The sequence below is a fragment of the Ruditapes philippinarum genome, unplaced genomic scaffold, assembly GCF_026571515.1.
Source record: "Ruditapes philippinarum isolate M1 unplaced genomic scaffold, ASM2657151v2 ctg4378_1_1_1_1, whole genome shotgun sequence".
Lineage (NCBI taxonomy): Eukaryota > Metazoa > Mollusca > Bivalvia > Venerida > Veneridae > Ruditapes > Ruditapes philippinarum.
This window is the reverse complement of record NW_026855308.1, coordinates 29,616-101,704: the sequence shown is the minus strand read 5'-3', so window position 1 is coordinate 101,704 and position 72,089 is coordinate 29,616. Positions and strand designations below refer to the sequence as shown.

Genomic DNA, 72,089 nt, shown 5'->3' with positions numbered 1-72,089 from the left:
GGATGTAGCTGGTACTCATTCTTCCACTGCTCCGAGTACCTATGGTTTTCTCCTGATGTTCATTTTAGGTCCTCTTTTATGACTAATATATGTCAATGACATGTTTGCAACCCTAAGCAATAAGCTTTTCTTAAATGGTAATGGCTCAGGTATCCTTGTATCTTGTAAAATAAATCTGAAGAAATTCTCTCTTATGGCATGAGTCTTATAAGTGATTTGTTAATTGACCATAAATTGTCTTTGCATCTTGGCAAGACAGAGTCTATTCTTTTTGGTTTAAGTTTCAACTTAAACTTGGCCTAGCCTCCAGGTCACATGTAATTGTACTGCTATAAAGTACACATTTTTTGTTAAGTATTTGAGTGAAAACTTGATCAATTTTTTTTTGGCGTCGCCTTTGATGCTTTGCATCAATGCTTTTACTGTTATCCTTTTTGTAGGCATCGGAGAAGAACTTAGAGGAGACAAAGGTTGTTTCAGCATGCATTCAAGTTCCTCACCCAAAGGTCTATCATTTTCCAACTGAGTGGAATCATAACTGTTTTAAGGGGCGGATTTGTCTAAGGTAGCCTGAAAGTGATTAATATTAGTTGCAAGAACTTGTTTCGCAATCGAGCTTGAATAAATATGTTTAAGCTTACGTTCGAGCGCAATAGATTTACACCGTTGTTTTAGAAAAGATCTATGTCTATCAAAGGCACATCAAAAGTGATAACATACATTTTTCATGAGAGATCCCTCACATTTGTTTTATTGTATAATGTTGTATGAATGTACTAAGAGCACGTTTTATGCGTATCGCTTTAATAAAGTAGTGCTGATGATGACGAATACATGTAGCAAAATATAAACAAAGTGGTGTTTTGATTTCAATACAAAATACTAACACACTTTAATGTAATTAATAGAACAAATGCTAAAAGATGACATAGTCATATGGCAAAAAAGTTTTTGACTTTAATACAAATACTAACACACTTTAATTCAACTTTATGGACAAATGTCAAAAGATGGCTCAGTCATATGGCAAAACAAATTGTTAAATAAAAAAAAATGAATTTTAGCATATTTTTTTTCGGACTAAGTAGTCGCTTTTTAAAGTATCTTAAGATGTAATCTATAAAGCCAACAGCTTTGAAGACATTTTCAAATAGCGTTTTAGTTTATTACATTTGTTCCAAATGAAATAATAAAACTTCTATTAAAGTAAATTTCATAAAGACGGGTGTTCATAGCATTTCATTTGTAGGGATGTGATATTATTAAATCATTATGCTTTATTCCAAATAATCTTCACATTTGCAAGTTTTAGTCAGCAACAGGCATATAAAGTTGATGAGAAGCTGTGATTTAAACACATTTTGACTAATGCATTAAGTCAATAATCAATAAAAAGTATCATACAATCTGCACTCTAAAATCGTCACGTTGGTGAGGTTTTTTAAGAACTTTGTTAATCATTGTAGTAAATTAAAGCAGCGCGAAAGTATTTTTTAAACACAATAACTGTTTTTGAATATGTTCATCCATTAACAAACCTTATTTTTGCGCACTAAGATAAATTGTTCTAGTATTATCTGTTAATAAATCCATACGTTACAGGACGCAAACAAAGACATATGTGCCCATAAAATAGTATGATGACCAAATACGAGTCAAACTGACATCAAATACTTAGCTGATATATGTAGATGTTACTTTCACATGTTTACTAAAAATTAATAAGATTTTTTTTTGTCATATTGGTAAAAAAGAATCGAACATAAATGAAGTCAGATTTATCGTTTTTTCGGTCTTTTAATATTTTATTCCTGTGCATTTTAACAATACAATGAAAGTCGCGTTCATTCTTGTTTAACATGCATAATCAAATACGGTTTCTGGCATATAATGCATTGTGTCGGCAAGCCGTTATATATTTTTATTTTCCTTTTGCATTATAATATAGGATTGCGTGGTACATGTAGTTAAGTATGATAATTCGATATTTATCTGAAAAATGTAATAGCAATTCAGATCTGTAAAGAATAGCCTGTCGAAATTAATAAAATGACCACGACTATGAACTTGATCTTAAAGTGAACGATTTGAATTTCATTTTATTTCTTTCCAGAAAGCAAGTTTCAACTACCCTTAATTTCCTAAAATATGTATTAAATGTTAGTTAAACGGGTTCTGCGGATCATGATACCTTACTGGACTAATGTAACGTTTGCTTCAACTTCGTTTCTCTGTTATTAAGCCGATTTCAGATTTCTTAGTCATATCTTTGCAATTTGTCTACCTTGCCGGCTTTCTTTGATAACTAATCAGTGATTTCCAATATTTCTGCATGTGCCGGACCGTATTCAAATCATCCCAGATGAGTCAGCCATGAGAAGAAATTGACAACTACATTCTTTTTCTGGGGTTATTTGTCTTGGACACATTTTGCCTCGCCCGAGAATCAAACCTGTGAACTTTGGATTAAAAATCCGATGCTCTCCATATTCAGCTTAGCGGGGTGACCCAATGTTCCATGACATACTTCTAAGTTTACCTCTTTAGACAGTGCATGACTGTTTGAATACGTTATTAATGACACAGAAATACATTTACTGGCTGAGTTTATTAATTTTTGAACACATTTGAAGAAATTAAGACTATATTTTGCATTGCCATTAGGAGAATTATTTACAGTAAACCCATTGACCTTCTGTAAGTGCATTACAAATGCTTTCAAGTACGCTTATCAGTATAAATATGCTAGAGACATATGTTGGCTGTTATTAAATTTATCACCAAGTAAATAATATTTGCTGGACGATTTTTTGGAGTATCCATACTTTGATATATGTTGCAACATTAGATGTAAAAGCACTGTGATACAGTGTCTACAAATGACAATAAACATGATGTATTTTAGACTATTTTGAGGCTGATAACAACCCTGTGATTCATTGTTACAATTTTCCACCAATTACTCATTTTTTTACTACATTTATTGAAGAAACATTGTCCATATAAAGATGTTTATAGGAGATAATGTAAGGCTCAAAAAGTTGAATGAAATTATAAATAATACTCATGTTTTGTTTGTTTGCCCGTGTGGCCTTTCGTGTTTAGTGTTGACCAGGGCTTCTTGCTGTATTGGTGGGTGCATTCATTGCTGCCCTTCCTTGGTGGTATTGTTTTTTAAAATATTTTTGTAGGTACTCCGTGCAAATTGAATTCAAACTTTGCAATTAAAAAAAATTAGTTTTACTATAAATAACTATTTTATTGTTTCTGATTATTCTCTTTAAAACATTACCAATCTATTTTTTTCAGATGTACATACGATCGCAGTGCTGTTAATACACATTGTGAAGTTCAAATAAAACTATAAAATTAAATTGAAATTCTAAGAATAAATAGAAAACTTACCAAGAAAAACTGTTTAGCAGCAATTATATTCTCAGGAGAGAATTTAACGAATAATGTGTAAAAGTCTCTCCTGATAAAAAACATTTTCAAAACACAATAAAAATGAGTCTTCAGACTGCTTCAGTTTGCAGATTTCAGCGTTGATTAGGTTAAGGAGGTAAAAAGCAGGAAATGCAGTCGGCTAGCGTATTCAGATCATTAATGAGAGAGACATTAGCTATTGTCAAACGCCTGCTGAGCAAGATTTGAATCAATTCTTACAGAAGACTTTAGCATTTTTTGAGGATTGTTATTGCAATAATAAGGAAAGCAAAATGGAGGTATGCGTTGCTTTAAAATACAGTTGAATACATGGAATAATACACAAAATATTTGCTGTTCTTACATTCAATTAAAATTGGTTTAAATCGCAATTCGTTATGCTTTTGAACAAAACATATCAAGCTGACTGAAATCTACATAATTAAAAAATAAAGCACATGCAATTATTTATTAAACACTTTCATAATATAAACAAGTAAAATACCTAATATTGATAAAAAATACAAAAAACACCACAGTAAGCAGAATACCTTGTTTTCAAAGTAAAGGGTAATATGTAATATGTAAATATATCATCGATTAAGTGGTACAGTATATCTGCGCAAAAGAGGAGAAAAAAGGATAATTCAATTCAGAAACTATTGTTGACAAGTATTGATCAGAATTTTAAGATAGATAGACAAGTTTTATGACAGCCGACTCTCTCTGTCCTCAATCTATCATAATGTAATCATTTTGTATAATGAAAACATGGTTACAGATGGACTTATTGGCTGATAATAAACTATTTATACCATAAACAATGACCTTATACATTGTATATGAGAACATAACTATTGTCGTATCGTTATGATTAAGAGGTTTAGCAAATATTTTCGCCACTGCCATTGTTTCAGAAATACGCTATTTCATACAACAAACAATGCTTACTTTTTGTTAATCAATCAAATCAATAAAAAAAAACATTCGTGCGGTGTATCATAAACTGGCATTTTGTCATATCTTTAAACTAAAAGTATTACTTTATTTAACCGCTTCATCTCTTGACCATGTATTAAATAATTCCGAAAACTGAAGAAATTCATGACAATCAATAATGTTTTTATATGCATAGTAAAACGATATTGTTTTCAAATAAATAAATAAATTCACATAAATTGAATGCATGTTTAATCCGAACAAGTATTACATGAGTTGTTACTGTAACTAATAGTAGAAAATTGACACATAATGAGATTTAATTCTTTAAACATGTCAAACATCGTTTCTACATATTTTAAACTTTAAACAGTGCATTAATGAAAACGTAATAATACTTTATTAAATATGAACAACAAGGTTAAGACAAATTTGTTAATTTATCAACTTAAATATCCAATAACTGTAATTGATAAGAATGCTTATATTTCTTTTAAAACATATTTATCTAAATGCAACTTACAAACATACCAACATTTTATAACTCAATGTGTTCCTTATTCAATAACATGAGTAATATAACATATATTTTACTCTGTCTGGACTGTACTTGCTTAATGTAAACTTAATGTAAAATAGACATACTAACAGATATGTACCTGCTACTTAAAGGGAACACCTCAATTAGTGTTTCGAAACGGCGCAAACCGTGTCAGAAAGCGTTCTTAATATATCTTTTGTCACTGGTTAATGTAGGGGGGGGGGCAACATATTAGGCATTCACCTTTTTTTGTGTCTGATGAATGCGTAGATTGTTCACTGTTAGATTGATTTAATGTATTACTATAATTTATCTTATGTAAAAACCCTGTTATTATAAACACTATTTATATTATAACATATACACATTTGATTTATATATTAATTCTCCTCTTTCTAATATCTGGACAGGTGTGATTTATGAAAAAATGAATTTGTCAATTTACTCTTTTTTTAAGATCAATTTTACTAAGTATAACAAATTTGCAGTGGTGCAGTCAATACAAATAAACGAAATGACTCTAAATGATGACTGAAACTCTGGTTTTATTTGTGAAACATGTTATTATTATCATCATCATCATTATAATTATTATGATGATTATTATTATTATTTTGCTTTACTTTTTTCGTTGGTGTTGTTCGAATTTCAATAATGGCATGTCATAGAAAGAATTACAATTTAAGTTTTATTGTTTATAAAGCATAATAATTTACTCTGGTTCCCTGCAATAACGCACGGAGTGTACACCTTAGGTCCACCAGGAACTTGGAAAGTCATCCTATGACCTTTCCTGCGTTGGTGCGACGTTAAACCCAATGCCCCGAAAACGTTACATAAGATAACAATTTAAAGCGTATGGTGTTTTGCATATCAGGGATTAACGCAGAAAAAAAATATAAGTATCATATGAAAGTTCAAATATTGATAAAATTGAAATCAATATTACAATGTTAATTAAAATCGTTATTACTGTTTAATGCTTTATTTCATAAACATCCAAACCCGCTCGTGACATTTGTAAGACCATAAACTACTAACTCCGTGATGAATCGACAAACCAGATTAAAACATAAATTGGATTTTTCATTTTTTAAATCAGACGCTCAAAGTTTCTTCTCTAATGTTACAAATATATATAAAAAATACAAGAAAAAAAAAAAAACAATAAAAAAACAAACAAAAAAACAAACAACAAAAACAGAAAATGAAAACCGTACGAATAATTTTAAATCGAATATCATTCCCAGACATTTCCATTAAAATCGCTATTTCAAACTTAAAGTAATGTGATTTATACAATGTAATCAAGCGTATGTTAACCTCTATTTCTGTAATCCAAAAATAGCATCATGCTTAAATAAAACAGTCAATTAGAATCAAATTGGAAACAAAAGTCATGTTGTAATAGCGGTTCATTTAGTCTTGACCAAATCTAAAGCAATATTAGCATTTTGGGATTTGTCAACAACAACAAAATATTTATATTAAATTATTGTTTTAATTGTGAAATTCTCTTTGTGTAATTTGATATACTAGTATTTTGCCTGACAAAGGAATCGATTTATAATGAACCATATTATAATAGTTGAGATATTCCAAACGTTTATTCGTGGTTTAAATCACATTTTTTTACCTTATCAAAATAAATTAAAATAAGCCGAAAATAAACATAATAAACAGAAGGTCTTTAATTAACCATAGCGTTACATATGATTTGAAGAATATAGTTGACACATTTGGCATCAACGCCTAAGGGATATACAAAAAATATATCTTGCTTCTGTGTTTATGTAAATATTATAGGGCGAAATGTGTTCAGCTAAATCCAGAGCATTACAGGCTAACGACAAACCACAATGTTTACCCATATGAACCCATTAGTCTAAAGCGAAATTATTCTGCTGTCTATGAAAAACATATTTACAAAACCTTAAATAGTGTTAACGGGAAACAAAGTTAATTTAAACGAAATGTGATTAGTGAGTTTTTTAGTATGTTGAAATAAGTCTGTTAGGAAACTGTTTAAGAAGTGCTAACGAAATTTGTATCCAATTATGACGGCAATAAAAATTGTTAAAATGCAATGAGCAACATGTATTCACAATAATTTATTGTTATTAGCTTTTGTGAGTATTTTTTCATCTTCAATACAGTAGAGTGGTATGATCACAAAGTTAAGTTATCTGCATGGATGTCATTTGGTCGGCAGCTTGACTTAGTATTATTTAATGAAAATACTATGCTCGATATATCAAAACCATATTCATATAAACCAAATTGAGTAACACATTTCAATCGACAAATCTTTGTCGAAGCAGAAAGAAATGATTGAAAAATATCAGGTCAATATATTGTATTAGCAATCTTCGTATTCTTGCATTGTGAAAAGATACTATAAAATTATAGGCTCTGGAAACATTGTCTCTAATTTAATGAATCGTGCGTATTTTCAACAATTTATAAACAACTTTTTTAAAATAAAACAATTTCATAATCATATTGCATTGTTTTTCATTTCAAAATGACACATCTATTACTGCGAACATTAAATAATACATATTCATACAAATTAAGTCTTACACCAAAGGAGAACGATAAGGAGGTCCCTAGACAGACAACATACGGGTATTAAAGATTTCATGAACGATATTTTAAAAAGACACACAATAAAGCTGGTTCTTAAATCAAAATTATTTTCCTTCTATCTTAAACTCACGACGTAATGATTTTAATCATATGATTTAAATCTAAACAAGCAAATATTTTTGAACCTCTGTTTTATTAACAATGTGTCAGGGTCATGATTATAGTATACAAATAGATGTAAAAAAAATAATGCAAAATACTGCATTTATCTATTTTCTGTACGAATCTTTCTTAATATCCTTTTCAGACTGGCAACCCTAATATGTTACTTTTATCTCTGTGTTTTACTATTTCACATTATTAACAGTTCTCTGTTAAAATTTGACATTTATAATAGCAACATTTTCCTATTGAACTTATTTAAACACAAAAGTTCTTTATCTATGAATAATCCGCTTTAATTAGAAGTTGATTTTTTATAAATTACATTTTAGAAAAAGACCTAGGAATTTCTTCATCATTCTGTTATGTACAGTGTGTTTCATAATATGGGAAACACTTTCAAATAATTGTTGCTTTACTGATTTTATAGCTACAAAAAAATGCTTATACCAAAATAAACTAGACACTTCACCATTTTGAATGCGACGTAAAATACGGGAAAACGTTAACGCCATGACGTCATGTATGACGTCATTATTATCTGTTATTTTCAAGATGGCGTTGTCCATGGAAAAGTGTCAAGATATCACAAAATTGTACTATGAACACCATTCTATCATATTCGTAACTAGAAGAATGAGGAAAATGTACCCTGCCGATAGAAGGGTGACCAGGCTACAAGTAAGCAGAGTAGTTAAAAGATTTGAGCAGCATGGAAGTGTACTTGACCAGAGACACAGTAACCAGGGCCGCCCTAGGACCAGCCGGAGTGACGAAAACGTTGCAGAGGTGAAACAGGTGATAAGCGAAACTGATATTTCAAATTCCTTAAGTGTGACAAGTGTGTACAGGACTCTAAGATTTGATCTCAAACTAACACCTTATACAATACCAGTGCTCCAACATTTGAAAGACAGTGATGTCAACCAACGCTTTGATTTTTCCGTCTGGATGAAAGACAATGCTGAGATTCTTAAAAAGTATGGTTTAGTGATGAATCTCACTTTTACTTGGACCAGAAGTTAAATTAAAAGAACCATCGCCACTGGTCAGATGTCAGACCAAATATTTTTGTAGAGAAATCATGTCATGCTGAAAAAGTAACAGTGTGGGCAGCAATTAACTCTACAGGAATAGTTTGGGTTGATATGACACAACATGGTTCCAACAAGATGGTGCCGCTCCACACACGGCTCAGAGAGTTCTTGAATGTCTTAAAAAACATTTGACAAACGATTCATTTCTGTCCGGATCTCAGTCCTTTGGGTTTTTTTTTTCTTTTGGGCTATCTCAAGGACAGAGTCTACAAAGTGCAGCCAAAGACAACAGATCAGCTTGATGTGAAATAAGAAAGATTACTAGTGACATGTGCAATAATGTGATGGAAAATTTCATGAAACATGTGGAGATGGTGCGACGCCATAATGGACGTCATTTTGAGTATATGCTATAAATGGACCCTATTTTCAAGCGTAGCTTAAATATATCATTGGTATGTTAAATACGAAAAAAAACTACACTTTTATAAATGGACAGCCTTTTAATACGGTACATTTTTCATTATTACTGACATTCTTACATAAACGAGACATTTGTTTAAGGTAGTCATGGTATGTAATACTGTAAAATACTTATTATTCGCGAGAAATTTATTTTCGCTAATATTCGCGAGTTTTCTAAGACGCGAATTCATATTTCTCGCGAATATTTCATTTTGTCTATACACTTGTCTGAAAATGAACACTATCCGAAAATGCGTACACATGGATATATATCTGCGGGAAAGTATCGAAACCAGTTCTAGTTACATCATGCAGCTATTTAAGTGTTGCAGCATATACATAACGCACAGATTACCTGTAACAATTTGGTATTATTGAGGAATTGGAGAAAAACTTCTTCGCTGGATATTACCTGTGTCAAGGAAGGTAACTGTGACTTGCACTAGAATTAAGTATAAACAAATTAATGCCTCTCACAAAATTTTAATGATATTTCTACAGATTGTTCTAAGAAATGTGAAAATCTGTCCTCGAATTGATGGGTTTTATAAATGTCAAAAATGCAGACTGCTCTCTGTTTTAAGGGCAGATCGCTTTCGTCCCTTATCTTCTCCACATAAGGTACAATCACCTTCTTAATGTACCTGAAAAAACCCCCAGAAATTACGATTTTCAGAATAACTGTTTTGGTATTTGGTACAAATACTTTAGCACCTGCGAATTGTTTGTAACATTTCTATTTATTGTATCCTATTGTATTGTACTACAGTTTAAGCCGGAGGGTAAACATAATCGTTTACTACAAGTTAGGCAAATTACAGTACCATTTAATTGATTTTCGTCTGCTTGCCTTTGAATGGCTAATCAGTGAAACTTTAACACGTTGCATGCTATTTAATCAGAGACAATACATGACAAACACAGTGAACACATATCAAATAATTATCAAACTTATTTGACATATTTTTAGAAAGACGGTTTCACTTAACAAGAATCAGAAAAAAATTGATACAGATATAAAATGCATTCGTCGCACAATAAACGACGCAAAGTTAGTGAACGAACAGGACAGAAAATATCCGAATGACATGGGGTTTCCGGTTTCACATTTTTTCGGGAAGACGCGAATTCACGTTGACGAAAAATAATTATTTTGGACATTTTGCCTCAAATTCGCGAAATAAGGTTCTCGCGAAAAATAAGTGTTTTACAGTATATAACCTTTTTGTGCAAATGTTTGAAATAAAATCCGTTTAGATTAATTGAATTTAAATTTATTTTTTATTGATTTTCTTGTATTGTCTTACAATGTTTGCTTAATTTTTTTATTCAAAATACATTAACTAATTGAATAATAAAAAATATCAAAAGTGAAGATGTATGACTCAAAAGGTGTGGACGGTTTAATTTTAAAAGTTAAAAGTCTATTAAATTTAGTATTCAGTTATTTAATTCATATATTTATAAAACAAGGCGTCTATAATATTTCTCTTTGTTTAAATATTTTAAAAAACATTTCTAGAAAATAAGCTTTTAGAAAATACTGCATTTTTTTTCTTGCGCAACAAACTGTTATAAGGTATTTACACATTTTACTAATACATTCATTGAATATATTCATGAATTCGCCTTAAAACAGAACTGCGTTTACACTTACTTGGACCATTTTGTAATTCAATTAAATTTACATTTCTGGCTGTCTGCGTTGTTGGCAAAGACGTAATTGATTCCGTAGACTTTTTAGTTGCTCATGCAAATTTCATTCTAACAAAATTGAATAATTCAATATCTCATGTCATAATCGATGCCAGTGATGCAGACAGGGTAACTTATAACTGGTATTTATTCATTACTTATGAATATATAAATTTCACACTTGTTCAGATAGGTTTTAAATTGATATTTGAGATAAAAACCACTATGTTATTGCTTTCTGACGTACAACTAAAAATTATACATGAATATACATGTATACATTCTTAATATATGTTTAGTTTATATTTTACATTGTATTACAGCAAATTATGCTGTTACGTATCAATGTATAAGTATCACTTACGTCAAAAAAGCTTAAACTTAAAAATTAAAAGCAAGAAAAAAAAAACAAAAAACAAAAAAAACGAATAACAGACAAAGATTGTTATATATAAGTTTGACTTTATTATGAACAAAAATTAAGGAAATATATAAAAATGTTCATAATAACAGTAGTACTAGGATCTACCTTTTTTAGACTTGAGTACCATTTGATATCAGTTTGGACTAATACATAGAACTTGTGTGCAAAATTTCAGATCATTTTCCCAAAATAAGTATTTTTATTATGCAAAACTACAAGAAAATGAAAAGCGTGTGCCGTTCACTCAAACCAGGCTTAAATCTTGAAAAACCGATTTTTAATTTAATTCTTCGAATTTCTATTATCTTTTGCAGATAATTCCAATATAAGAGTATCGCTTGATCTCTAGAAGAATTTCAAATTTTATATTTTAAGGCTTTTTTTGATATCAATAGGATACTGCAAAATAATTTTACTGAATTTTGCAGGGTTCATATCTTACCCCTTTTAAACGGAGTACGTAGATGAGATCATTATGACAGTTAAAGTTAAAAATACTTCGCTTAAATGCTTTATTTTTCAAGCAATAAAAAGGTGCATAAAGGAAAAGTCCGATAATAAGTCATCATAAAGAAGGAATGCAATTTAAACATGTGTGCATGTACTCAACGACTCTGTTTTAACACAAAACATATATTATCTTTTCTGAATTGTTTGAAATTCGTTTTGATGCAGGATAAAGCTCGTCTGTTAAGTTTGAATGTCAATAAATTTATTTCCCGTTTCAATTATTGTACGCGGATATGAATGAAATGAAGTGACATTTTCACAAAACAAACAATTATTTTTTGGCATTTTCAAACGTTTAATGAATCATTATGTGTAATGAACGAATTGTTGATGGTTTTTCGAAATATCTGGCAGGGAAAAACCGATTGATATTTGGGCTTTATTAAGCCATAAGTATAACATGAACAAGAATGAGGTAATTTTTCGAAATATCTGGCAGGGAAAAACCGCCAGCACCAAATAACAACTAGAAATAGAAAGATCATGATAAATCAATATTAACAATCAGTATATGACTAGAATAGAAAGATCATGATAAATCAATATTAACAATCAGTATATGACTAGAAAGAAAAATAAGCATGAAGTTACAAAACCATTTATTTGCAAGACTGTAATGGAAATTTATAATTGTGGTGGGAGGGTGGAAAAAGTAAATGCGAGTTTCTTTGTTCACTGAGGTACGCGAGTGACGCAGGCTAATTATAAATGCACCGTTTATCTGTCGGTAACGAAACGTCGGTATGCGGACCTCTATCTGCAGTGCATAAGATATATGCGGATTTACAGAAAAGTAAAGTGAATGATATTAAGAATTATGTTGTCTTGCATATAAATAATTTTATGACACATAAAATACATTTATATTAACTGCAACAACCATCAAAAACTCAATTGAAGCTTGTATGAAAAAATAAGAAACAACCATGTTATTAGATTGATATTTGGGCTTTATTAAGCCATAAGTATAATATGAACAAGAGTATGGTAATTTTTAGACATATCTGGCAGGAAAAAACTGCCGTAAATGGGTTGTCAATAAACCAACCCATATCCGCCAGACAAAATTGAGTTTTTGGTAGTAATATATACATGGTGTAAATATCAAATTATACCATTAAGTTATGGAAAAATGTCTTATATGATAATAAAATTGAAAAAGTAAAAAACATAAATTAACCATAGTAGTTTCTAAGTAACGTGAGACAGATTTACTATAATACTGTTTTGTTTAAAGCAAATATTAACAAACAACTTAAGCAAGTCAGTGAATGAAACATGACAAATGCCTTAGCTGTCAGAGACAAACATAATTTGTATAAACTTAATAAAATTGTCGTATTACTATATAACATTTGTATAATGTGCTTGTTGTTTATAATCTATATTTTCATAATTATGCCTTTGCCTAACTTAGTCCTGTATAACAATTAAGATTTGATTATTTAGAAATATGATTTTAAATGTAATGAGGAAACAAAATGTAAAAGTATCAATTAACATTTTCATGTTCTAAAATCCTGATGTCTAAGCCTGTAGTGAAATATGAATAACAAATAGGTAAATGTAAAAATATTAACCATCATAAATATGTACAGATATATAGCTGCCTAACTAGTCAGAAAAATATGAATTAGAGTTAAAGCTGATACAATGTAAGACTTTCATATATGTACAGATATCCTGCTGCCTAAGTCAGTCAGGAAATATAAATGATCAAAGTAATATATATAAGTTGTGAAAAATGTTCATGCATACAAATAACTTGCTGCCTAAGCCAGTCAGGAACATGTTAACAAGAGTTAAAAATTGCGAGTTGAAAAATGTTCATATGTACAGATTTCCTGCTGCCTAAGCCAGTCAGGAACATGTTAATAAGAGTAAAAATTGTAAGTTGAAAAGTGTTCATATGTACCTATTTCCTGCTGCCTCAGCCAGTCAGGGATTAAAAGTTGCAAGTTGAATAATGTTTAATGTACAGATATCCTGCTGCCTCAGCCAGTCAGGTAACTGTGAAAACGAGTAATCAATGTCAGTATTACTTAACATTTAATATTACAAATATCCTGCTGCCTTAGCCAGTCAGGACATTGCGAACAACAAAACAATCACTCTAGGTAGTATGATGGCACTAGCTTTTTTATGGCATAAACTTTTTCGTACTATAAATTGACAGGGCGAATATATCCTTTGAAAGCATTGGATTTCCAACGGCCTAATTTCTGGATTTGTAATTGAGTATATTGACAGTTGAAAGCGTGTGTGGCGCCACCTATTCTGAATGAGTGAGGTGTATATTTTGTTGGATCCAAACTTATATGTTCTACGCAACTTCTCAACAATGAGCGAAATGTAGAACTGAATAATGTACGGCCATTTTTGCATATGAATAATTGAACAGGCCGAGCTGACCTTCTCTGAATGTAACTTTTTAATGCGTTAACCGGACAGATGATAACATCGGAATTCTTTTTAAGTATAATAGTGGAGGTTTTACCATCAAAATGTTTGTATTTCGGCATATAAATTGTTGCTTTATTGTATTTACGGGTGGACTTTGACCTGTGGAGAGTGAGGTTATTACTTTGTATGACATTAGTAGAACCTGTTGGTGTGAGTGTCATTTCACCAATCCTTAAGAGGCCAAAGAAAGCTACTATGAAAATAGCCCTGTACAAGAGTTTGTCATATGATGAGGGCACTATCGTGTCAAGGGCTTGAATAATTGATTTCAATATAGGGATAGTCATTGGAAGCCTACTGTCAGACGGGGTGGAGGTTGTTCTTATTGAATACAACATTTTCGAAATGACAAATGAGTCTGTAGGATTGCGATATTTATGAATTTTGTGTTAATAAGCAATGGCTGATATTTTAGTGCGTATAGTGGAATAGCGGAAACCTTGTTCGAAACAGTATGCTATATATTGCGCAATTTTATACTCAGAGACAGGGAAATGTGTTTTTCCCGGGTAGGTACTTTGCATAAATGTGAAAATATGTTTAAATGAATGCTGATATGAGTGCTTGGTTGACAATGACAAAGAATTATTCAAGAGATCTAAGACCGTTTGGTCTAAGTGAGATCGGACACGATTGATGTTACGTCTGTGGGGTCTGGATCCATGTGCTGTTGTGCCACTGTTTTGAACTGGTTTATCTGTAAACGTGATAAAAGATCAGGGAGATAATTCAATTTACCACTGATATGGACAGCTTTAATGAGAATATTATATTTCATACAAAGTAATACAAAGCGTCTAACTAAACGCATTACTAAAGGGTTTTTGGAAGTTTGTTTGTTTAAAATATATACCACAGCTTCATTATCAGAATGAAGAACAAGGCATTTATGGCATAATTTTTGCCCCCAAACCTCAATGGCTATTACTATAGGGAACATTTCTTTAAAGGTAATGGCCATATTTGATAGACTTTCAGGCCAAGTACCATAGAACCAATGTTGCCCAAATATTGCTCCAAACCCCAAACTTTCGGATGCATCAGTGAACAAATTTATGTGTTCATCTGTCAAACATTTTCCATCTAACAGTAATTTTTTTTCCATTAAAATGTTCCACAAATATTTGCCAGGCTTTAATATCTTTTCGGCTTTCAGCATTAAGTGTAATGCGGTGGTTCGGTTTAATGACCTTTTTATCGAGATCAATTAATCTCCTAAGAAAACATCTGCCAGGTGTGACTACATAGCGACAGAAGTTTAGAAGACCAATTAAGCTTTGCATGTCTTTAAGAGTTATTTTCCTACGTCTGATATAAACTGATAGCAACTGTCTTAATTTAATAAGCTTATCTTGTGGTAGTCTGGCCACCATTTGCACAGAGTCTAATTCTAGGCCCATAAATGTAATGATATTACATGGTTGCTGGGTCTTTTCAGATTTAATTGGTATACCCCCAATTGAATTACACATGGATAAAAAATTATCTAAATTGAGCTTACATGTATTTGACTTTGGAGGGCCCATAATGAGAAAATCATCTAAAATGTGTATAATATGTGGAATTACCAATTTCTTCTTTGCAATCCACTCAAGGCTAGAGCTAAACCGTTCGAAAATGGCACAACTGCTGGAAGCTCCCATTGGCAGACATTTGTCAAAATAAATTTGGTCTTTAAATTTGAAACCTAACAAGCTATAATCATCTGGATGAACGGGTATTAATCTATAGGCATCTGCAATATCTAATGAGGAGGTTGACCGCATCATCAAATGATGTGTAACTTACTGTTGATAATGAAGGATCTATAAAATCGTTTACTGAGGAACCTGCTGGGTAACTTAAATGATGAATAAGACGGTATTGACCTGGTGTTTTCTTTTCAACAACTCCTATTGGGCTAATTTTTAAATTATCGAAGGGAGATACTTCAAATGGACCAGCAATTTTATTATGTTTTTTCTCGACTTCCAGTTTTCTTTCTACAATTTCTGGATATTCCATGCAAAATTTCAAATTTCTACTATCGCATGCTGACCTATCACCAATATAACCTAAATGAAACCCCTCTTGGAAACCATTTTTATTTTGTTCATGTCGTTATAACCTTATAATAAGGAAATGAGGGGTTGAATTTCAATGGGAGTTGGAAGCTGGTTTTTTGCACATATTTGACAGACTGTGGTTTGGTGAAATTGGACTGTTTCCCTTGGTTTTGGCCGAGGAGGGATTGAGGTGCATGCTCTCTGTTTCGATATTTGCACTGGCCTGCATGATGGGTACCTGTACAGAAACCACAGACATGGGGTAATGTGCAGTTAGTTCACCTGCAGTCTTGTCTATTGAAAGGCCAGCATGTATTTGGCCAAAACTTTGACAAGGGTTGGGAAGGTTTAGGTTTGTTCCAGCGTCTATTTGATGGGAATTCTGAACGAAAGGGCCGGGGATTTGACTGCGTATAAGGAGTGGGATCGGTGCATGCCTTTAACCAAAGTTCACAATGCATTGTATGCCAAGGCATGCCCATCTGGGATTTCAGTAATCGGAACTGTGTGTCATAAATTTGCCACGCCAGTCCTGGTCGACGGGTTGCTATATCCCGGACTATTTCAGCATATTTCATCAGAGCAGCTGTTAAGTATGGATATTTTTCCGAATAAACAGCTACAAATCATAGAAAGGCAGTTGTCCAAGTCTCTATGTTGAAAATTTTTCTGGGTTTGTGAGATGGAGCTAGGCTTACGTTATTTGAGGCGAAGTTGTTTATTTGAAGCGTAAGTTGATTGGTTTTGGTGGATGAGGGTTACATTGGTAGAAGGTTTGCCATATCAATGTATGCGTCAGACCAGATTTTTTTCTTTAGTTTTTTGTTAATCTGTGGGGAAATAGGGGTATAAATGGGTGTATTTAGAAGAGTGCCATCATACCCACCATTTTGAAAGAAATTATTTGTGTGATTAGCCGTTATTTGACTGAAATTCACATCATCCATGTCTGAATCTGAACCATCACTGGATGTTGAGGATTCTTGGTCAGCTTCAACTGAGTTATCATCTTCTGTGGGGTCTACCGGCATTGATTGGTTCTTACTCTTAGCCTTCTTTCTGGGAGAGGGTGGTCTTCTGCTTCTATTTATGTCTTTATTTGAACCGATTTTAGCGATTTTACATTGGTAGAGGACGAATTTCTCTGTCCTCGTTTTGTCTGTATTTTAGTTAATTTCCTTTTCTGAGCTTGGCTATCAGAGGCTTCTGTACTAGCCTCCATGCCTGGCCGGGTCCGTTTTACCTACACAAATTTATAAAACATTAAAACAAAGAACAAATATCTTAATAAGAATAAAAGATAACCCTCTTTAGGTATAATATATGAATAATCTTGTATAATACAGTAAATTAGATAAGTAGTAAAAAGCAGAACCACTACAAAGATGTATTGCCAATTAATATATTTAGATATACACATATTTATTTTATAATATTTATTAATTTATTTATTTTCTAATATAATATAAATATAATATATATATAAACCTATACAATCAGGTAAGTAATATATTAACGTTAATGATATCTGTTTGTCGTTCCACAAATTTGATTATTATTTAAGACTAAAATTATTTGCGGAGGAGATTTGTATATGAAATGAACATTATGTATTACTTTAGATATGTATGTACATTATACATGTACCCTGTAAAAGAAAGTAGAAAAATTTTGGAACATCAGACCGAATTAGGAAATTTACCTATCAATTGATCTGGTTCATCAAAAAATATATACACTTGTTATAAATAATGCACAATAACACTGTTACTATATAGCGTTAATCATCGCAATAAGGCGGGTATAGAGTAAGTGTAATCATCGCCATTTATTAGGCATACTCTGTTACTATAGAGTAAATGTAATCAACGCCATTTATAAGACATACTCTGTTACTATAGAGTAAATGTAATCATCGCCATTTATAAGGCATACTCTGTTACTATAGAGTTAATGTAATCATCGCCATCAGGCATAATCTATTACTATATTGGAACATCAGACCAGCCCAAGTGCATGATTTGGTTCATCAAATTTATAAACTGTACTGAAATATGTTTCGTCTAGGAAACACTCTTACAGTTACTATAGTGTTTAACTAAAATATTCTGGGTCATTAGATTCCAAAGGTAAAATAAATCATTGAGGGAATCTAGAACATCAGAAGATATACTAAATAAATGCTGTATGACTGCACTTAAATGAAATAAAATATGTATATACACAAACTGAAAAATACCTGTACGGATCATGAGGTAAAATTTACTAGTAGAACTTTAAGCTAGTAAATCTACGTGTACGTAAGCCTCTAGAAAATATAAAAAAATTCTATGTACATGTAGCTATTGCCATATAGTATGATATACAGTTTCAAATCCTGATGATAATGATTTGATAAAGACATTATAAGTCTTGAGAGATAAGATATTTAAAAAAAAAATCTAGCAGTGTATGGAATGTATACATATCTTGATTTATAAATCCTTTGTTATACTGATAATGGCTGCTCTAACATTGTTGTACAGTTTTCTGTTCCCCAGGGGAGATAAGTGTGTGCCGTCTGCAGCAAATACCCTCTGTTGATTTGTTTCTGTCCAAAAGCCTTTCAATCGCCACAATCTGGAGTATCCTTTAGGCAAATAGGAATGTAAATGATGGTTGAATATGTCAACCTGACTGTTAAATAATTTGCAGTCCACCGGATATTTAAACAAAACACGTGGGGGTATTCTGTGTAATGATTGTAAAACGACCACATATTTCACTTTGTACACATTGTACAGTTGTTCCGTAAGAATGCATATGTCCTGTGCTATACGTTCTGGATAATTGCCCGTTTGGTAAAGGTCACATGTTCCTATCATTAAAAGCACAATGTCAGGTTCAAAACCCCTCACAATTTCCAACGAGCTGCTTCGAGCCAATTTCGACACGGTTGATCCTGGGAATGCAGAAAACTGCACCATGTAATGAGCTGGGTCCAAATTAAATGAATACGAAAGATCATGTTCATTCCGAATGAAAAGTTTTAAATGAGACACAAATGAATGACCATATAATAAGACCTTTGTTGTTGACATAGTTGTAGCTGTTCGGTTGAAGCGTCCCCGTTGACCTACTTCCTTTGTTTGAAAATTTTTGTCAACAAAAATCCTTCGCAAGTAGTTTAGATAAGTTTATATCCACGTAAACACGGTGAAATATAATACACAAAGACGTCGATGATTCAATTCCGCTGATTATTTAAATGTAAATGTAGAAAAACAAAAGTTATACACAATTTGATTGAGAGAAAAGCAAATGCGAGTTTCTTTGTTCACTGAGATACTCGAAGTGACGTAGGCTAAATATAAATGCACCGATTATCTGTCGGTAACGAAACTTCGGTATGCGGACCTCTTTCTGCAGTGCATAAGATATATGCGGATTTACAGAAAAGTAAAGTGAATGATATTAAGAATTATGTTGTCTTGCATATAATTAATTTTATGACACATAAAATACATTTATATAGGCGTTTCTTTTTCAGTTTTTAGAAAGGTCTTGTAACTATATGTATTCCAAGTACTTCTTCTAAATAATGAACAATAAATGCAATCTATATCAAATACATTTCGTTGTTTCAAACATACATTATGTTTTCTTACAAATCAATTATATAAAACCTTAAATATCTCTTAATGTGTTCATACGATGTCTTTCATTTGATAATTAATTTTTATGTTAGCTTTGTAAATAATATAAAATATTATTTCATTACACATTTAATTTTAGCACATTATTTGCAATTACCAAACAATTATATTTTTACAAAAGTTAATCAACTAGATATTTGATCATTCCAATTTGTATGTTGGTTAGAACTTTCTTCTAAAATATAAATTGTCAAATGATATATTAAATGATTTATCAAATCGTACTTTGATCCAAAATATACTTATATTTGTGAAGTACAAGTGTTGTTCTCTAATTAAGATTCATTGGAAACCAAATTAAAGTGTAACCAAATATAAATTTGTAATTTTCCGTTTTTTTCCTCATTTTGAGAATGAAAAGGCATTTAAAATAATATCATAATAAAGTACATTTTTTGAGATAAAGTCAACAATCTATCTTTTTAAAGTGTAACAAAAGATTATTTTGTAATTTTCTTTTTTCTGATTAAAAAATAAAATAAAACAATTATCATCATTTTATTTTCATTCATTTTAGTTCATCCACAACACGTGCAGTTCTGTATTAATCAAAATGATGCGGTTAATCAGTATTTACATTATTTTCGTTGAAGACTTTCAAAAAGAAATAACAATTCAAAGCGGTCTGTAATATTTTTGTAACAACTTTTTGCATTTTCATAGAAAGATGATTTGTATAAATGGATTAACTTTCTAAGCGGATGGTTAGCTGCACAAATTCTAGTTATTGTATCTTCGTGGGTAATTGAAATTTATAATAACGGGATATTTGTTCGTGTTGTGTTGTTGATTCAACAATCATTTCAATAAACAGTCAATTATCCATGCTACACATTTTTGTAAAATTTTGAAGCAATATCAACAATTCACATATAGCAAATTACTTTTCGCATAATCCTATCAAATCTCGTGTCTTCGTGGGTTATTGTTGCTGTTTCGTTGTTATTATTATTATTTCCAAAACAGTGGCGGATATATATTAAAAAGTTTCTTGAAAATGTAAAACAATTTTAATAATTGAGCATAGCAAATTATTGTTCTGGTACTCCAAAAGAAGATATTTCTCCAAATACGTGTTTGCACATATTACATCACGTTTTCTTCTCATAAAACCACATAAGTCATTTGCATTCCAAAAATTGAACATTTATATAACGAGCACGTTAAGCATTTACTACAAACAAACAAAGAACAAACCAATATAACGGTTTCACGATTTAAACAATCATAAAATTTACGAATGTATTTGATTTAAAACTAAATGATTTGCTATTGTATAAGTTTAACACAAATGTCTCATTTAGTAGTATCCTGACGTTGTTGTATAGTAATGTGATGTTGAAAGTGTGTTATTAAAGACTGTAGGTGCATTTGCATCTGATTTGAATTAAAAAAGATTTCTTTTCTGTAATACTGTAGTCATTTTCATTCTAATCAGCTTTACCATTCATCAGCACGGCCGATTTACAAATACAAATCCATTACATTGTTCTTTTTTATCTCTAAAGGACTGAAGGATATTACTCAGCATTAAAAGCTGTGCAATTTTTGCATTATCACTGTATAATTTTATTCTTTAGTCTTTTATTTTTTCTACATATAAAATATTATAGAAGATTATTACGAAGTTAACCAAACACACCAAATTATTTTACCTTGGTTTTGAAACAAATACTTATCGTTTTAGCTATTAAAATAGGTACATGTTTTTGTTTTATATCAACGTATTACATTTTTTGTTAGAATGTTTCTGCTATTGTTTCTTTGACAAAATGGTGTCGTGTTGGAAAAATATGAATAATGTTCTTGCTCGCTAAATTCTAACATAACATGTATAGATAATATGAATTGCTTCTCATATTTATCTGTACTAAAAGTGACACATAGTGTCGTGCCAATATTAAGCACATTAAGCTGTAAATCACATAAAGTCCGTCGAAAATCATATTTAGTCGTAAGCGTTTGTAATCCTTAAGCCAGATTTTTATATCTAATATAATCTAATCTCATAGAAAGCAACATATGCCAACATTATTGTTTGTAGAAAATATATATTTCAGTGCATTGTTGTAGAATTATGGACAGTTCGAGTTCAAAAGCGTAGGAATATACTCCGAGTGAATAATTACAATCATATGAACGATAAACCGTGCATAATTATTATACTACGATGCAAGAAAGGTTAATATCTATTTCCATTGTAACATATAACAAACTAGAAAATTAATTAAAAAAAAACAAAAAACATCGGACTATCATTTTTTCTGACATCATTTGATTTATTGACGTCATATGAGGTCATATAACCTGTCAGTATGCTATACATATATGGGGTAATACTGCACGTGATTGCTCTATATGTTTGATAGGAAATAGTATGAGTGTGTTAAAATATCATTTATATATATTGATACATATATAACATAGAACATTAAAGTCGTTCATATTAGATATAAGCTTTATTGATATTCATTTTACAGAAGTTTAAAACAGATTTAGTTGCCTTTTACTATCCCGAACGTCTCGTACAGCTGCAAAATATAACAAAAGCACAGTATTTGGCGCCATAATGTTATGTCATAAATTGTTAAGGAAACTTGAGATAAGGTCAAAGTTAAATAAACTATTATTTAATTATATTTCTAAGCTGTTTACATATTTCTGTACTCGTACATTAAATTCTATTCTAAATTTAAGTTATCTGAACTAATTTTGAGTGAATTTTGAGAAAATAAAAATGATATGTCGACTTTTCTAGTCCATTAGTGCGATGCGCTTTTTGTACATTATTTCCATCATGAATGAGAACCGAATAGTACATCCAAACCCGAGAACATCCGCACATGGTATAGTTTCCTTGAGGAAGGCAATTGCAGAATGGCGTTTAAGCAAAAAATAGAAATAGAATATTTTCTACAAAATGAACCGTTTGTATTCATGCTTCATGATTTGCCAATGTTTTGCCATTGTAATGTGACAATCTTATTTGATATATGTCAGGAAAGCTCATTTTTTTATTTGATTTGCATATTGGCGGCATACATGTAAAATCAAAATCTGGCAGAAGATCGTTACTTCCATATTAATGATAGCTGTTATTATTAAAGGGTGAAAATGTTTCTTCTATTGATAAAATAAGTATACATACCTTGGAGTAATATAACTCTAGCTCATGTATTTCTATTTCGTTATCTTTTGCTGAAAGAAAATTAAGGACACCGAATTAATGCTCAACTTTTATACGTTAGCTCTAATAATTTTATAATGATTTATTTTGTCACTATTTACAAAGAAGAAAAAAACCAATGTCTATAAACACTATTTCCGGACAACTTACATATAATACTTCAGCGTTCCCGGCTTTGAACTACACGTATATATTAACTGTAAAAGAAACATGCTTTAAATATAATAGATCTATATACCAGTAAGAACATAACACACCCTTTTCTATTTCATCTATTTTCTAGAGAAACACATTAAAACATGAGAAGTCTGATCGCAATTTTGTCGTTTTTTTTTCAAATCATCTCGAACTTTAGATCAAAATTGTGTCGTAACTCCATTGCAGCATTATCATTCCGACGCATGCGGGAGGTAAAGCTTCAAATAAATACTGCCTAGATCCTTTGTTTAACGAGCAACACCTTTCAAGTCTTGATTTCTTCTTTCAAAAAGTCAAACAACTTCGATTCGTGCGCCAAAGCCCTTGATTTGTATTATGTAACTTAACTGGATTGGTCTTGTTTCAAATTAGATGGTCTCTCTCAAATAAAATCGATAAATATAGGCCACATTTAAAAAGCATTTTATTATTTTTTCCGATTGTATCATGTTGCTTATTCAAATGATGTAAAGATTATATTTCATCTGATACTTATGCGAATATTTGAATTTCATCTGGTATTTTTTAAAGTCATAAAACGCCTTACTCAGGTCATGCCTAGTGAATGAACATTTTTTTCGTTTCATACAGGTATTTCGTGTGCATCTAGCTTTTGTGTAACCTTTCCTTATTTACCTAGATCATAGGAAGCAAAAAAAAAGCAATCCAAAACCGACGTTTTCACATAAGCTTACTGTTAACCAAGTTTCAGTATAATTTATCATTCTAAAACGAAAACTATATGGCTTACGCCTACGTGGTAAATTATACACACACAAGCTGCACATCGTCTTTAAAAAATGCAGAAACACACCGATCAGACCGATAATATTTTTTACCAAACACAACAGACCAAATAAACTTACATGTATGAAATATAACGTTGGATTTAGATACATGTACACAAGTTATATAACGAAGAGCAATGCTTCCTATGCCGCAATAAAAATCTATAATGGATTGTTGTCATTGCCCTACTCATACATTCTTTTGTCTTTTTTAGGATCAAGAGCAATCTTACGTGCACGATCTATTTCATTGAATTCTTCCTTCATATCTGGCAATTCTAAACAACCGTCCTGATTGTGGTCAAGGTGCTGAAACATATGCCACTCAAACGTCAACATATTTCCTTGGTGATAAGCAAAATATTCGTCCATAGAAACGCAATCATTTCCTATCATATAAAAAGTTTGTTTGCATTAATTTAAGACTATGTATTGTAAATAAATCGATCTAGAATTACGCAATTGAAAAAGAAATAGCAAAATATGGCATTATTAACACGGGCTCAAAAGTTCAATGGAATCATTCTGTTTTTCCGTATTGTCTGACTACAAATTCTGGATAACTTCTAGACAGATATTCCGAGGTTTTGTTCACAAACTGAATGTATCTTTGTCATTAAATTAAATGTTAATCAAAAATCTAAATAGACACGCAGCTTATTGAAAAATAGAATATAGATGATTTTCAGGTTTATGTTAATATGATTTCGTAGAAAAAAACTTTAATTATATTATATTTTATACTTGTATTTGTATTCACGTTTGCCAAGTAATTATACATGTTTATTGTTTGTAAGTATGTGAATAACACCATTTGACACAAACTTATTTTCAGAATATTACCGTCTTTGTCTTGTTGCTCCTGAAAATCATCAAATTCTTGTTGACTAATGACCTTATCGTCGTTTTGATCCATTAGTTCAAACTCCCTGTCCAATTCAAAATCAACCTGACCTATTGTAAATTTCGTAGGGCTCTGTGCTAAAATACATCTAAAAAATAATGAATACAATAATAATAAAATTTGTTGTTAGGCTATTAAATATGTATAATGAATTAGATTAATGAGGTGATCACGACATTCTTAAAACAACCTAAATGATACTTAGGTATATGATTGTTTCAAAAGTCGTCTAAAGTTTATGTAACTTAAGATTATCATATTCTTGATTTCCCATTTTATTTGGTAATTATTGACGATTTAAGTTAAACTTTGTATCATTTATATACAACTACAACAGCACATATGTTGTAATCAGTAAAACATGAGTTTTACTTATTCCATCTCAATCTAACTTTAGAAGTGGTATCAACAACCAAAGATTCAAAATAAACTCAAACAAAACCAATTTGAAAGACAAACATGTCAGAAAAGGAATAGGTTAATTGGAAATGGATTGGGTTCAGAAAGCCGGTTATATTTTTGTCTATTAATAGTTATATCTTTATAAAAAACAAATTCTGGATACAATTTCTGAACATTTTTTAAAACATAAGGAAGGTTTACCATCTCGATTTGGAAACGTACATTGTAAACTACTATATTTTTACTTTTTAACACTAAATGTAACAAATTAACATATTCATTCATACAAATGTATCTTAACTCGAGATTTTTAAAAACAGAAATAAGGAATTCATAATCTAACAGCCAAATTGAAACAGAAAAACACTTGTCTGCGGACAGTACACTTGACTTTTCTCAGTACAACATAGTTGAGGAAAGGCATCATAGAAAAGGGGAAATCATTCTGCAAACATTCTCAGCAGTCTAACCTGATTGTGACAATTTTTCTACATTTTGGGTGATAACTTTTTAACGTTTTTTTTAAAAAAAAGCAACAAATATTTCAAGTTAAACAAATTGAAGTATTTAAATAAAGTGGCTTTCAAGATTATCTACTACTGAGGAATTCAGTTCAAGTTTGGTAGTGAACATGTACTCAAATTTTATAGCGAACATCTTAAATACTTTTTGACAAATATCCTACTAAGAAATCAAAAAGAAGACATATCTGAGAAAATAATTATAAAGTTATCTATTGTTAAGAAATACATTCCAATTTAAAAAACTAAACATGTTTTGAACAACTTAGAAATTGACTTAAGAAGCAAACTTATTAGGTAAATTTGTAAACTGAATTTGAGAATAGTTCTGAAATAGTGGTATATGTTGATAGTGAACATGTATATGTATCAACTTTGAGGTGAATAACTTTGATACTTTCTTTGACAATGAATCGGAACAAAAAAGACAAAGCAAAAATCTAGCTAAGTTGAAAAAAGAACATAAATTTTATTAAAAAATTGTAGGAGTACATGTGCTTTTCGGATGGGATCCTTTTATGAATGATATACGGGCCTTGATATGAATTGTACATTCTGGTACAACTTTTATGAATCTATGCGTAACTTTTGTTTGTGTAATAAATTTATCATACTTGGATTTCGATTAATTTTTCTGTTTATGTAAAATATATAGACGGAAGGAGGTAATGAATCAATAGCAAACTGCAAGAAAACCAATTTACATACAACATTAGTTTTTCAGTAACTTAAGAAATGTTGAGTACCAAAATATTCCGTAAAAATATCATCTGTTACGAGTACGAACTATATGGTTTGAATAAAAAGCGCAAAAATATAAAAGTTGTTAATGAATATGATTTGTATTTTTAAAGGATACCTGCTCGAGCAAAGAAATATGATGAGGTTCCAATTCATGTTGATCCTGAAAAAATCAATCATTCAATCAAAAACTAAATAATTAAAATCTTCAAATTAATAAAATATTTATTGTAAGGTAATATAGTAAATAAATTTACCTTTATATGCGGAACAACTCATTTAAAATAAGTTAAGACACAAAAGATTTTAGAAGGTATATTAATAAATTAAATCTTACCTTCACGAGTGTTCACAAAAAGTGATTATGGAAAATGAAGACACTATCTACTTTTAATTCAGATTGTACAAAACTCCGCCCCCTTTACACCAATTTCAAACCAAATTAAAGCAGAGCCGTTTTACAGGGCTGTTCATAAAGTTTCAACTAAAAATAAATTGTATTATTTTATTTTTTATACTACATTCTAACACTCCACGTGATTTTGTCACTATAGACAAAGAAGAAGAAAAAAACCGATGTTAAACTGCCGATAAATATTGGTTAGGGGCTTCTTGTATATGCGGCTATCATGTCTTGTATATGCGGCTACAAAGCCTTTTAAAGCAACAATAAAAAGCATTTTCATTATATTTTCAGTGCTTATAATGTTTTCTTTTCAAACAATACCATAATAATATCTCACATACACCAATAATTGATCCATATCAGTTAATTAATATTTTGACAAAACGGCGCCAGTCCGTGAGCAGCGTAATGACGTCATCCTAAGTATACAACTCATTCATAAACGCTGACATTATTTCATATATACAAGAATGATAAATGGGGCACTGATGTAAACACAATACAATCCATTCTAAGACATAAGTTTTTTATTGTTGAAAACTTGATAAAATAACGTTTTTCTTATTATTTCTTTTGTTTACTAATTTCTATATTTTAGCAACAGTAGGGTGCGAAAATAGAACAGCGTTATACGAAAATCGGTACCGGAAGTTATTACCGCTTGAAAAAATAACAAAAGTGATTTTCCTTATTTTATCGTTTTTGAATCGAAATAATATCGGTCTTAACGGTGTTTATTGGCTATTTAACACCTGTTTTGTCGTTTTGACGCGCAAAATTAACCACTCATACCTACAGCCTTCGTGGTAAATTCATAAACATCAAAACTCCAAACCGGTGTTCAATAGTACCTTTATAGAACTTGCTAAACTTATTTCTTTCAGTACATAAATGTTTATACTAATTCACTTATGCTTGATCCGAAAATGGAATTGATATGCAGGAGCGCGTGTTAGTCTTTGACTGCTGTTCGCCATAGACACTTCGTCGATGAAAGAATGGAAAATTCTCACCAAGGTTCAAACATGAAAATGCAAAAACAATTTTGATAATAAAGGGACAGCGCGTGACTTCATTGAATAAAAATTCCTTGTTTTGTCAAATTAGTTGAAAGATCGTAACAACAATAAACGCAACGCATGCACTTAAATCACGCTATCTTCATTTTTTTTTCTGTTAATCATATTAAAGTGAATTGGTCAGAACTGATAGGTTGGTAGTAAGGTAAAGATTAATGTTGAAAGTATTTAGTAATAAGAAAACAATTATTAATTAATGGATATTGCTGGTTAGTGTGAGATACATGATCCGATAAGACATATTTATAAGCAAATAATAAATTGTTCTGGAACAATGCTCATTCTAAATTAATTGGAATTTTTTCCATGTATTTTTAAGAAATACTTAAAATATATCCGAATGATACATTTCTGTTGCTTTTTATCAATATCTAAAATACTAAAATACTGGAAATGTGTCCATTGTAGACCAATTAACTCATAATGTCGGTATGACATAGACAAAAATATTGCTAAGTTATTATTAAAAAGCTGTATTTCAATGCTCAGCATCATCGAGTCTCATAGGTTTATGAGTGGATGTCCGTGCAAGTTACTAATATATTCAAAGTCATTGATACTTCAATTTGCATTAAATGTATCATGTCTTGTTTAACTTCTTTACTAGTAATTCTTAAAATCAAGAGGTGCCCATTTCTACCTTCTGTGGTACTAGGCAAATCTTGGTATGTATTAAAATTTGAAAGACTTTTTAAAAAGAATAAACTTTTAAACAACCCTTAAAATCGCCCCCCCCCCCAATACCGACAAATTAAACTTCCGTGTACATTTCTGTTTTTTTTTCCCCCGATAACAGTAAGGTTATCTTTTGCTGACGTCAGTCATTCAAGATGTTTTGCATAATAATACTTTAAAAGGTCGGCAAAATAAGAAAATAGACCAGTCAAGTACTTCCCGAGAGACTTGAAGACAAGGTATTTATTTCATCTTTTTTTTTCAATTTGGTTACATAGACTTATCATTTTATAACTAAATTTATCATCAGGTACTTTTTAACACATTTTTTTTATTTGCCGTGTAAACAATGGCGTATGAAGTGTTGCAAAATTCTATAAAAAATATTTGATGAACAAAATATATGTTTGTTCTAGAAATATCAATGAAGTCCAGAATGCTTAAACATGGAAGCTGTTGTTGTCTTGATATAGTGATGGATAAATACGTACATTGTTTTCATCAGCCCCTAAACAAAATAAACGGGAGGACTCGGTGTTTAATCAGACGAATGTACAATATAGAATATTCAGCAATACACACAATCAATGATATCAAATAGTAAAATACTATCAATAATATTACGGAAGGGGGAATCAAATGGGTTGACTGGGACGATGTAGATATACAATAGAAACTACAATATTCATTAATATATAGAGGGAATCAAATGGTTGGGATAAGGAATCATATAAATGAACATCAGAGAGTAGTTAAGGTAAAATCAGAGAATATACAAAAGTAAATTAGTTCGACGAACCCCTCATGAGCAAAGCGTTGTTTCCCTGATAACCAGTGAGATTCAGCAGCGGATTCAAAAGTGTTTCTAAAAGTTAATTGCTGCTTTCATTCATAATCGATTTTAAATACGTTCTGTATAGAGCAACACAGAATATACTAAACGACAGAGAATATATTATGAAATATGTAACAGGGGGCTGATATAAATGTACATCAGAGAATTAACTATCAACAATCAACATATCTGTTGTACTTCTATATAAGTCCGAAGCATATTCACCCCACCCCTCAAAATATTTGAAATTATTTTCTCTGTCGTACATTCATTTGATTATTTCTAAATGTGAATAAGTAAAATATATGTTTTTAAATCTATATAGCGCCTAGTTAGCCACTTTGATCTTTCCTGTAATTGTTTGGATAAAATACATTGATTATTGTCCATAAGTTTTTTTTTATTTTCCACGTTATTTTATTTCAACTTCATCAACTTTATTACAACATAAATATATTTTTTGAACAAAATTTAATACACTTTTGCAACCCTTCACGCGCCCGAGCAAACCTTAATTTTGAGTTTCAATGTAAATATGAATACAAGAATTTGTTAATTGATCATTGTAAACGCTTTTTACTTTTTCAGACAAAAATGATAGCTTTGGTTATAATCTCCCTTATCAGTTGTTCTGCAGCTCAACGTCCGATTGAAGAAAAACTTCGTCTTCTTGAGCCGATTCTTATGCTGACAGACGAGTTGTTAGAACACCAGGGTGATGACAAATGCGTTGAGAAGCTGTTTTGTCTTCTCGAGACAGAAATCGCTCGGGATATTGACAATCCGCTCATGCATGTATCGAGATTTCTAACCAATACAAGAAATGACACCGATCCATCCGATTTCCGAAAAATAGAGGCTCTAATACAACGATACCCACATGTTTCAAAGATGTTGGATTCAATCCATCTTGGACAGTCTAGTGGTGAGAGCACCGTGTGCAGCGCAGCATTCTCAACATGTGAAGCAGATCCATACGCAATGATCGAAGCAGCGAGGAAGTATGACGATATTAATGTTGTTGAATTCACAAAAAATTCACTGCAACGAAGAAAGGCCTGCACATACATCAAAGCAGGTTGTACCGGTCTTAAAGTTGGTTGCGGAATATGTGCTATTTTTACATACGGAACCTGTGGCTTTGCTTGTGGCGGATTAGTTGGTGCTGCGTGTACAGCGTCATCGCTGACCTGTACAGCCATTGGAGTTGCACATATTGTTGGTTAAATTTTCTGTTACAAACCGTAAGAGTAAAATGATGAAATAATAAAAGTATTGTTATCATCACTAGTAGTTTATCGTTAATTTTTCTGTATACTGAAGCTTCGACTTGAAAATCACAATATTCCTTTTAAAACTTATTTATGTCCAGAACGTTTTTTTTTCTCTTGTTTGCAGTACTAGAAATTGCACATTTTTGGGCTCTTATGCACAATTCAGCAAACATGGGAGTAACTTGCAATCGGGCTAGGATGTCAAATGCTTAAACCACAAAGAAATACATACTAGAAAAAGTAATAGGAATCATTAGAAAAAGCCAAAACCGCAAAAAAAATGCTGCAGGCGACCAGTAATTGAGTATGTCCATAGACAGTGGTAAGGGCAAGTTACCCTCCACGCACCCTGACACCGGCTTAATCAACATTTAAAAATGTACTGGTATATGGCAAATTTTCGAATTTAGAAACACCTTTGTATGTGTTTAAATGACGGTTATGATATCATGAAAATTTCAATTATATCCTTTCGTGATCATTTTTAAACGTTATTAGTTTAGTAACAAAATAAACAATATCTGTCATCTCCTAAATGATTTGCAAATTCCTGGCATGGTTTAGCTGCGTAACAAGTTTCTATTTAAAAAAAACGCGTTTATGTTTTACGCATAGTTTTAGGTTTAGCATTATTTATTTATTATTATTTAAGTTTCTTTGTTAAAGAAGTATGCTTTAAGCTTATTTGATCACTAGTGAGTTCGTTTCCCGAAACAGTCCAGTATAGAGTTGATATAAAGATTAACTTGATTGCCAGTTTTAAAGTAAACAGAAACATTTTTAATTGATAGTATGCCCATCCAGGTTGAAATGATGATTGTGCAAGTAAGAGTCAAAAACTTTTCATTTTGCCATGAGTAAGTTCCTGTTCATATTTTTCTTCGCACTTACAAGGATAATAGATTACCCATGTACCATGTGATGAAAGGAGCATTTTGATTTTTGTCTATGATAAAAAAGTAAAAGAATACCCCGTCGTACAAATCAGATAACCTTTAACAGACTTTATCAAACGAGCCTGCCACATTTTCAATTTTGTCGTTTTGATCGTTCTTTAGGGGTTGTGTTTTTCCTTTATGTTTTGAAATATAACACTCTGAAATGATTGATAATCAGCATGAACGGTACTCAAACAATCCTCAGAAGTTTTACGATAATTATAAGGTAAGCGAGTTAGACATGATAAGTGTTAACACCAGTTTAATGATTACGAAAATAAAGAATCATTTGGTTACCTTGATCGTATAAAGGTTAAATGACAAACATACAGTGAAAGTCACAAACATACAGAGGATATCTGTTTCCCAAAATAAACACATCAAAGAGTAAATAACAATTGCAGTATTTTCTTGAAAGGCGTAGCAACGAGCTTAAAATAACTGCAGGTGTTACTTTATGAAATATTATTTGACTGGTTTTTAATTTATGCGTGTTCTCATTCTTGACGTCATGTTGACATCATGTTGAAAAATAATACAAATTTTCAAAATGATGTGTGCAAAATTTCATTTTCCTCACGTAATCACGTTGACTTAATGACGAACTTTATATTCATTTATTGTGCCACCGCGATGCGGTGGCATATAGCGATTCGCCTGTGTGTGTGTTTTGTGTGTGTGTGTTCGCCCTGTCCTGTTTTTGTTTGGGGTTCGCCTGGGCTCCTTGCCGTTGGTTCTTGTTACTGGGTCATATGGGGTTTGCGTTCATTGAACGCCGCCTTTCCTTGTTGATCTTGTTTATCATATTTGTATGTATATGTGTATGTTTGTGTGTTAAATAGATTATATAGTGAACTTAAAAAAATCTTCTTGTGAAAACAACTAGTCCAATTTCAACAAAACTTGGCAAGATTGATCCATGAGTGAAGGGCTTTAAAAATTGTTCAAATAATTTTATTCCATGCAAAAATCTGGTTGTCATGGCAACCAAAAGGAATTATAAGAATAAATTTAAAATATTTTCTTGTAAAGAACCATAAGGCCTAGAACATAGATATTTTGCATAAGGTATTGTCTGGTAGACCTCTACCAAGATTGTTCAAATTATAGCTCTGGGGTCAAACTTGGCCCCGTCCCGGGGGTCATTGATTCAAGCAAACAAGCAAATTCGTTGAATTTATATCCCCCGCCGAGCACTGGTTATTACTAACACAACAACTGAACAACTTTATTTATATATCTATCATGGCATAAATAGTAATTTTCTTTGTTCTTGATTAATATTCAGGGCAATAACAGAGCCATAACTCTGTGTTAAATAGTAATATCTGGACATGCCAAGGAGATGTAAATTGCCTTTGTGCATCCATGGTTGCCATAAAGTTTTGTTGAAATCAATACAGCAGTTGCAAAGAAATAGCAATATTGCTCTTTATGCATACAACATAACTAATCAAGGGCCATAACTCTTTAATGAAGGGTCTGGTCTGAACAACTTCAACAAGGCAACAATATGCACATCTCCTGATTCTCCTCTTGGTATTAATGGTTCCCATAAAGTTATTGAATTCCAGCCAGTAGTTGCAGAGAAGTTGCGCAGAAACAATTATTACTCTATATGCATACTGCATAACTAATCAAGGGCCATTACTATGACTTAAAGTGTCTGACAGGAACAAGGCGATGATATCCGCATCTCCTCTTTGTATTGAAGGTTCCCATAAAGTTCGCTCCATATGCATACTGCATAACTAATCAAGGGCCATAACTCTAAGTTAAAGTGTCTGATCGGAACAAGGCGATGATATGCGCATCTCCTATATGTATTGAAGGTTCTCATAAAGTTTCATTGATTTCCAGCCAGTAGTTGCAAAGAAGTAGCGCGGAAACGAATATTGTTCTATATGCATACTGCATAACCAATCAAGGGTCATAACTCTTAGTTAAAGTATCTGACCGGAACAAGCTGACGATATGCGCATCTCCTCTTAGTATTGAAGGTTCCCATAAAGTGTTGTTGAATTCAAGCCGGTAGTTGCAGAGAAGTAGCGCGGAAACGATTTTGTCTCTATATGTAAACTGCATAACTAATCAAGGGCCATAACTCTGAGTTAAAGTGTCTGACCGGAACAAGGCGACGATATGCGCTCTGCTCTTGGTATTGAAAGTTCCAATAAAGTTTTGTTGAATTCCAGCCAGTAGTTGCAGAGAAGTAGCGCGGAAACGATTTTTACCTTATATGCATACTGCATAACTAATCAAGGGCCATTACTCTTACTTAAAGTGTCTGACCGGAACAAAGCGACGAAATGCTCATCTCTTTTTGGTATTGAAGGTTCCCATAAAGTTCCGTTGAATTCCAGCCAAAAGTTGCAGAGAACAAGTCCGGAAACGAAATTCGGACGGACGGACGGACGGAAGAACGGACATACTCACAAAATGGTACTTATGTGACTTTTCCTTTGATTTTTTTACCATTTTTAGTCTCACAAGGCTTAATAAAAGACACACAAGTAAAAACGGGATGAATATGATCAAACAGAATTTACTGTTACCCATTGTTCACCAAGTCACACAAGTACCTCTGGGTTCAAACAGACGGACGGACGGACGGACGAACAACGCCATAACAATATCCCCCTCCCGATTCCATCGGCGGTGGATAAAAAAATAAAATACCTTCTTGTCTGGAGGTACAAGGCTTATAGCTATGATATTTGGTATATGATATCATCTATAGGTACTCTACAAAAGTTGTTCAAATTTTGCTTGTAGTGACAAAATAAGCCCTGCACTTGGGGTCATAGGTTTTCCTAATATGTATATAGTAAACACTTTTTAAAAAAATCATCTTCTCGAAATTGATAAATGCTAGATGTTAGATATTTTGCATGAAACATTTTGTAGTGAACCTCTACCAAAATTGTTCAAATTATATCCCTGGGGTCAAAAGGTACAAGGATTAGAGGTTTGTAATTTGGTAAATATTATCATCTATAGGTACTCTACCAAAGTTGTTCAAATCTTGCCCCTAAGATCAAAATTATCCCCGCCCCGGGGGTCATAGGTTTTCCTTATATGTATATAGTAAAAACTTAAAAAAAAAACATCTTCTCTAAATTGACAAAGGCTAGAGGTTAAATATTAGGCATGAGACTTTGCGTAGTGAACCTCTACCAAGATCGTTCAAATTATAGCCCTTGTGTCAAAATTGGCCCGGCCCCGCGGGTCATTGATTTTAACTATGTACAAATAGAAAAAAAATCAAACAATCTTCTTGTCTGAAGGTACACGGCTTAGAGCTTTGATATTTGGTATATAATATCACTCAAGGATCCTCTACCAAAGTTGTTTAAACTATGCCCGTAGTGTTAAAATTGGCTCTGCCACAGAGGCGATAGTATTCATTATATGTATATGGTAAAAACTTAAGATAACTTCTTTTCTGAATTGACCAAAGCCCAGAAGTTAGATATTTGGCATGAGACTTTGCGTAGTGAACCTCTACAAAGATTTTTCAAATTATAGCCCTGGGGTCAAAATCGGCCACACCCCGGGGTTATTGATTTTTACTTTCATGTGCATATAGTAACAAAAAATAAAAAAAAATATTGTCTGAAGGTAGAAGGCTTAGAGCTTTGATATTTGGTATATAATATCATCTATGGGTCCTCTACAACATTTGTTTAAACTATGCCCCTAGTGTTAAAATTGGCTCTGCCCAAGAGGCGAAAGTTTTCCTTATATGTATATAGTAAAAAACTTTAAATATCTTCTTCTCTGAATTGAAAAAGGCCAGATGTGAGATATTTGGCATGAAACTTTGCGAAGTGAACCTCTACCAAGATTGTTCAAATTAAAGCCCTGGGGTAAAAATTGGCCCCGCCCCGGAGGTCATTGATTTTCACTATGAACATATATAAAAAAAATCTTTCTTATCTAAAGGTAAAAGGGGCTTAAGTTTTGATTTTGGTGTTAATATCATCAAAGGGTTTCCTTTTATTTAAAGTGGTTTAAACTATGCCCCTAGTGGTAAAATTGGCCCTGACCCAGAGGCGATATTTTTTCTTATATGTATATAGTAAAAAAATAAATATCTTCTTCTCTGAATTGACCACAGCCCAGAGGTTAGATATTTGGCATGAGACTTTGCGTAGTGAACCTCTACAAAGATTTTTCAAATTATAGCCCCGGGGTAAAAATTGGCCCCGCCCCGGGGGTCATTGATTTTCACTATGTACATATAGAAAAAATTTAAAAAAGAATTTTTTGTCGAAGTACAAGCTTAGAGCTTTTGATGTTTCTATAAAAATTTCATCGATGGGTCCTCTACAAAAAGTTGTTAAATTTTTGCCCCTGGGGGCAAAATTTTTCCTGCCCGGGGGCATTGTTTTTTTCTGTACACATAGAAAAAAAAAAAACTAAAAAAAATGTTTTCTGAATTGAAAAAGAAGGTTCAGTTGATATTTGACATGAACGTTGTTTTTTCCCATCAAGATTGTTTGAATTTAAAACCCCTTGGGTAAAAATTTTTCCCTTGCCTAAGGGGACATGACATTTTTTTCTTGTCCTTAAAATTTGAGAAGCCATGAAATTTGGACCAAGGCTTTTTAAAAAAATTAAACTTTTGATATCAGGTGACCTAGATTTTGATGATTTTGAACTTTTTTGTCCTTTGATGTACAGCTATGAAATTTGAACCATGTGCACGGTTAAAATTAAAAATGTACTCATTTGATAGATTCCTCCTCTGATATTTTATTTGAATAAAATATATTTAACCACTAATCTGATAATAAGAATTAGATAGGTCACAGATCTAAGCATTGTGGCAATCTTCAATTGTATAGAAACACAAATATTTGTTCCTACATTACTATTTGGTGTTGTATTAATGCGGTGGCATAGCATTTTTGACAAATGCAATCATGTATTTTATATTATTTACATCTACATTCTAATAATGTTAGGCTACAGAGAAAATATAGTTTGATTGTTTCACTATGAAATTATATCAAAATATGACATAACTGTCAACTGAAAGTATGTTGCCTATATAAATTTATAACACTTTGATCACAATACGAATAAAAACTACAATGATCTGATCAGTAAGATAAACAATCATTTAATTGCCAGATGTGATAGAATAAAAAATACCTCCTTTCAAACGCAATTAAAAAATTGCACTGAATAACGTACTACATGTACACATTTATAATTTATCTGAAATAGAGAAAATAAAAATCCCTTAAGAAAGCCTAACACGGCAAAATTGAAAATGTTGCAGGCTCGGTTTGATTTAGCATGTTGTGGACGGGACGTTTAAGTTTTAAAATTTCCGGGCCCCGCCCCCCCAGACCCTTTAAACAGAAATTTAAAATTTAAAAAATGAAAGGGGAAAAATTTTGAATTTAAGAAAAATCCGCAGATGTGTTCTACGGCGGTTATTGTAGAAAACCCTTTAACGTGACACGTCCGTTTTTCATTCCATGAAAAGCGATGTTTTTTGATCCCCAAAAGTAATAAAACCATTTGTTTGAAAATGTTAAAGATCGCCTATCAATCAAATTCAGTGGCAACTTTTTTTTTTGAATTTTTTAAGTTTTTTGATGATTCAATGGAATTGCCGTGTATCAGGTTTTTTAAATTTAGGTAGCCGACCAATTTTACTTTTAATCGTTTTTATAAGCATTATTTTTGAAACTGATCATACAAGTCATGCTACAGAAACCGTTTCTTTCAGGACATTTTTTTGAGTCAAAAGGTTTAGGAGTCTCAGAGACTCATCAAAACCTCAGTCGCTGTTTTTATAATTTAAACTTAAGGATAGGGGTTGGCTTAACAACGTACATATTATAAAACGCTTACAAGAGATCTTAGGAAAAAAAAATGTTATAACTAATGGGAGATTTAAGTCCAGCGTATTTCATAATTAATTCATTGATAAAATCCAGCAAAGAATCTGTTACGTTATAAAAATTCTAGCATAATTCGCAATAACGATAAAATGCAGTGAACGATGTGGCGGAAATATCTTTGAATCTTTGAAATCAAGAATGTTAATATTCATATCGCATTATTATTAATGTATATTTGTTTCCATAGCTGTGTCGTGATACTCGCAATGTGGCGAAATACTTAATTCTTCGGGAATTTCTTAACAAGTTAACTATTTATCAATCCGATTTACTCTGATTGAAAACGGAAGCATAGACTGGTGCCCTGCGCACTTATATAGGAAACATAATAGAAAGGGGGAACCAGAATAAACGGAAGCAGTGTATAAAATACCGAATCAAAATTTTAAAACGGAAAATGTAAAATAAAAATGAACGATTATTTTAAACCATACTACGGTAAAAGAAATTCTAGCTCGCTTTGAGGCTTTGCCTTTTTCATATTAACAAACTCAAACAAATGCTAATAAATGATATGAGGTTAATTTATTTATTTCAAATAGCAAGAATGCATATTTCACAATAAATTGATATAATACATCATGCATTCTAACAAATTTCTTTTAAAGATAAATTTATTTACAAATATAATATCAGTTTTTTTATTTATAATTATATGTAAATTGAATATGTGCTTTCCTTAAAAGTGTTCGGACGAAATGGTAATGTTTCAAGTATATTAAAGCAATGATAAAATCCTTTAGCGATTTAATGATATTAAGTTAATAAAGTGCATTATTACTTTTCTATGTAAAAAATTCATAGTTTGGTAGTAGTGTCATTTTTCAACCTTTATGACTGCCATTGTCATATACCTACGGAAGCACAGAGGGGACATTCCGATTTTAATTTTAATTTTCCTATCTCGTGGCCACGAGTTATAACTCAGAAAAAAACAAAAAACAAAAATTCGCTATCTCGTGGCCACGAGTTATAACTCAGAAAAAAAACAAAAATTCGCTATCTCGTGGCCACGAGTTATAACTCGGAAAAAAACAAAAAACAAAATTCGCTATCTCGTAGCCACGAGTTATAACTCAGAAAAGAAACAAAATCAAAATTCGCTTTATCGTGGCCACGAGTTAGCCGACCAATCAGATAAACACATCTAAGTCGTGGCAATAGCAAATTTTTTGTTTTTTGTTTTTTTCTGAGTTATAACTCGTGGCCACGAGATAAGGATTTTTTGTTTTTTGTTTTTTTTCTAAGTAGTATCTCGTGGCCACGAGTTAGCATTTTGTTTTTCGTTTTTTTTTCTGAGTTACATCTCGTGGCCACGAGATAGGGATTGTTTGTTTTTTGTTTTTTTCTGAGTTATATCTCGTGGCCACGAGATAGCATTTTGTTTTTTGTTTTTTTTCTGAGTTATAACTCGTGGCCACGAGATAGGAAATAATATAAAATCGGAATGTCCCCTCTGTGCTTCCGTATATACCGACCATGAAGCTATTGTTTCTTTTACAAAATGGGGTCGGATTGGAGAAAATGTTAATAATGTTCTTGCTCGCTAAATTCTCATTAAAATGAGGTGACAATTATAGATTATATGAATTGCTTCTTAAATTTATCAGTTCTTAAACTGACACATAGTGTCGTGTCTATATTAATCACATGTAGCTGTTAATCAATTTATAAGTAAGTCCATCGTCAATTAATTAAGTCGTAGAATAATGCACAGTTCGAGTTCAAAAGCGTAGGAATATATTCATGACTTCCGGTCTGAGTGATTAATTACAATCATATGAACGATAAACTGTGCATTATTATTATACTGTGATGCAAGAAAAAATAGAATATATTTCATTCTAAAATTCTAACAAAATAGAGATTTTATAAAAAAAACAAAAAACATCGGACTATATTGGGCGTAAATTAATTTATTCTGACGTCATTTGATTTATTGACGTCATATGACGTATCAGTTAAGCTGTGCATGTAACAGGCAATATTGCACTTAATTGCTCTATCTGTTTGATTGTATATTTATGTGAGTGTGTTAAAAATTTTCCGTCATGAACGAGAACCGAATAGTAATACCACAAAGGATAGCATCCGCACATGGTATAGACCCTTTCATTTAAGCGATAACAGTCAGGGAAGAGTTACTTCCCTTACCGGATGTGACGTAAATGGGGGATAAAATTATAAAGGCCGCATAGAATGTTAGCTTATTGAAAAGTTAAATGCGTAAATACTGATCGTTCAATTATGATTATAACATGTAAAAATGTTCGCATGCATACATAAATTCAATATCAAGACAATAGAAAAAAATACAAAAACAAAGATTGAGATTTATTCTCGCTACGGAGTGAAACAGCGAAATTTCAAAGTGAATAAATTTATAAGATCTAGATTTTCTCTAATGCCATGATAAAAAGCTAGTAACTAAATCAAATTTTAATGTTTTATAAACACCCATAAACACTGAAATTGCCTATTATAAATTTAAATGGTCATTTTTTCTAGTTTTGTGTGTTATTTTCTGCCATTTAGAAAATTCTGGCGTATTTGTGACAAACATGAAAATAAGATTGCCAATGTCTTTTAATGATTGTTTTTCAAGCTTTAATAGAACAATAACAGAATGCATTCTGTCAATACTTACTGATTCTTTTTCATTATGCCGTACAAAAAATATTTCAAAGAACCAGTGAAGAATATAATTTTATAAACATTCCTGAAAGAACGAAAACCATGTTGCATTGTTTTTTATAATTTTAGATTCGCAACAGACGATAATAAGATAATTTTGATATTAAAAATTATGGTTATAAAAATAAAGACTTTTTCCCAGTAAGTTATTTCATAGATAAATAGATGTGTATATATAAGCGCCACTGGGCCGTAACATATTAATTAACAGGGTGCATATGTTATATATACAAGCGGCACTTGGCTGTGATATCATAAATAACCAGGGTGCAATTTTAGAGTTACAACATTACATCAGATTACGTCACTTTTGTTAGTTGTCAAAATATTTATGGTCCGAATTTTGTTATGGATCATCCTAGGGACTTTATTGGTCATGCCATTGTTATGTGACAATCTTATTTGATTTATGTCAGGAGAGCTCTAATGTTGATTTGCATATTGGCGGCATACCTGTAAAATTGATATCTGACAGATGATCGTTACTTTCATATCAATGATAGCTGTAATTATTAAAGGGTATAAATGTTTCTTCTTTTGATAAGATAAGTATACATACCTTGAAGTAATATGCCTCAAGCTCATGTATTTCTATTTCATTATAAATATTATTTACGGACAACTTACATATAACACTTTAGCGTGCCCGGCTATGGACTACACGTATATATTTACTGTACAAGACACATGTTTTAAATCCTTTGTCTTGTTGCTCCTAAAAATTATGGAGGCTATTCGTTGCCAAAAATCCAGCCTTGTTGATCTGAGTTGAACAGTTTGTTAATTGAAAAAAATACAATTATATTTCTTTGTATGTAAACTTCAATGTTGCATACTTGGATTGAGTTTGCCGATTTAACATTGTAAACATGCATTTCAACAAAATACAATTTGTTAAACGACAAAACATTCACTGATAAAAGCAATACCAAGTGTTCGAATACTCAAAACAGAAGTTACATTCTTAGCTTTACATTGTCGAATCATCATGATTCAGATCAGCATAATCCAGCTTTACACGTTTTTCAATAGGAGATAAAATAAGCTCCGCCCATTTTCCCGCCCACTAAATCATCGTAAATAAACGTATTTTCCGCTCATTTTCGGTATTTACCGTCGGCGACAAGAAGCGGCGTAGCTTCCGTTTATCATACCTTTTAGGTGTTTAGTTACTAAACATAATTCACTTGCATGATTGCCTACAATCAACATCAGCGGACTTTAAAGGAATATAGGCATATAAGTTTTAAAACGTTGTAGACACCACATTTCCTGGAAAAAGAAACTTAAAAAAAAACAAAAATCGCCAGGTTACATATACTGTCTGAGGTTAAATATTTTTCAAGGAAGTGAAAAATATTGAAAAGACTATATTCAACGACAAATAAATTTTACTGATGGTATTCCAATTTGGATAGGAATGAGTAACATTTAAAGTTAAGCTGCTACCTTACCACTTTCAAATTTTCAAGTCAACATCATTCTGATAGAGATTTTAATACGACTTATTACTAATACAGACCAAATTCTGGCTGTTGTCTTTCCTAGTAGTACTATTATATTAGTAACCTTAATTCTAGCGTATGACTTGACAAGAAAAAAAAACTTTTAACAATAGTAACATTATAACCAAAGTTGTATGTAACCTTTCGTTCATAACTTTTTATTTTTACCATATATTTTCCCATTTTTCCCATTTTGTTTTTCAATAAGTAAAATTTAAATGAGGCCAAATGTATGTATGTTGATTATCAATTTATGTATACCTTGTTTATTTTATCTCTTAGAAAGCCATCACTTACAAAACTTAAAAAATATTCTGTGTAGTATTTCATGTACATAAAAGTAGTTCTGTGTTTTTGATCATATAGACAACAAATTTAGACAGCAAATCTAGGTAACAGCTATAGCTAATGACAGCATGTATATACACATATTTAAGAGGTGCTATTGATTCAGCACAATGCATAAAAAGACATTAACCTACGCCAGCTTACATATATTTAACAATAAAAGGCTAAATCACATCCTATGACTCAAAATACCTCCCAATGGAGGTAAACAGAGATGCCAGGATACACTGAATATTTATTATGCTCCCCGAAAAATTTCGGGGGAGCATATAGTCGTCGGGTTGTCCGTCCGTCCGTCCGTCCGTCTGTCCGTCCGTCCGTCAGTCCGTACGTACGTACGTCCTGAATTCGTGTCCGGCCCATAACTATGTTATTTGAAGTCGGATTTTAAAGTTATTTCACAGAAATGATCACCATATTGAGACGACATGTCGCGCGCAACATTTGGGTCGCTACCTTGAAGGTCAAGGTCACAGCATGACCTTGCAGCAAAATCGTGTCCGGTCCATAACTTCATTATTTGAAGTTGGATTTTAAAAATATTTCACAGAAATGATCACCATATTAATAAGACGTGTCGCGCGCAACATTTGGGTCGCTACCTTGAAGGTCAAGGTCACAACATGACCTTGCAGCAAAATCGTGTCCGGTCCATAACTTCATTATTTGAAGTCGGATTTTAAAAATATTTCATAGAAATGATCACCATATTGAGACGACGTGTCGCGCGCAACATTTGGGTCGCTACCTTGAAGGTCAAGGTCACAGCATGACCTTACAGCAAAATCGTGTCCGGTCTATAACTTTGTTATTTGAAGTTGGATTTTTTAAAATATTTCACAGAAATGATCACCATATTGAGACGACATGTCGCGCGCAACATTTGGGTCGCTACCTTGAAGGTCAAGGTCACAGCATGACCTTGCAGCAAAATCGTGTCCGGTCCATAACTTTGTTATTTGAAGTCGGATTTAAAAAATATTCCACAGAAATGATCACCATATTGAGACAATGTGTCGCGTGCAACATGTGGGTCGCTTCCTTGAAGGTCAAGGTCACAGCATGACCTTGCAGCAAAATCGTGTCCGGCCCATAACTTCCCTATTTGAAATTAGATTTAAAAAGTATTTCACAGAAATGATCATCATATTAAGATGACGTGTCATGCACAACATTTAAGTCGCTACCTTGAAGGTCAAGGTCACAGCATGACTTTGCAGCAAAATCGTGTCCGGCCCATAACTTCCTTATTTGAAGTCAGATTTTTAAACTATTTCACAGAAATGATGACCATATTAAAATGGCGTGTCATGCGCAACATTTGGCTCGCTACCTTGAAGATCAAGGTCACAGCATGACCTTGAAGCAAAATTGTGTCCGGCACATAACTTCATTACTTGAAGTCGGATTTTACAACTATTTCACAGAAATGATCACCACAATGAGACATTGTGTCGCGCGCAACATTAGGGTCGCTACCTTGAAGGTCAAGGTCACGGTATGACCTTGCAGCAAAATCGTGTCCGGCCCATAACTTTGTTACTGGAAGTCGGATTTAACAACTATTTCACAGAGATGATCACCATATTGAATTGACGTGTCGCATGCAACATTTAGGTCACTACGTTGAAGGTCAAGGTCACAGCATGACCTTGCAGCAAAATAATGTCAGGCGCATAACTTTGTTATTTGAAATCGGATTTTACAACTATTTCACAAAAATGATCACCATATTGAGACAATGTGTCGTGCACAATATTTGGGTTGTTTTTACACTTTGAACTTTGTCTGTGACATAACTCTGACACAACAAGAGGTATACCTTCCTGTGTCCAAAACCTATTCGGGGAGCATCACCCGGTTCAACCGGCTCTTGTTTCAACATTAAAATGGGACAAATTCACAAGTTTTGGTTATACAACGGAATTATCGATAGTAAACTTTGCATTGTTTCGTGGTTATACACTTGGTAAAAAATATGAGTTTTTCTACAACCCAACATAGTCCTTTAACGAAAGAAGGCACAAGCTTATTGTTCAGTTCTCTTTATCCGTGTTGCCAAAAGTGCCTTCCATGTATCGCATTCTAGTACTATTTGCTGAAGGTAAAAAAATAGACATGCCTGAGAGTATTGCCGTGGCTCACAAAACCCTACCATTGATATCAATGGATAGCGGTGTGTGTCATTATATATGGGAAACATTTCCTTATGTTATTTCACCAACTTTAGTTTTTGCATATTATTATGCTCATTATCAGTATATACGTTGTTACATTTTTACATTATATTTTAACCAATTTTGCATTACTTGAATATCATGTACTAGAATACGTTTTAACAAAATCAGAGGATGTTCAAAGTCAAAAGTGATGTAACAGTTTCTATATAATTTGAAATATTTTTGTACCCGCAAGAGTTTCCTCTCTTTATATTCTGCTTTCGTGAAATTGGCTCCGCCTATTAATTTTCCGTGATAATTCCATATATGGAAGTTGCAAAATCGTTTACAAATGTTAATCGCGTAAGAATGTAAAAGGAAAGTGTGGTGTTGTAAACCTGAGTGTATCAAGTTGATGCAGTTACATTCTCAACGTTATGATGCACAGCATTAAACGTATTGTGTACGTTCTATCGTTTACATTTCTACATGTCGCAAATTTGAAGTTATACATTTATAAATACAGTTTGCAATTTATCTAAGTTGCATGTTAACAGCTCCCATTTTATCAAATCGAGATAATCAAAATGCTTAATACCAGTGCAGTATGTAACTCTCGGATCGACAATTAGATTTTTACTAATCTGTTTAGTAGAACCGAAGTATGCATTATCAAGTTTCAAAGGCTGGATTTTTGGCAACGAATAGCCTCTATAAAAAATCATCAAATTCTTGTTGACTAATGACCTTATCGTCGTTTTTATCCATTAGTTCAAACTCCCTGTCTAATGCAAAATCAACCTCACCTATTGTAAATTTCGTAGGACCCTGTGCTAAAATACATCTGAAAACAAAATAAAAATTAATACAATAATACTAATTTAAAAGTTTGTTGTCTAGCTATTTAATATGTGTAATGAATTAGGTGAATTAGGCGATCACGGATTACGGAAGATTATCATATTCTTGAGTTCCCATGTTATTCAGTATTTTTGACGATTTTAATTAAACTTTGTATCAGTTATATACAAGTACAACAACAAATGTGTCTTAATCAGTACAACACGAGTTCACCCGAGTCTAACTTAAAAAGCGGTAAAGAAAACAACCACAGGTTTGAAATAAACACAAACAAAACCATTGACAAGTATATCAGAAAACATAGGTTAATTGGCATCCGTACAGAATGAGAATGAGTGAAGTAACCCGTTGAACTTCATATTTTTGTCTTTTAATAGTTATATCCTTATATAAAAATTGTACCTTAATTCAAGATTTTCAAAAAAAGAAAGAAAGAAATAAGAAAATCATACTCTGACAGTCAAAATGGAAACAAAACGGCACGCATGACTATTTTCAGTACTACAAAGTTAAGATTAGGCAACAAAGAAAAAGGGGAATCATTGTGCAAACATTCTTAGCAGACTTACCTGAACTTAATGGTAAACAAATGTTTAAAGTTTAGAGTGATAACCTTAAAACATTTTTGAGAAATCAGCAACAAATATTTCAAGTTAAACAAAATGGAAATATTTAAATAAAATGGCTTTCAGGATTATTTACCACTTAAGAATTCAGTTTGTTAGTTAACAAGTACTCAAAGTTTAAAGTAAACGTCTTTAATATTTTTGAGAAATATTCTATCAAGAAATCAAAAAGGGGCATAACTGAGAAGAATAATTATAAAGTTACTTATTCTAAAGAAATACATTCCAATTTAAAAACTAAACAAGTTGAACAATTGAGAAATTGACATAAGAAGCAAAATATTAGGTAACAAGAGGGTATAGCTTTGCAAATAGAATAATTCTGAAATTGTAACAAATTTTGATAGTGAATATGTAAATCAAGTTTGAGGTGAATAGCCTTAAATACTTTCTAGGCAAATGGATAAAACAAACCAAATTTAAAATCAAAGTGGAAAAAAACAAACATAAATTGTATTAAATAACTATGAGAGTAAAGTCACATGTACTTTTCAAATGGCAACCGAACCTTAACAAAATGGTTAACCAACGCCGACGAGAGAGTCGTGACTATAGCTCCAATTTTGTCTTAAAAGGTAAATTTAAAACGAACAAAGTTGACCATCAGTAGTACTTGAACACTTGCTCTATGAAAGCTCAGTACCTCACTTTAAATGAATACTATTCAAAATGCAGGTTCCGCATAAGGCATCTTATACCTAAAAGAAATGTTGATCATACATCAGCTTAATGGCAGATTGCTCACATTGCACTTGACTGGTGTTATGGACTTAACTTAAATTCCTAGTAGCATTATACCCATATATATTGTGTGTAAACGGTTAAAGTCAGATTAAGTTATTATTTGTCTATAATTCCTTTCAATTTTATAGTAAAATTTGCCTGAACGACAAATAAATCACGTGGCCCAAGGAAATGTCTGTGAATATTCATTGGCATTTAGTTGTGACGTTAAATAAAAAGAGTGTGGAATTCTTTTTACATTTAAGGCACAACTATTTTATTCGTTACATTTAAAATTATGAACTATTTGTCAATCACTATTATTACAGTATTTTTAAAATATATAGTTAAAATATATAATGCAGCTTAACTAGACAATGAAAAAATGGCGTAATGTCAATTTGATATGATACAAAGTGAAGTGTGATAATCAGTAATTGTAAGAGCAATTTAATATGCTATGACTGGTGTTATTAAACTCGGTCTTTGTTGTTGTTTTGTGTGTGTGTTTTTTTTTTCGACAATAAGTTTCATAAATATCTATGAATATAATTGGCTATTTTGTTAAAAGTTTGTTAAACTGTTATTGTTACTAAGTTGGTGACATCTAAGTTAGGAACAATATTTGGGCCATAATATGTACATTCGGCTAAAATTAGATATATCTTAACAAACCAACCAAAATCCTACAAAATCTATGTATTGAAGTTTTATAATCCTTTCTTTTATTTGTTTGTCATTTTATTTCTTGCTATATTCTTGTTTGAAACCTTAATAAATAAATACATAAATAGCTATTATATTGTTAGAAGATTGTTACATAACTCAGTGCTTTCGTCATCAATATTTACTCTCTGCTTTCACAGCTCTCCTGAGATTGTTTCATTTCTAATCGATAGCGTTTCACATAATGTTGACATGAACCAAATGATACGTGCCTATTTTAAAATAATACAAAACTTCTTATTTACATCTAAGATAAGTATATTCTCCGAACCCATAGAACAGTCCGTTGACCGCCATCATGACAAGGAACAGCATTCTTACTGCCATAATTCGCATGTTTTTATGTGAAATGCTGCAGGGGTTTCTGATGGAGTCAACATAACATGAAATCTGTATTTGAATGTAATGATATCTAAAACTTAAAAAATAATTAAATGGAAATATGAAAGTATTGCAGAAAGAGCATCCATGTACAGGCTCAATGAAACCAAGTCTACAATAAGACCTTTTTGTGATTCGTTAAGGTTTTAAATTCTTCATCTTCCTTAAGAATTTTATGCCAATAATTTTGTAACTATATATTACTAACTGTTTTCATTTCAACAGACGTATACAATGATAAACATCGGAATAGAATTGTTTTGGTGGCTGTAAACGAAAGAGATTCAAATAAAATTGAATGTAGATGTGTTTTAGTATTATCTAACGATAAAATGAAAATTATACAGGAGTAGAAATTATTATAATTATAAGTAACCTAAAATCAACAATACTTTTCTATTATAGCTAAGGTAATCATCCATGCTGTAAATGCCAGCATCCTTTTTGGATGCAAATCCCAAATTTTGCATGCAACAGGTGCAAGGGGCCATTCACCTATATTACTAAATAAACAAGTTATTAGTTAAAACTTACAATAAAAATGTTTATCAAATGCGAGACTTTTGATTGGAGATGTAGAGAGTAAATTTGAAAACATATGATCAGATATAACACACATATATATATGACAGATAATAAAATGTTCAAGAAAATATATAAAATAAATCATCTCACTTATGTTCATATTTAATCACTTAGAATTTGATCAACTTTTTTCTTCAACACATATGTATAACATTATGCAAGTGATATGCTTTTGTTTTATCAATTATTTATTATATTTGAATCACTAATAGAAAATGTGTCTATTGTAAACCAATCCACTTTCAAGGTGACAACAGACACTTTCCGTGGTACTCACATAAATGTCATTTAAACCAAGTTATTTTAGTAATAATTGTTATTTATTTAATCTTTGTGCATTAAATGTCGTTGATCATCATAAAAAATAACATATTTGAAAAAAATGCCTTTGTAAATGATTGATTTTGAATAAAAATCCTAAAATTTTAAATCGTCATATCAAAGTCATTTTTTATTTTTTTGTCATCAGACTTTTGGAAAATAACCATACTTATATTATCTGGGGAACCGTGTCTCAAATTTTTTCTATCTTCTCTCAAAAAAATATTACGTAACGTCAAACATTTTATGCTACTTTTTTCACCATACATATTACGTAATTAAAGATAATTAAGTCGCTGATTGAGCAAACAGAAATCCCTGACACGGTTCCCTCCGTAAATGAATTTCCTTTCATGTGCTTTAAAACGCATGTTAATTGCTTGATTATTGAAAAAGTTATGCCGATTCAAAGTTAGTCCGACCTGCATCAAACGAAGTGTAATAAATCGGCTGTTCTCTCTCGGACCCCTACGTTTCACGCTAAATAATTGCATAATACACAAATATCGCACCAGAGAGGGTCACAAGTTGCGGTAACATACTCTAACAACATTTTATGACCCAGTGACATCTGACCAATTAAAAACCTACTGATTAATATCAGTTTATAGCCGAAATTTCTTCAATTCTTAACGTGATTTACTGTCCGTCTGGTATCTGTCGCACATGTCACGTGACTATCGCTAAAATTTGAGACACTCAGTTGGGGGAAATGGAACGCATTTGCGCACCGCTAGCGGGGTATTTAATTGTTTCCTATTATTATCATCAGCATTATTATTGTATTATACCAGTGTCACTCTGCCTGTGTATTCGTGTATGAAATTCCGTAAAAAATATAAAATAAAATAACAAAAAACTGAGCTTCTGACAGTCTTTTAAAGTCCATGGTAGATGTACAAATAAGAACGGGATATTGTATATTTTTTCCACCAAATTGATAATGCTTCACATATTTTAATGGAAATAAAACGTATTACTCGATCATTATGATCTGACCTTCTTGACTTCTATTATCATGAATATCATCTATGATCCAGAGAGATCTAGTTTCTACCGGGATAGACAATAAATTTCATACTTTGTCCCAGATTTATGAGTACTGGCGAACAATTTATTTTCACTGAGAATATATTTTAATATCTTTTTTTTATTCATAGAGAAATAATCATCCTTAGACAATCTAAAATGGTTTAGAAATTTGTCAGGGATACCTTACCACAAGTCATATAGGCGTTCACATAATAAATATTGTCTGTTTTATGTTGTTGGTTTACTTGACATTGTTAGAAAACGAGGTTGAATGTAAAGTAAGCCCTTGAATCCGTACAAAAATGTATATCAACCCAATGTAATATCTATCAGATTAACGGGACAGACAAATTATTTTCACACATTATGGATATTTTAGCAACTACAATTTTTAATCAACCCCGTGGTCGTGCGATTTGCCGCTATGCTTAATTATTTATGTTCATACATTATGTTACGTACATTGGCCGACAATTTTCTTAATTTATAAAAAGGCTAAATGTTGAGATATTCATAAAAGATGTACGGTAGTTGTACGATACGGTTATTACGAGAAGTATGGACCAGTATGGACCTGTAATTCACGGATATATGGAACTACCGATTTCCCTCATTGATGCCTCAACAGGGGGCGGAGCGTTATCGATAATCGACAGGTTACGCGAATAGCAGATACAAATAGTATAGGTACCGTTTTAAAACTTTTAAAAACACATTTTTTGGACTAACTGTTTCCAAAATTAGATCACGAATGTGTTCAGAAAAGGTTGATAAATCAACTTAGCAAAAAATCTCATTTTAGGTATTTTCAGTGATAATTGACTCCGTTGTCACCTTAAACAAGGGGCAGGACGTGAAGTGGTTGCACACTTGGTTCAAGCGAGCGAATTGGTTGCAAACTTGACAAAATGGCAAACACGGCGTGATTTTTTGAAACGGGTGAACGAATTTTTGCCAGGCAAGTAGGTTTCTTTGTTATTTTGAAGTTCATTAGTATGTCTATTCCATAATGCAATATATATGCCACACTCGGTTAAAAGGTTTCAGCATCCTAGATTCTGTTTTGACGAAAGTTATTGAAGATATAAACTGATCATGTAGATATTTTTAAATTTGACATGTGGACTGTTCTGGTCGGTTTTTCTCCCAATTTATTCAAAATTTGTAAGTTTTGAACTGCATTTAACAATAACAAAATATGTTTCTGTCAATGCTGTACAAAATGGTTTAGTTCGCAAGTCCGAAGATAACATACAATACACAAAAATATATTGTTCAAGCACATTTTGGTTGCATACTTATATACTTCAAGCATTTTTGGTTGCAAACTTTTGTGTCAATAATGTGGCATGCATATTTTTAGCGAGGAATAACTTCTCTTTTTTTTAAATAATTAGCAATATTAAGGCAATTATACCCGTTCATCTAATAAGAAATATATTATACAATTGTGCATGCGTGTAGATATATCCTAACACAGGGTCTTTCAAATAGATAGAAAACACAATATGCTAAATTGAAGTTCAGCTAGCTAGCTAGTTGTGTTTATCTTCATCATTTTTTTCCTCGATATACTTCTTTTCTTTTTACAAAGTCTTAGGACTTTTTTATATCTTGGCATGACTAACTATAAAGGAAAAGAAGAGAAAAATAGTAACAAACAGCTTTCATTATTGTTCTTTTTTTTTTTGAGATTTGAAATTAATTTGATTGTATAGTAGATACAAGCTATATCAACATTGACACAAGGGCATTATTCACATGTGTCTTTAAATTGTTCCTTATTATTGAACAATCGAAACATCTTCCAACTTCCCTAACTCGAACAATAACTTTAAAGAGGTTTTGTCACATATCAGTCAATGTAAATTACCAATCGTATATCAGTTATATTATGATCTAATAGTCAAAATAATTTTTAGAATACCAATTGACATATAATTATGATATGTACATCAAATCCGAAATATTGTAAACAAGCATGTCATTTTAACTTTTGGTTTATAAGTACATTTACATACTTTATGTCTAAATCAACTGCTGAGCTTTACATACGAAACAAACAAAATAACATTTATTGTGGTTTTGATAAACTTTGGAAATTTTGCCGAGTAACATCGTATGTGAGCACATGTCCTTATGTTTATAATGAAAATAATTCACTTACATACAGCAGTACTCTCACATACGTTTTTTTGTATGTAGTTTTCATTTGCATTTTACATATGATGACATATTTTAGAATTGAAGTATCAATAAATATTTTTCTTCTATGTGCTATTATTTTGTTTGCAGGCTTTTACTGGTGATTATAGTATTGAACTGAGAACCATGTAATTTGAAACATAAAGTGCATATTGTTGTAAAAGAAGAAAGTATAAATAACATTTATAACAAAAACAAGTAAAAGAACATAAATGTCAATAATTGCCATTGAAAATAGGTTAATAAATATAAACTACTACAATCCTTTTGCAAAGTTTTACTATGGATTTCAATAGAATAAGAATAAGTTTGCAACCAAAAGATGCTTGAAGTATAAGTCTGCAACCAAAATGTGCTTGAACAAGATATTTTTGTGTATTGAACGTTATCTTCGGACTTGCGAACTAAACCATTTGTACTGCAGTGACAGAAACATATTTTGTTATTGTTAAATGCAGTTCAAAACTTACAAATTCGAATAAATTAGGATAAAAACCGACCAGAACAGTCACATGTCAAATTTCAAAATATCTACATGAATCAGTTTATATCTTCAATAACTTCGTCAAAACAGAATCTAGGATGTTGAAACCTTAAAACCGAGTGTGGTATATATATATTGCATTATGGAATAGACATACTAATGAACTTCAAAATAACAAAGAAACCCACTTGCCTGGCAAAAATTCGTTCACCCGTTTCAAAAAATCACGCCGTGTTTGCCATTTTGTCAAGTTTGCAACCAATTCGCTCGCTTGAACCAAGTGTGCAACCACTTCACGTCCTGCCCCTTGTTAAAGTAGGAATACGATATAAAGACGTTTTGCAGATTAAATAAAGTTAACATATTTCTTATTGTGTCCCCGTTTAGAGACAGGAATTGTTGCATTTAGTTTGTGTTTGAGTGTGTGTACGTGCGTACGTGCGTGCGTGCGCGTGTGTGAGTTTTTTTTTCGTTTAGAAAAAAAATGTCAATTTTACGTACAACGTTTATACAATTAGAGTCTTCAGAGAAAACAAAAAGGAACTGTCACAAACACATTATTTTCTATTATATGATACAGTGTTAACTGAATGAAATAAACGTAAACTAGTGTGTCTCAAAAAGTACTTTAGTCAATATTAAATAGCATGTCACTTTAAAAGCTAAATGTTAAAACTCATGCATCAATTATTGTATTGTATAAATAAAACAATTGTAATATTTTTGTTGATATGGAAATAAAAGTACTTTGTGCATCAAAGATGCTTATCGAGAAAACAGAAGGTTCCATGTCGAAGGCTACACTGTGAGGGATCAGTTCCTTGAAATTTGCACTTCCATGTTGATCACTAGACTGTTTTTTTATATGTCTTTATGTCTTGTCTCAAGAGATATTTTCCGTGCTTAAAATCGTCTCGTGAAGACATTGAAAGACACTTACTATAATAAATGAACTGTTTATTGGCCTATGATGCCTAATAAATGACGGGAATTATTAGTCAGGCATAATGACATTGATTTATGATTATAGTCTCCAAAATTGTAAACGAATGCAGACTTCCGGGGAAAATAAACCAATTTTCAAAAATTTTTTTTAGAATGTTCGGCAATAAATTTAAGTTTTACTAATTTCCCCGTCATTAAATATTACACTGCACTGCATTCTCCTCTAATTGAAAACCAGAACGGCCTAGATAAAATTTCAATAAGAAATCTTCACTTACACAAATTTTGGTTTAACGTTGCAATAAAGTGAACAAAATAGGAACTTAAGAACAATAGTTTCATCATACAATGGTTGGGCAGGCTATGAATATAAATATACAAGAGACACAGAATGCCAATAATCCTAATACACAGTTTTCTATTAAAATGTACAATGAAATCCCGTTAATATATCTGGTTTTCAAAATTTTAATAAAATAAAAAATTAAAAGAACATTAAAAAAACGCAAAGAGGGAATGTTGCAAGCCGGTTTTTAACAATAAGGGCCTGCCTATAGGCGACAAGGGTAAGTGTAAACAGACGTCTATGCTCCCTTGCCAAGCAGAATATGAAAACGATGAAATTTGATATCTTAAAGCAGCAGATGTATTCATAAGAGCGGTGATCATTGAACCTACAGTGTGGCATTTTTGTGTCATTATTTGTGTCATATTTAAAATGGCGTATGGCCTGATACTAAATAAATGCTTCCTTGTACAGAGAACATTTGAGTATCTCCTTAACTATTAAACACGATCATTATTGCCCGTCTGTAAAACCGTCTAAACAGTGTGTAATATTAAATAATTGATTCAGCTGAAAGATATTGTACCATTACAAAGCCCAAGATCTAATAATTTTTAATTATTTGACATAATGTGACGACACAGTTGAAGGATATTAACAATTTTTAATAAATACAAATTGCAGTGCCGTGTCTTCAAATCCTTTCCAAGTGACATCAAGGCACCAAAAATTTAAGAGCTGCGATTACGCAATTAAGAGTTTTGTTTAACTTGATGTTCTGTTATTCTGCTGTGTCATTTCAACGAAAATATCTTTATAACTACCAAACAATATATTTTAAGATTGGATGATAAGTTGTTCTATAAACGCTATTATTTATAAAATTTATGTTTTGGTATTTATCTGAAAATTTTGGATTGTAGTTTTTCAGAAGTTAACTTTTATCATTAAAACTTACACGAATTTTATTTTCTTACAGAATTTTTCAGTATCCTTGTATATTTCTTTTATTAAACTTTATGATGGGTAAACAAATTTGACTTTAAAAAGACTAACTTGTCTTAATAAACATGTTAATGCCGTTTTTTAACAAACGTCATCAGTTTTTTTATAATGATGGAAATACATTTCTCGAAATTTGATTGGCTTAAACACACTGTATACTATGAAAGACCGTTGCACGCACTAATAACAATGTATGTTTACACCGTAGACGGTTGGTTACTTCCTGACTGTATAAATAAATATAATTATTTCGTTTTGTTCTTTACCTTATTTCTCGGGTCAATTGTCATAACTTCAAAAGAATTGTTAAAAGTTACACCGCAATAATTAAACGTCTAACGTCACCTTCTTTATGTGCATCATTTTTCCGTGACTCGATGAAAACAGTCATAAGTAACTGTTTTTATCGTTAATAACAAATTGCTTTTGCCAATAGTTTTACAAGTTGTTGACAGGATATATGTCAGAATATAAATTACTGGCATTATGGCTAGGTCTCTGGTCATATTTATATCATTGAGGGCTTTATTCAGCGTATTTCTCTTCAACAATAATGTTATAATGATAATAATAAACAAAACTATCTTAAACCAACAATACTCTGTTTAGAACTATGTTAGTACCAGTGTGAAAATAAAGAAAATGATGGGAATCAAAACACATTTTTTGCAGTTCCAAACATGTTTATACTCATTCTTGTGCGTAGCTATTCTAAAATAAACAACTATACGAAACACGTTTAATAAAGAAAATCGAACAATTCATTTTATTTCCTTCCGTTTCTGTGAGTTTATACATAGGAGACCATGGAACAACCTAACTGTTTGTCACGAAATGACGACAATTTAAAACTATATTTGACTGTCATTAATGCCCAGGATAATTATTCCTATTGTGAGAAGAACTTAAGATTTAAGTGTTTCAATTTACACAATGATGTGTTTAGCTGTTTGCGTAAAGTAAATATTTGATAATTTGTTTGAACTTGGACAAACCATATTGTATAGACTTTGCAATTTAGAGAAGATATAAATTGCACCAATTAGAAGCAGAAGAATGGTAACAATCAGTCCCGAACATTTGAGTATCCCAGTACAATTCATTTATGTGATAGCTCAAAGCATCAGCACAAAGATAATTCTAAATCATTATTTCATTTAAATAAATTTTAAAGTAAATTCACTGTCAATAGCTGTTTTGTCATATGTGCATTAGTTTGTCAAAATGAATGATACAACAATTTGCACTATGCAATAGGCAAAGGGTCTTTTAATACTTTTTTTATTTATTTTTCTTTTATATCACGCCTTTTCATTTTATTCTCGCAATAAACTTATTCAAACTGATCAGTTGAACAATTCAATAGCCTGTCATATTATAGTAGTTTTATATTCTGAAATAAGCACCTTAAGGATTACCAACGTCTTTTTATCATACCGTAAAAGATGCGAATTCTAGCTGTTGAAGTTTCCAATAAAACTCTTCGATAAAGAATCGCACTGCACTTCGTTGGAAAAACACATACATTCTAAAATTAGAAATGCTTCACATTTATTTTCTCTGGAAGGTTAAAAGTGAACAGCCAACTTATACCATATATCAAACTGCTGAAATAATCGTATAAAGACGAAATATTGTCTCAACAGTAATATGGCGTTTATTAACTGATATTACACTAAAGAACACAATGCAAAGTATCACTGAACATTACGCTTATTTTTGTATTAAGTATTGGTCAGAGCTATGTAATTGCTTTGCCTAGGTTATGTTTATGATACTTATTTTTGTGGGAGATTATTGAGACATACGCTTAATTTTCTTCAGCCTTTTACGCAGCAAGATAATATAAACATAACTTTTACAGGATTAAATCTAAATTAAACGTGCAAACAAATTATTGTACACGGACAAGTTGTCCTGAGATTGTCACGATACTGAAATTTATATCGCAATTCCGATTATGTGACATTATTCCTTATATAAAGACGATGCCTTAAAGCTATTTCGATAACACACTATCAAATACACGGTATTTAAAAGGCATTACTGGTATATTCGTTATTTAGATCATTTGTACAACATTCCCTATCTAATAATACATATATACAAATATGCACACTGACGTATACCAAATAAGATGTTTCTTATTATGCTCTTTCTAATTTATTTTCCTCTACTTCAGAAATGTCATGTTACTTTGTGTGGTTAAAAATTAACCTTATTGTTTATGTAAGTTTTTATGGATATTTCTTAAAAGGAAAAAAAGGTAAAACAGTTACTATTTCAGTCAATAATTGGTTAAATGTTACAGTTCGTTGTGTGATATATTTATTTATTTTATTACCAACGGCCTTATTGTGGAATCATTATCTTCCTTTAAAATTAACTTTCAGTGTTGAATGTACCATAGCGTAAATCAATAAGTAAGAGGGACGAAATTTATTTAATCTCCACACTTTATTGTTTATAGGATAAATTAATATACAAATTTTCGTTGAATTTTAAAAAAATAGCTGCACGGCAGCTATTACTTGTCTTTTATTCTGATATATCAGTTCATATTTGCAAATATATTTTCTTCTCATTTTTCTTAAGTACGCTTGATATTTACATTTGCCTTTTATTTCTTATTGTTAGCCTCCGCTTGTAAATTAAAGCATGAGGAAATAACTAAATATGACATGCCCATATGCATAGAAACAAATAAAATACGGATGTTCATAGCTTCTCATTTGCATTTGTACTTTATATCATTATGCTTTATTCCAGTAATCTTCACATTTGCAAGCTTTATTCAACAACACGCACATAAAGTTGATGATAAGCTGTAATTTATATCAAATATTGACTAATGCATTAAGTCAGTAATCAATAAAAAATATCATACAATATGTGCTCAAATATCTTCACACTGGTAAAGTCGTTTAAGAACGCTGGTTAATCATTGAAGTAAAGAAAAACAGCGATAAAGTAAAATTTGAAACAGAATCAATTGGTTTGAATGTCCATTTCATAATAAGACCTAATTTGTTCGCATTAAGATAGTTTAATGAATCCATACGTTACGGGATGCAAATAAAGATAAATGTGCTCTTAAATAGAGTCATCCTGACGTCAAATACTTTGCTGATATAGATTTTACTTATTCTTAAAAATCTAATAGAAATAACATGAAACAAAATGTTAAACATATATTGCTTAAAAGCAGCATGCCCCAATATAACGGAAAATCTACCGTCTTTCTAATATTTAAAAAATCCTTTTAAACAATATTATATAGTTAAAAGAAATCAAAATGACACTTCAAAATGTTCATATTTCAACACTATTGCTCTGAAAACAAACAGTTTGCTTTTCCGCCGACGGGAAACCTTCTTTTATTTTACTGCGGAATTCTTTCATCCGGGATTTTTTCTAATACCCTTGATTGTACAGGATAATGTCGCGACATGTGGTCCGGGACGCACGGAATCCGGGATCGTATCAAACATAGAGGGACTTAAAACTGATTTTGTTAAGATATTTTTAGTAATTTGTTGCAGTAAAAGTTATAACTCATTAATTATACCATATATATAATTTCTCGATTTAAACTTAATTAATATTCGAAAGTCTTGTCATGAAAAAAACGTCAGTGGAGTATCTTTAAACTTTGATAGTAGCCAGTCAGTACATCTCTATCGTATTTGTATACAATTGCAGTGAGAGAACTGGTAAAACAAACGCCATTAAATGTATAACGTCTATCAAATAATGGCAACATTTCATGCCAATAACGCACACTGTCTCTCTCTTTTGTAATAAATCTCGGAATATAAATGAAGTCAGATCATTGTTTTTCGCTCTTTTAAGAGATTAGAAAAAATAACGCTGGCAGCAATATTTTCTTCCTGTGCATTTTACCAATACTTGCTAACACAATGAAATGAGATGGAAAAGTCTCTTTTAATCTTGTTTAACATGCCTAATCAAATACCGTTTATGACATATAATTCATGGCGTCGGGAAGCCGTAATATAATTTTTTCCCTATGCATAAGGATTGCGTGTTTGGTAAGTATGGGAATCTGATATTTATCTCATACGAGATAAATGTAGTAGAAGTTAAGATCTCTAATTTAAAAGTACAATCTGTCAAAATCAATAAAGTTGAAGCTTTCTATGTCTTGAAGTTAACACTTTAAAATTCTTTAAACTTCCTTTAATTTCTTTCCCTTAAGTAGTGTACGGAAGCAACTTTCAACTATCTAAAGTTTCCTACAATATATATATCTTTTTGCTAAGCGGGTTCTTTGGATCATAACTTCTTAATGGCTTAGTGTAACGTTTGTTTCAATTCCGTTTGTCTGTTATTAAGCCGACTTTACAGATTTGTTTGTCATATATTGGCAGTTGGTCCACCTTACAAGCTTTCTTCGATAACTAAACAGTGATTTCCAATCTTTCCGCAAGTGACCGAGTACAAATCCCAGATGAATCTGCAATAAGCAAAAAAACGACAATAACATTCTTTGTCTTAGGTTGTCTCGGACACATTTCGCCTCGCCCGAGAAATAAACCTGTGAAGTCTGGATTACAAATCCGTTGCTTTCAATATTAAGCCCAATGTCACGGAGAATAATGTTCCACGAAATACATCAACTTCTATGTCTTTAGACATTGTATGACTGTTTGAATACGTTATAAAAGACAGTAATATAGATAAGGGCTGAGTAAATAAATTTTGAACAAATTTGAAGAAATAAAGACAATTTTTAGCATTGTCATTAGAAGAATTATTTACAGTGTAGTTGCATTATCAAACCTTCTGTAAGTGCTTAATGTTTTGAAGCACGTTTGTCAATATAAATATGCTAGAAACACATGTTAGCTGTTATTCAATTTATCACCAAGTAAGTTATACGTATTGCTAGACGATATGTTGGAGTGTCGATCCTTAAATATGTGAAGCAACATTGAATGCAAAAGCACTATAATACAGTGTCTACAAATGGCAATAAACTATGCGTGTTTTAGACTGTTTTGAGGCCAAAAACATTTTTTTCTATTGATTCTATTTGAGCAATTGGAGATTAGTCACTAGCTCTTATAATATATATTGCAAAAACATAATCCAATATAACGATGTGTAGAATAGATAATATAAGATTCTATGTGTTAAGTGAAATGTTAGATTTATGTTTTGAAGCTACTTACTTCGCACGGAATGAACAAAGATTATGTAAAGGAAAACTAGTTATCAACTATTTTATTGTTATTTCTTATGATACTAGTTTGCTCTTGACAACATTAACAATTTAATTATTGCAGACGTATATACAGTAGTGTTAACACAGATTGTGAAGTTCAATTTTAACAATGAAATTAAGTTAAAAATTGTAGATTAAGTTTAAATCAGTAATTATATTCTTAGGAGAATATAATTTAAATAACATGTATTATGGTCTCTGTTAAATAAAACTTTTTTTTCAAAACACAAAAACATTTAGTCTACAGATTGCTTCAGTCAGCAGATTTCAGCGTTGATTAGGTTAAGGAGGTAGAAAGCAGGAAATAAAGTCGACTAGCGTATTCAGATCGTTAATAAGAGAGAGACATTAGGTATTGTCAAACGCCTGCCAAGCAAGATCTAAATCAATTTTTATAATTCCTTCCCGTCGAAGACTTTAGCATTATTGAAATATAAGTAAAGCAAAATGGAGGTATGCGGTGCTTCAAAGTACAATTGAATACATGGAATAATATAAAATGTTTGCTGTTCATAAATTCAATTAAAATTGATTTACATCGCAATTCGGAATGCTTATGAACACTATTGTTTCAAAACATATCTAGGTCATTGAAATTTACATAATTAAAAAAGAAAGCAGATGCAAAATTATTAAACGCTTTCATAATATAAATAAGTAAAATAACTTATTTTGATAAATAATAATAAAAAACACAGTAAGCAAAAGATCTTGTTTTCAGAGGGTAATAAGTATTATGTAAATATATAAATATATCATCGATTAAGTGGCATAGTATATCTGCGCAAAAGAGGAGAAAAAATGATAATTCAATTCAGAAACTATTTTGACAAGTATTGATCAGAATGTTAAGAAAGATAAGCAATTGATATGACAGCCGACTCTCTCCATAATGTAATCATTTTGTATAATGGAAACGGGTAATAGATGGTCTTATTGGCTGATAATAAACTATTATACAATACAAAATGGCCTTTTACATTGTATAAGAGAACATGAGATTAAGTTTAAATCAGTAATTATATTGTTAGGAGAATATAATTTAAATAACATGTATTATGGTCTCTGTTAAATAAAACATTTTTTTTTCAAAACACAATAACATTTAGTCTACAGACTGCTTCAGTCAGCAGATTTCAGCGTTGATTAGGTTAAGGAGGTAGAAAGCAGGAAATAAAGTCGACTAGCGTATTCAGATCGTTAATAAGAGAGAGACATTAGGTATTGTCAAACTCCTGCCAAGCAAGATCTAAATCAATTTTTATAATTCCTTCCCGTCGAAGACTTTAGCATTATTGAAATATAAGTAAAGCAAAATGGAGGTATGCGGTGCTTCAAAGTACAATTGAATACATGGAATAATATAAAATATTTGCTGTTCATACATTCAACTAAAATTGATTTACATCGCACTTCGGAATACTTTTGAACACTTTTGTTTCGAAACATATCAAGGTCATTGAAATTTACATAATTAAAAAAGAAAGCACATGCAATATTATTAAACGCTTTCATAATATAAATAAGTAAAATAACTTATTTTGATAAATAATAATAAAAAACACAGTAAGCAAAAGATCTTGTTTTCAGAGGGTAATAAGTATTATGTAAATATATAAATATATCATCGATTAAGTGGCATAGTATATCTGCGCAAAAGAGGAGAACAAATGATAATTCAATTCAGAAACTATTTTGACAAGTATTGATCAGAATGTTAAGAAAGATAAGCAATTGATATGACAGCCGACTCTCTCCATAATGTAATCATTTTGTATAATGGAAACGGGTAATAGATGGTCTTATTGGCTGATAATAAACTATTATACAATACAAAATGGCCTTTTACATTGTATAAGAGAACATGAACATTGTTGTTCCGTTATGATTTATAGGTTTAGCAAATATTTACTGCTCTTGTCCTTTTTTTCAGAAATACCATGTTTTATACAACAATCAATGCTTACTTTTTGTTAATCAATCAAACAAAGACATTCATGTGGAATATTATAAACTAGCATTTTGTCATTATGTTAATTCATTTAACTGCTTCATCTCAGGACCATATATTAAACTATCCCGAAAACTGAAAAATTCATGAGAATCAAAATATGCATAGTAAAACAACTTTGTTTGTTTTCAAATAAATATGCAAAATTAATTGAATAAATAAATCATCCGAACAAATGAACACAGAGAAGAACATGAAAATTACATATTCTTTGATTATTTCAAAAAATAGCATTTCAAAAGAGCCCAAAACATGATGCCATATGTCGTTTTTATTTCATTTATTTTTTATTGTTCTCGACAGCTATACTCTATGAATTATGTGATAGGACATTTATTTAATGACACGTAATAATACTTAATTAGGTTACGAATGGACACTTTTCATTTAACATGCCTTTACGCTTCTAATAACTGCGAATAATAAGAATGCTTATGTTTCTTGTAAAATATATTTATTTAACTGTATCATACAAACATACAAACAATTTAAAACTCAATGTGTTCCTTATTCAACAACACAGGTAATAGTTTTGGATAGTATAATATATTTTTCACTCTGTCTGGATTATACTTGCTTAATGTAAAATAAACATATTGACAGATATGTACCTGCTACTTAAAAAGAAACTTTTCGATACGAAGCGAACCGTGACAGTAAGAGTTCTTTATATATCTTTTGTCATTGGTCAATGTTACAGGACAAAACCACATATAAGGCATTTACCTTTGCTATGTCTTATGGATGCGTAGATTGTTCAGTGTAGGATTAATGAAATTTATTACTATAATGTGTCTAATGATAAAACCCTGTTAAACACTATTTATATTATAATGTATACAAATTTGATTTACATATGCATTCTCCTCTTTCTAATATCACCATGAAAGATGTGATTTATGAAAAAATGAATTTGATAATTAAATCATTTTTTAAGATCAATTTTATAACAAATTTGCAGTGGTGCAGTCAATACACATAAATGAAATGACACTAAATGCTGACTGAAACTCTGGTTTTATTTGTGTAACATGTTATTATCATTATTTTAATATTATTATTATTATCATCATCTTTTTTTTACTTTTTTCGTTGGTGTTGTTCGAATTTCAATAATAGCATGTCACAGAAAGAATTACAATTCTAGTTTTATTGTTTATAAAGGATAATTTACTCTGGTTCCGTGCAATGTCGAACGGAGTGTGCTCCTGAGGTTCACCAGGAACCTGGAAAGTCATCTTATGGCCTTTACTGTGTTGGTGCGATGTAAAACTCAATGCCCCGAAAAAGTTGTATATTTTAAGCGTATGGTGTTTTGCATATTAGGGATTAACGCAGAAAAACTATATGTATGATATCAAATTTCAAATATTCATCAAATTACAATCAATATTACAATGTTAATTAAAATCGTTATAACTGTTTAATTATTTATATTTCATAAACAGTCAAACCCGCTCGTTATATTTGTAATCGCCATACCAGATTAAAACGTTAATTGTATATTTTACTTTTTCTGCAAATGCTGTCGTGTTAAATTGCGCTTGCTATATAACGTCAAATGTTTTATACACATAAAAAGTATTACACTTTATTTCTTCCCCAAAATGAAGAATAAATCAGACGCAAAAATGGTTTCTTCTCGAATGCTCAAAAAATATCAAAAACAGAAAATATAACCCACACTAAAATTTTAAATCGAATATCATTCCCAGACATTTCCATTAAATTCTCGATTTCAAACTGAAAGTAATGTGATTTATACAATTTAATCAACCGTATATGAACCCCCCTTTCTATAATCCAAAAAAAGTATCATGCTTAAATAAAACAGTCTATTGGAATCAATTTGGAAAACAGTCAAATTGAAATTCGGGTCATTTAGTCTTGACAAAATCGAAAGCAATATTAGCGTTTGGGGATTTGTCAAAAACATTTTTTATTTATATTAACTAAAGGTTAACTTTAATTTATAGTGTGAAAATCTCTTTGTGTAATTTTAAATACTAGTATTTTGCGTGACAAACGAATCGATTTATAATGTAACATATTATAATAATTGAGATATTCCAAGTTAAAATCACATTTTTGACTTTATCAAAATAAATTAAAAGAAGCCGAGAATAAACATAATAAACAGAAGGTCTTTAATAAACTATACCGTTACATATTATTTGAAGAATATCTTTGACACGTTTGGCATCAACGCCTAAGGATATACATAAATGAAACATTGCTGCTGTGATGCTGTGAATATTAAAGAGCAAAATGTGTTTAGTAAAACCAAGATAATTACGACCAAACACAATGTTTAATCTTATGATATTATAGTAATAACATATGCGTCTGAAGCGAGCGAAATTATTCTGCTGTCTATGAAAAACATATTTACAAAACCTTAGATGGTGTTAACGGGAAACAAAGTTAATTTAAACGCAATGAAATTAGTGACTTTTTAAGTATGCTCAATTTAGTCTGTTAGGAAACTGTTTTAGAACTGCTAACAAAATTTGTATCCAATTATGACGGCAATAAAAATTGTTAAAATGCAATGAGCAATATATATATTAAGTTAACAATTGTTATTAATTTTTGTGAGTATTTTTTCTTCTTCAATACAGTAGAGTGGTATGATCACAAAGTTAAGTTATCTGCATGGATGTCCTTAAATCGGCAGCTTGACTTAGTATTATTTTATGAACAAAGATATGCTCGATATACATATAAACCAAATTGAGTAACACAATTCAATCGACAAATCTTTGTCGAAGCTTGACAGAAAGAAATGATTGTAAAATATCAGGTCAATATTTTGTATAAGCAATCTTCGTATTCTTGCATGGTGAAAAGATACAGTATAAAATTATAGGCTCTTGAAACATTGTCTCTAATTTAATTAATCGTGCGTATCTTCAACAATGTATAAACAACTTTTTTAAAAATAAAACAGATCATAATCATATTGCAATGTTTTTCATTTCAAAATGACACATCTATTACTGCGAAAATGAAATAAGGCATATTTATACAAATACGTCTTACACATAGGGACAGACAACATAGGGGTATTGATGATTTAATGAACGATATTTTACAAAAACACACAATAATGCTGGTTTCTTCCCCTCTATCTTAAACTCACGACGTAATGCTTTTAATCATAGGATTTAAATCTAAACAATCAAATAGTTTTGAACCTCTGTTTTATTAACTATGTGTCAGGGTCATGATTATAGTATACAAATAGATGTAAAATGCAAAATACTGCATTTATCTATTTTTCTGTACGAATCTTTCTTAATATCCTTTTCAGACTGGCAACCCTAATATGTTACTTTTATCTCAGTGTTTTACTATTTCACATTATTAACAGTTCTTTGATAAAATTTGACAATTACAATAGCAACATTTTCCTATTGAACTAATTCGAACACAAAAGTTCTTTATCTATGAAAAATCCGCTTTATTTAGAAGTTAATTTTTATAAATTACATTTTAGAAAAAGACCTAGGAATTTCTTCATCATTCTATTATGTACAGGGTGTTTCGTAATATGTGATACACATTCAAATAATGGTTGCTTTACTGATTTTATAGCTACAAAAAAAATGCTTATACCAAAATAAACTAGACACTTCACCATTTTGAATGCGACGAAAAATACGGGAAAACGTTAACGCCATGACGTCATGTATGACGTCATTATTATCTGTTATTCTCAAGATGGCGTTGTCCATGGAAAAGTGTCAAGATATCATAAAATTGTGCTATGAACACCATTCTATCATATCCGTAACTAGAAGAATGAGGAAAATGTACCCTGCCGATAGAAGGGTGACCAGGCTACAAGTAAGCAGAGCAGTTAAAAGATTTGAGCAGCATGGACGTGTACTTGACCAGAGACACAGTAACCAGGGCCGCCCTAGGACCAGCCGGAGTGACGAAAACGTTGCAGAGGTGAAACAGGTGATAAGGGAAACTGATATTTCAAATTCCTTAAGTGTGACAAGTGTGTACATGACTTTAAGATTTGATCTCAAACTAACACCTTATACAATACCAGTGCTCCAACATTTGAAAGACAGTGATGTCAACAAACGCTTTGATTTTTCCGTCTGGATGAAAGACAATGCTGAGATTCTTAAAAAGTATGGTTTAGTGATGAATCTCACTTTTACTTGGACCAGTAGTTAAATTAACAGAACCATCGCCACTGGTCAGATGTCAGACCAAATAATTTTGTAGAGAAATCATGTCATGCTGAAAAAGTAACAGTGTGGGCAGCAATTAACTCTACAGGAATAATTGGGATTGATATGACACAAACATGGTTCCAACAAGATGGTGCCGCTCCACACACGGCTCAGAGAGTTCTTGAATGCCTTAAAAAAACATTTGACAAACGATTCATTTCTCTCCGGATCTCAGTCCTTTGGATTTTTTTCTTTGCGGCTATCTCAAGGACAGAGTCTACAAAGTGCAGCCAAAGACAACAGATCAGCTTGATGTGAAATAAGAAAGATTACTAGTGACATGTGCAATAATGTGAGGGAAAATTTCATGAAACATGTGGAGATGGTGCGACGCCATAATGGACGTCATTTTGAGTATATGCTATAAATGAACCATATTTTCAAGCGTAGCTAAAATATATCAATGGTATGTTAAATACGGAAAAAACTACACTTTTATAAAAGGACAGCATTCCCCTTTAATACGGTACATTTTTCATTAAACGAGACATTCGATTAAGGTAGTCATGTTATGTAATATATTACGTTTTTGTGCAAATGTTTGAAATAAAATCCGTTTAGATTAATTGAATTTAAATTTATTTTTTATTCATTTTCTTTTATTGTCTTACAATGTTTGCTTAATTTTTTTTATTCAAAATACATTAACTCATTGAATAATAAAAATATCAAAAATGAAGATGTATGACTCAAAAGGTGTGAACGGTTTAATTGTAAAAGTTAAAAGTCTATTAATTTTAGCATTCCGTTATTTAATTCATATATTTATAAAACAAGGTTTCTATAATATTTCTCTTTGTTTGAATATTTTTAAAAACATTTCTAGAAAATAAGCTTGTAGAAAATACTGCATTTTTTTTCTTGCGCAACAAACTGTTATTAGGTATTTACACATTTTACTAATAAATTCATTGAATATATCCATGAATTCGCCTTAAAACAGAACCGCGTTTACAGTAACATAAGACCATTTTGTACTTAAATTAAATTTACATTTCTGGCTATCTGCGTTTTTGGCAAGAAACGTAATTGATTCTGTAGACTTTTAGTTGCGCATGCAAATTTCATTCCAACAAATTGAATAATTCAATATCTTATGCCATACTATATATCAGAAATGCAGACAGGGTAACGTATAAATGGGACTTATTCATTACTAAGTCTTATGAATATATAAATCTCTCTTACTTCAAATAAGCTTAAAGCGACAAAAAACCCTACTCATAAGCTCACAAAGCTTGTAATAAATAAATAAAAATTTACTAAAAAATGAAAAGAAAAAAAAATATTGAAATATTGATAATTAAGCCTGAAACTGAGACTTTTGACATGAAGGCCTGGAAATATTTGTTAAGACTTGTGAACCATTTGATGTGTGCAAAATTTCAGATCATTCCCTCACTCCCGTTTTTCAGGAATATATATTTTATTGTGCAAAATTACCAATGAAAGTAATGAAAGGTGTGTGTTTTTCACTCAAACAGGGCAAAATCCGATTTCCAATTTATATTCCTTTGTTAGTTTTGCGGATATATCTTTGTTAGTTTTGCAGATTTTCGTTTTATGTGTATCACTTGATCTATGCAAGAATTAAAATTTTTATGGTCTAATGTTTTTGAACGTCAGTGGAGTTAACGTTCCTTTAAGTGCTAGCTGCAAAACAATACTGAATTATATAGTATAATCGCTGATTCTTTTTACCTGTTTTCAAACGGAAAACATACATTAGATCATTGTGACATATAAAAATACTTGAATTACATTTTTGATTTATCAAGCAGTTTAAAAGGTATATAAAAAAATATGTCCGATAAAAAGGTCATATTATAAAGAAGCAATGTAATTTAAACATTTGTACATGTACTCAACAAGTCCGTTTTAAAACAAGACATATAATCATCTTTTCTGAATTGTTTGAAGTTCGTCTTGGTGTAAAACATATCATACAGGACAAAACACGCCTGTTAACTTTCAATGTCAATAAATTTATTTCCCGTTTCAATTATTCTACGCGGATGAAGACAATACAAGGTTTTGTACTTGCTAATACAAACAACACACAGAGGATTCGACAATAAACAGTCTGTTGTTAGCCTTCAACTATGATTGAACTGGCATTTCCTTACCAGCTATTTTAAATCCATTTCAATTGATTTTGATGTCTTAATTATAGCATATGGTTATAGTGATGTGGGATCTATACGACAATGTGTTGAGTTAGATCAAAATCAAAACAAATAATATAACAAGAAAATAAGGAATTAACTAAAATAAAGAAAACAATGTTACGATTACAAGATTAATGCTTTCATATAACTAACAATTGATTCAAAAATGGACGAAATAATTTGTTATTGTATGGGTTTAACATAAAGGTCCTATTTAGTAATATCTGGCATTGTTACATAAGATTTGCATAATTGGTAATGTGATGTTGAAAATGTATTGTTAAAGACTGTTTCTTGCATTTGCATCTAATTCGAATTTTCAAAGATTTTTTTTTCTGTAATACAGCAGTCATTTTCTTTTAAATCAGTTTAGCTATTCATCAGCACGGCTGATTTGCAAATCCATTACATTGTATCATGTTTATCTTTAAAGGATTTTACTGAGCATTAAAAGCTGTACAGTCTTTTTATCATCACGGCATAGCTTAAAGAATGAATTGTTTCTCTTTTGCCTTTGTTTTTTTACATTTGAAATATATCAGATAATTATGAAGAGGTTTTTATTTTTGTGTTAATAGCAACTGTGATAATCATTAACGATTGTTTAAGTTGTAAGGATAAGTATATGCTATTATTTTGTATTAACATATTACCATATTACTAATTATGTTTTATCTATTGTTTCATTTACAAAATGGTGTCGCGATGGAGAAAATGATGCTCGTGCACGATAAATTCGTTTTTGTTCAGTCGAATGACATAACATTTATAGATAAATTATATAAAATTGCTTCTAAAAATATTTATCAGTAAAGAATGACACATAGTGTCGCGTCAAGAACAAACAAATTAAGTCGTAAATCACATTAAGTCGTAAAAAGCCATTACATTGCCACTAAGGTAGCTTTTTATCGTTTAAAGAATATCAAATCGTATAAACTTAAACATATTTTAGCTTTTAACAAAATAGTGTTAGTCTAAAATGATGAATAACTCAATTTGCAATTTTTCAACATAATATAAAAAGACATGGTTTTGGAGAAAAATGTAAATACGCGTAAATGAACACTAAGATAATGTCTTATAATTATATAGCATATCATTAAAAGTCAAAACCATTCGAATAAAAAGCAATGCAATGTCAATAAATATATATACATTCAATGTCTTAAATGAATAAATTCTTACAATACATATTAGACAGGGAACTACAATTATGATTTTATGGGGAGGTGTTGGTAAATTACTAAATTAAATGCTTATTTAAATTTTGACATAACATTGAAAGATAAAGTATGGCTGTTAATGTAATAAGTAAACTGAATCTTATTCTGGATTCAACGCGCAATTTTCATTATAAAAATGATGTAGATATTTATTAGGTTCGTAATATTTTATCAGCTACATAATGTAAACATAAAGTGTCAATAGCTGGCTCAGAAGTTTGATATACGGAATGATATCAAGTTTAGGAGAATCAAATAGAGATAGAAATTCTGATGTTCCATATAAAAAGGTAATGAATATTGAAATAAGGTGAAGTTATAAAGTAATATCTTTAAGGATAGTGCACGCATTTTTTAAAAAGTCATTGTCTGTATAAATGAGTAATACAAGATACCTTCAATAACAAACTAGAATTTCAAATTAGATAAATTCTAGTCATGTATCAACCATTCAAATGAATGTCCTTTCTAGTAAATAACAATAACGTTAAGCGGAAAATCTCTCAGTCGGCTAAATAATTCATTTACGTCTCTACCACTTAATCTGTTTTGCAAAATAAAGCGTGACTGCAGTTTTACATTTCTTTCTCCTACATAAACAACATGTCTAACGTACCTGAAAATTCTAATGGTTTTGATCCATTTGAGTTCTGTTTATTAATAAGCACCAAAGAAAGTTTACAAATGCAAAAAAGGAAAGACCTTGAACTGAAAGGAAAAATCGCTTGTGTAACTATAATTGCTTTTATTGTACATGAAGTAAGCATTTATTTCTGTAAACAGATGTTTGTGACAGGTGACAAGCAAATATATTTTTAAAAGAAGTTGATTTCAGTGCTCTTCGTCTGCAACATAAACAGGTGTTCTTTTGTTTAAAATTTATATTAATGGTTTGAACGTTCGAAACAAGCCTTAATAAAGTTGTATTTTATGCATGCTCATATCACTACATGTGTTTCCTGTCCATCATTTAGTCGCCAAATTGTTAGAGATTTAAAAAGTAAAATCTAGAGTTCATATAGTATAGCGTTTTGTAATATTGTCATTGTATCCTCAAATTAGTAGTGTATATGAACAATCCTAGAAAATCGTTATTATATTAACACAAATGACTGTTTTGTGACAAGTAAAATTTTACATAATGACATTTTCTCTCTAAAATATGATAAACAAGATCAACAAGGAAAGGCGGCGTTCAATGAACGCAACCCCCATATGACCCAGCCACAAGAACCAGTGGCAAGGAGCTGAGGCGGACCCCAAACAAAAACAGGACAGGGCAAAGACAGAGCACGGACAGGTTAATCATTAAATGATAACTTGTAACTAATTAGGAATTCAAAGAAAATAATAATAGGCCCACAAAGGGAAAGGGGACAGGAGACTGGGGGAAGGGGGGGGTTGTGTTAATCAAAGAAATAAAACCAATATTTGTTTTGTAATATTTGTCGCAATATGATAACGAGAAAATTATCCAAATAAAAAGTTTCTGCTTGCAAAGCAAATGTCGAAACAATGTGAAAATTACTCATCACCTGCTAATGTCGACGTTTCTAAATCCATTAAAGTATAACTTATAAATCAGAAAGCACATTTGTCTAGGACGCCATGACCTCTAATTCACTACCAAACCCAATTTAAAAAAAGAAAGATTCAAGTCAATTAGCCTCTGACACTTAGAACCCATGATTAATCTTATTTTAATTCCGATTTATTAATTGAGTAAGGTATATCCTAAAGAATCAAGATATATACTCATTCAAAGCCTTTTTGTCTACAACGAGATCATGGATAAGAGATTTAGGATAAGAGATCAACTTGATTAGAATTCTAAAAAATAAGATATTTACTATTTGGATGATTGCTCTCCTGATGTAAATATCTAAGCGCTTGAGAGATAAATAAAAATGCAATGACACCTTATACGTCAATTACATATTTTCTTTTCACTGCCATGTCACTTAATTCACAAAAATACTGCTTTCACAAATGTTTAACATAAAAAGTCATATTTCAAACAAACATTACAGTGATACTTTATTATACGCTTAGTGGTCTTCTTTGGTGAAAGTTTAAACAGTAAGACAAAGTATCATGAATCGGTAACATCTGACGATTACCAAATATAATCGACCAGCAACGAAACAAGAACGGAATGGTGTATATCCTATTTTCATTTAAACTAAATACTTCAGTTATAATATACGATAATTTTGAAAGCCATTTCATTTTAATAATGATGATGTTATACATAAAAGACAAATAATGTTATATAAAAAAGACAATGCACTATTGTTATCTTTATGCTTTTTTGCCACATGCATCTTTATAAATACCCCATCATCCCACTCTCTGTATTTATCAATATTAAATTTTTTTGTTCTTTGGTAATATAATGTCGTCATAATTTAAATCGTGAAACAAGATCCATAAACAT

The 72,089-nt window shown here is 31.2% G+C and overlaps 2 protein-coding genes across 3 annotated transcripts; one reads left to right on the top strand and one right to left on the bottom strand.

Annotated features, from left to right (window-relative positions):
- Nucleotides 1-22,435: 22,435 nt before the first annotated feature.
- On the bottom strand, nucleotides 22,436-27,158 carry LOC132742874 (uncharacterized). Of its 2 annotated transcripts, XM_060731374.1 has the most exons (6): nucleotides 27,070-27,156; nucleotides 26,851-26,895; nucleotides 25,008-25,156; nucleotides 24,398-24,553; nucleotides 23,140-23,189; nucleotides 22,436-22,522 (listed from the first exon to the last, which is right to left on the bottom strand). In XM_060731374.1, exons 2-6 carry the CDS (start codon nucleotides 26,886-26,888, stop codon nucleotides 22,487-22,489), a joined length of 429 nt encoding a protein of 142 aa, XP_060587357.1. In that variant the 5' UTR covers nucleotides 26,889-26,895; nucleotides 27,070-27,156; the 3' UTR covers nucleotides 22,436-22,486. The 2 variants fall into 2 exon arrangements, with proteins under 2 accessions (XP_060587357.1, XP_060587358.1); XM_060731375.1 differs by lacking the exon at nucleotides 23,140-23,189 and having other exon boundaries at nucleotides 27,070-27,158.
- A 1,848-nt stretch (nucleotides 27,159-29,006) lies between these two features.
- LOC132742873 (uncharacterized) lies at nucleotides 29,007-30,999 on the top strand. The gene is made up of 2 exons (XM_060731373.1): nucleotides 29,007-29,131; nucleotides 30,316-30,999. The coding sequence occupies exon 2, from the start codon at nucleotides 30,322-30,324 to the stop codon at nucleotides 30,952-30,954; it is 633 nt and encodes a 210-aa protein (XP_060587356.1). The 5' UTR covers nucleotides 29,007-29,131; nucleotides 30,316-30,321; the 3' UTR covers nucleotides 30,955-30,999.
- The last annotated feature ends 41,090 nt before the right edge of the window (nucleotides 31,000-72,089 follow it).

Coding starts and splice junctions, on each gene's coding strand:
- LOC132742874 (XM_060731374.1), bottom strand. CDS start 26,888: ATGAATTGGAACCTCATCATATTTCTTTGCTCGAGCAG. Junction 25,157..26,850: donor ATATTTCTTTGCTCGAGCAG/GTATCCTTTAAA, acceptor ATTATTTTTTAG/ATGTATTTTAGCACAGAGCC. Junction 23,190..24,397: donor CAATGAAATAGATCGTGCAC/GTAAGATTGCTC, acceptor ATTTTCTTTCAG/CAAAAGATAACGAAATAGAA.
- LOC132742873 (XM_060731373.1), top strand. CDS start 30,322: ATGATAGCTTTGGTTATAATCTCCCTTATCAGTTGTTCTGCAGCTCAA.